Below are 72,089 nucleotides of genomic sequence, written 5' to 3'. Positions count from 1 at the left end.
AAATCGATTTTTTTTTAATATAGACGAGTTTATGCTGGCTGTTTGATCATGCCTCTAACCAAGCAAGAAAAAAAAGAGAAAAAAATTGAAGATTAAGAAACGCATTCTTTCATTAATCACTTTTCATTTTACTGCAACAACCTTATCTGCCATCCCCCTTCTTCTCCCCCGTTTGCCTAATCATATGTGTCTAATGATTTGATGGATGCTCTTTTGTCTGTTCTGCCGAAAGATAAGCCCTTTGTCAATAGTTGCTCTTTTTCCCCGTTAACAAGTCAAAAAGGGCTCAAGAAAGAACCCAAGTTGCCTGTAGACTAGAGGAGTATAGTAGATTATTTGATCTCAATCCCTCCGCTTTTTTCATTTCTGTATTCTTAGATAACAGAAACATAGTATTTCTTTCAACCCATATTTTTTGAGGCTACTGATAATTCTGAAAAAGAACAACTGCATTTAGCTTGATGTAGTTTTAGATTATATCGAAATGTATCATCGATTTCAAATATAAAATGGTCTTTTCAATTCTAAAAATGAAATGTGCTTTTAAGCGCTAGGTGACCCTGGGGCTCAGTTCTGGGACAAAAGAAATAATCAATAATTACAAAAATGTTTTTTTTTCTGCAAAATATACTCTGGTTTTAAAAATTAGAATAGCCTAATAAAGCATATGACTCACATGCTAGCTGTTTGGCATTATAAGATGTCTTAAATTTGATTAACGAAATTAGGGGATCATTGTTGTCTCTTTTTTATTGTAAACATCAATCAGGGTGTCACATTTTTGACACAGCGGGACTTGAAAAAAAATTTCAGCTCAGAAGTTCAGGGGATAAAAAAGCGAAAATTAGCGACAGATGAAAGAACTTTTTCAGCTCTAGTACATGTCATTGGACTAAATTTTTTTGATTTCATTTATTTTGCATCTGTATCATTCTTTCGTGTTTTTGGCGATTAACATAAATAAAATTTAACGATTGAATGCTGTAGAAAAATCAACGTTTAATTTACAGCCCGATTTATAATTAGTACTTATATTTGAGAGGAAATTCGTAAACTAGACAACCAATGCGTGAAAAAAGAATAATTTTTGATTCTTATGTTTTATTGCAGGGGACACTTCACCAACCTCTATCAGACGCCGAGGTCAGTTGAGTTCATTGACCTCTAGCAACAATAAAATCATCAGCAATCACTCTGCCTTTCTAAACACACTTGACCCACAGCAGCAGCAGAAGAATGGACCCACCCAGCATAGAGGGCGAGGGGAGAGAGGGGGACAACTGGGCTCAAATCAGCACTCGGGTGCCTTAACCCAAATACACAACAGCAATCACGTGTCTCTTCTGGTCACGCCTGCCACACCTAAACATCACGCTCTCAGCAGTAAGTAAAAAAAACAGAGTGAAAATTAAAAAAAAACAGACCTGAAAATGAAAAATAAACAAAATTTGGAGACTTTTTTAAAGTGCGTAAACTTTTTAAACCGGATATGGCACACTATGAAAGCTTTTTTTTGCCTTATTTTTTGTTACCGAGAATCTCCAATATGCAATCAATTGATGAGCCGCCAGCCTTTTTTTGTCAAATGACTGTTTGACGTTGCAGCTTAATGACTGTATGAAGCTTAACGGCTTATAATTTTGCTTTCGACCGCGGCTTATAAAAGAGCAAATTGAAGAAAAGTTTAAATAAAAATAATTTTTGTTTTTCAAGTGGGCATGGGCTGCGAGAAACACGAAGTGCTGTACAAGAACCCTTCCAAGCTCAAACTGGCAGACTTCGAGAAGATAGTGCCTCCCAGACCTGTCAACTTCAACGTGCAACACCACGGAGGGGATCCCGTCAGTTACAGCAGCGATTCCGAGGGGGAGGGGACGGAACCAGCGGGAAGAGTCTCCAATGTCAGCATTTTCGGAACTTCTGATCTCCCGGAACTTCAGCAGTCGACTGATGTCGACGACAATATCCAGCCTCTATTCGTGTTTGATGACGTCATCAGCCCGAGAAATCAGAGACGTTCTAGAACATTCCAACTTTCGGATATCGATGATGAGCCTTTTAGTTTCTTTAGACACAGAGCAGTATCAAACAACACAGAAGGAAACGAAGATACATACATATGCAGTTCCAACTTCAAGAGTCCCGAAAAAACGGACGGGGGACCCTTGAATGACTCACTAATCAGTGGGGGGAACTTGACAATGCCTACGTTGAGAAACACAAGCACGCATTCTCTATCAATATCCAATTTGCCTCAGGTAAAACAGAAAAGACTGGATTTTATGCTGATGGGACGGTCGGATAAAATCAGTGGTTCGACCAGCAGAATAACCGACCGACCGCACCTGCCAAATTTGGAAATTATCTCAGCCAGCGATCGCACGCCAAGTCCAATATCGCCGCCTCAGCCAATCAAAACCCGCATCTCATTCTCAGACCAATTGGAAAATAATGAACCAATCAGAGCAAAGCAATCTAAATCTTCGAATAGCTTTGTCGATGTAACGGACGAATCAGGTTCGATTTTGAAGAATCACGATATTATTCAACCTGGTTCGGCAACGCATAGGTTGAAAGTCCAGTTGACGGTCCCAGAAAGAACTCGGCAAAGCTCCTTACGGAAGGAAGGGCGGGGTAACAAGGGGATGTCTTCGGGAAGAGGTGGGAAACTGGGGAGCAGATTCATTAGCTTACAGGAAGACGCGTCCAGCAAGGAGACCTATTTGTAATTTTATATCGAGTATATTAGAAATAATCATTCCAATTTTCCAATTTCATTGTACAGGTTTAATTCAAGTTCCATATATCATGTGGTTTTCTAAGGGCAATGAACGCTATTGTGAAAGAAACTTAATTATTTTTTTCATGGTTCTTGAACTACTTTTGACTTTTTGAACTACTTGTAGCTTCTAAACGTGGCGCAGTTCATGTTTTTCAAGTAAACTTTTGAAATGCTCAACGCTAAATGCTAAATATAAATTTTTTCAACAAGATGATGTTTGAAAATCGTTATATGACATCGGTATACTTAAGGGTAGAGTCAAAAGGTTTGGACCTCTTGCATTCACAATGCATAGGAAACGACCTGAATAGTCTCAGTGTTGTATTATACAAAAGATAAAACGAAAGCGACAAACTTTTAAACTTGGGCGAAAGTTGAAAGTTTTTAAAATTTAAAATTTGATTTAATTAGGCAATAATCAAAAAGTACATAAACATGCCATACAAAAGAAATAGGCTTTTTTTAGAGTTTGTGAAAAAGTCTTCCAGCAAAAAGAACATAAAATCCATTTTTTGTGTAACCAGGACTAATTTATGCACACAGAAAAACTAAATTCTGCCTGCACTTTTTTTGGAAAATGTTTGTTTGAGTACAAAAATAATTTTTCATATGAAAAAAAAAATGATTTGGAGCATTTTCGAAATTACTTGAAAAATTTTTTGTTGTCGCCATCAAAGAATGTCTATCGAACAATTTCCATATAAGGGAACTGTATGATATGCATTTTCCCAAAAAATGTTCAAAAATTATTGCTATCATGTTTTTTTTTTCGATTTTATTAACATTGACTGCACTGTCTGTCATTTTTAGGTTCATTCTTAGTTTTTTGACAATTCTTCATGATCAGAATTGTTCATGGAAAAAACGAACATTGTTAACTTTTCGTATACGGAAATTGCATGACAGGCTTTTTTCCGCACACTTGATGTGAGGAACTGTATGATTAATTCTTGGTGAAGAGAATTGTATGTTAAGCATTGTTGGTGTATGATAACAACCAGAAAAATTTGTTGCAGAATTTTTGTTTTTTGAAAGTCAAACTGTTAAATGTTTTTCCAAATTAAAAATTACACACAAAAAAAAACAAAAACAAGTAATAGGTTAAAAAAATTTAATTTAACTCAGCACAAAAATTTGTTATGTGTTATACCATTCAAAACAACAGAATTTCTCGTGTCAGTGCGAAGCACTAAGCTCTCCGTCTGCCAAACTTGTAAGTTAAATCATTACCAGGCCAAACTGTGCATTAGATAGACGCACAATTTTGTGACTGTTTTTTCCTTGATTCCAGAGACAACCCTTTAAACATGCAAAAATGTTGTCGGAATGATCAAAGAAAATGAAAAGAAAACAAAAAAAACAAGGGAGCGTTCTTGTTGCGGACTTGGCTCTTTTTTCTTTTCCCCCACCTGCAAAAATTTACCAATAATTTTTTTTTTCACATTAATCGATTGTTTTGAAAATTGAAATTCGGACTGATTAGGCTAGGATTAACATATTTCGTCCTCATAACAAACCTTGTAGAATCACTCGTTACACCATAAAATTCATGTTTTTGTGAGGTGGAGGAAAGGACAAAGAGCAGCGGAATTGTTTATAATTCACAAAAAAAGCAAAGGTTGGCCTCGTAATGAAAGTTTGTTTTTGAAAAAATGAAAAAGGTAAGAAAGTTGAAAGTTCTACTTTTGTTTTTGAATCGTCCACAAGCAATATCATGTAGAAAGCGAACTGTTTCTGATCTAGTAACAATTTTTTTCGATTAAAAAACTTGCCCTAAATCAAATCGGAAAATTTACTCTACCACAAATGCTACATTTTTAAAAAAAGTTTCTAAATAACGCACGTGATAACCCAATTTACTCAAATAGTCAATTTCTGTGCAAAGAATGGTCAAAAGTGAAAATAACATTGATTTTTAGCCAAGGACGTCTACTTTGTCTAGATAATCAAAATTCAAACCTTAATAAAAACTTAAAATGAAAAACCAAATTGGTCTGAAAAAAAAATTACCCAGCATAAAAAATTTCGTCGCTTTTGTCAAAAAATGGAACAAAAATTGAAATAAAAAATTTCATTTTCTTTTTTTTAGACGCAATCGCAGAAAAAATTTTAACTTCAAAAATTGAAAAAAATGAACGAGATGGCAACTATGAAGTTATAATGTTTTCAAAATTTTATCTGATAAAGAAAAAATGAAATTTTAAAAACCATTGGAACTAAATGTTACCTATCAAAACTAAAAAATGGTGTTTTCACGCCTTATCATTTAGAGTGGGTTTAGGTCAAGGAAAAAAATTTCCTAAATAAAATTATAGTTTCCTTACGCAATGTCATTTACTTGCTTAATTTTGTGCGCGGAATGATTCGGGCCATAAGGAGTTGGATTAGAACAATTTGAATAAAATGATATAGTTCATAACCCTAGCAAACTTCAAGAAGCAGCTGCTGGTGCAAAACATTTTAAATAAAAATATTGTGAATAAACATAAGAATACTAGCACAAAATTGCCAGTTTATGTACTAATAATTTTCTTAAAAGCAAAATCATGTAACCTGTCAACTTGCTTTAAAATTATTTAAAAAAACTGACAAGTAATTTAGTTTAGAAAAAGTTGAAAGTATAGAAAACATAATGTTCGTATAAGTGCATCGTCTTGAACGCTTCCACTGCTTTCTAGATAGCAGTGTTTGATTGACAATTGATAAAAATAAAATAAAAGAACCTCTTCTACAATGTAAAAATTTTCTGCACACATATTCTCCACCTCAAAAGCATCAATTTCGTAGTGCAATGAGTGATTTTATGGAGTTTAGTACAAACAACCATACACTTTTGAATTAACCGAATTCGTGTGGATCAAAGCTTGCAATTGTAACATTTGACCTATCATATCACGTTTTTTAATCCCAATAACAACAGGGAAAGAAATAATAAATTGTTTCCAAACAAAATCTAGTTTCACGGTTACTTACAAAAGTTTACAAATACAAATTGGAATTGTATGGGAGAACACCATTAAGCCAGCACATCCGTTTTCAGGTTTCTCATTCAGCAAAAAAACAAACTATTTAGTTAAATTTTCAGATCTAACGGACCGTTCTACCGGTAACATTTCTTAATCGTAAGCCTTTTTGTTCTCTCTTTTCAACACGTCTCTTCAAAAAAATAATGTTTTTTGTTTTCGTGGGTAGTCTTTTTTATCTATAACCTAGAAACAAACAAAAACAAACTCTACGTTTTCAGCAAAAAATGTATAATTAAAACTATTCAATTAAAGCAGAGAAGCCCTTTTCAAAAACTGACCCCGGCAGAAAAAAAATAAAAGAGTTTTAAATATTTTTCGAACTTAAGGTCTAAAGACCCTCTGTTGACTTTTTCTTTTAAAACTAACTATTGATTTGAGTTTCTCATTGAAAATATTGTGCCTAACTTTTTTTTCAAAAATGGCATAACACAATGGATCAACTCGAAACAATTTTCCCAGTTAATTTCAAATTTTCGTTAGCAAAAAAATCTCTTACAGTATATACAATTTAATGCATTATTTCAGTGATTGAATCCTACTTCCGCACACAAAAAGATATTACTCTAACAAGCCTTTCGATTTTTGTTTCCAAATCCATCAGTTAGGTTTTGTCGGTTTTTGAATAAACTAAAACTCCATATTGGATGATTGGTTGCACATAACTTTTAACGCAAATGTTAATTGCTGTTCTGTTAGAAAATTTTTCTATTGAAAAAAACACTCCTCAGATCTGAAAATCTTTTTTTTTCTTCTTGATCATTATGCTGATGAAATTTCAATTTGCTGTCAAGATGAATTCCAAGATATTTAACACGTTTCACATCTTCTTATTCTTATTGGGGGAGGGGCAACTAAAAAATGATTGACAGGTCTTTTTTCACATTTTTGGGTCCGACAGGACCCATGTTCTTGGTTTTTTTTGACAATTAGTGTCAATTTGTTCTTTTTTGACCAATCGTTCACTTGAAGAACAGCCGGTTGATGTGCGAGTCGGTTTTGTTTGTGGACTTCAGAACAGTGTGATCTGCATACGAAAGTACCCATGTGATACCCGTGACTATTTCAAGATATTTTACCTGTAGTATGAATAGAAGTGGGTCAGGAATAGATACCTGAGGTACTCCGAAGATACCAATTTAAGTCTTAAGAGATCTTGTTTCGGTGTACTGATAGCGAGTGTCAAGGCAAGATTCCAAAAAATTAAAGAAAGGCCCTCTGAATTCCATAATTTCCATTTTTTTTATCGCAAATTTGAGTAATAAACAGCTTCAAAAGCCTTTGTGAGGTCTAAAAATGTATTCTGATCCTTTAATTGTTGATTTTTGTTAGCGATGTAGTCATAATATATCGTGCCAGACTTGATATTGAAACATATCTCATCATAAGCCAAACAAAATAAATCCACCATTCAACCCCTTAAAAAGCACCTGAGGAAAAAGTACGTTTTCTGCTGGACTTTTGATTTTCTTTTGCTCAAAATTCCAAAAAAGTGACAATTTGTTCTCGGAATATGTTTTTACTCGAAACAAACTATTGTCGCTTTAAGAACAATTTTTTTGAATTTTCTGAACAAAATTGATGATGTAGCATAAAGTTTAAAATCGGTATCGCTCCGACTGTTCAAAAAAGTTACTATCTAAAGTTAATCTTATTAATCACAGTTTGTTCAGAAAAAAACGCTCTGAACATAAATTGTCAGTCACTTTCTTCGAAAACTTGAACAATAGAGTTATTGAGTAATTAAGGATCTTTTATCTGTCAAAGTAATTATGAAAATCGGTTTGACTTCAGGCTTGGCATAGTGTTTCAACTTTGCAAATTTCTGCTGTTTTTATCTATATATTTGACAGTGTGCACAATTTAAAAAGAGCAATCAGCAGTGCACTACTGCATTGCTCAAAATTGCACGTATAGTTTTATTTAGCTTGCAATGCTTGCAATTGCAGTTTAAGATAATAAAGCACAATCGCCTTCGATGAATATTTTATATAAAAAAATATCTTCATTTTTTGTTATTTCATTTTGACTACTATTTGCTCAAAACTTAAAATCTGTACTGTTATAAAAAGTAATTGCAAATCTGAAAAAAATAAAGTAGCCAAACAAAACATCATCACCCAAAACTAGAAAAAGTACAAGAAATTAGAAATATGAAAGCTGAAATGAATTTTATCTATTTTAAGATTATTTGTTGCTTTTGCAGTGCTCCTATAGTTCGTTTCAAAGTCATGTTTTATGATTTGCTTTAGACTAGACAAAAAAATCAATAACTAAAACTGTTAACACTTATTAAAAACTGGCAGTTTTTCTCGATACAAGTTCTGTAATGAGAGTTAAAAAATATCCTGATAAAACAAATTATCTGTCAATCAAGCTTGAAAATTTTTCAAAATTGCAGACTGAGACGTCAGCAGAGGAGAAAAGCATCAACAACATAGGTTGATCATCTTTGCTAACTTAAAATTAAATTTACAATTTGCAGAGGTGAAATAACGATTTGAACAATATTTTAACAATCTGAACAAAATATGCCTGAAAAAAGATATTTTTCAAACCCAAGAAAAACTTATTTTATAATCAATTCCTTAATTTTTTTGAAAAATTCGCAAAATTGATTTTTGAGTAATGCAAAAATGGATTACTGTGAACCGGAATCTCTGCAAAACCATGGCTGCTCAATCTAGTATCTTGTCTTAAATTATTGCAGATAAAAAAAACATAACATTTTTTATTTATGTACCACTAAAAAGTACTGAAGAAAAAATTTGCAATTAGTTTTGCCCTACAGTATACTTTAAAACAACACTAATTGCCACTAATTTAGTATTATATTTTTCGGCAACGCTTTTACAGTAACTGTATTATCGGAAAAAAAATCCAAGTCAACCAGAAATGCCAGAAGTCTACGAATATGACTCAGGTAGGTGAATTAAACTAAAAACCATTTCAGCATGAGAAATTGAAGTCAACAACAATAACTTGAAGTTACTCGATTGCTTCATTGCACAAAATGTAGATGAGTTATAAACACAAAAAATTCCAACTGGTTTTTCTCAACACTGTCAGAAATGTTTTGAAAAAATTATAATATCTTCCGAATCATCACGACTCAGTCAAGCCATGTCAATCATTTGTTTTATTGGTTACCTGATTTTGAGTGGAAAAAAACACTAAAATACACGCGAAAACAAAATTCTTTCCCATCTTCTGTGGTCGAATTAACAAGTCCAAAGCCACATCTTTAAGCCCTAGAATTTTCTGAAAATTATTGATGCTTTTTGTATATAAAACTACGACCAAACTTTACAAAACGGAATTTGAACTCAATTTGCAAGCTTGAACTCAATTTGTAAGCAACTTGCCGCCAAATTTTTAAGCCAGTAGAAGATCAGTATTTTGATAATCAAACAAAAATTTCTTAAATAGGCAAAATGCAGATATTGAATTCCTCCTTCTGCCAAAATAAACACTAAAAAGCGCCAAACATTTAGTCTTTTTGCATGATTTCATATATTCTAATAGATAATAAAATTTCTGTCAACAAATGGTAAAAATAAGTCGAAGTTTGTTTGGAGATGAGAGAAACTCACCGAGCGCATTTTTTGCCACATTTTTGGAAGTAAGAACGAAAAAGCCAAATGGTTTTTTAATGAACTGAAAAAAATCTACAAATTTTTCAAAAATTTTCAACAATTCAATAAAATATTTGTCTGTCGAAGATAAACATGAAATAAGATAGAACTTAAACCGTTAAAAAGCAAATTTATGCAAAAAACGCTGAAAAAAAAACAAAAAGTCAAAACTCATTGTAATTGATTTAAGAGCTGCGTTTTAATGAAATCTGTTAAATCTATCCAGTTGCTTAAAAACAATTTATATCATCTTAAAAATGAGCAGTTGATTGGAACTCCGGGTCATATATCTTTTTTGAAAATAACTAAAGGTAAAAAGAGATTTCAAAGAGGCAAGTTGTAAGTAACTGATGATCATAGAAATTTAGTTTCTGTAGTTTGTTTTTCAAAGAAATGTATCAAGTTTGATTTTTTCGGGTTAAACGTCATTTCGAATTAGAAGAAAAAACTTTAGGTTTGCAAAAGGGATAACAAAATTGACAAGCAGTTGATTCTATTTTCTCAAATTGGGCTATAATTATCTACAAATTGTCAAATCTTAAATAATCCAGAATTTTGAAGAGTTTTCAATTCTTTATTTTTTTGAAAGAAAATAAGCAAAAATTTTACTTTGGTTTGTAGGCTCATTGAAATTTTGACAACAGTCTGTTGTCTCATTTTGTTTCACACGAGTCAATGAATAAAAAATAAACTTTTTGAACGTGTTTTTGCTGTATTAAAAAACTGGGAGATATTTTCATCCGTTTCGAAATGGAAAAGTTAGAATAGAAAACCTTAAACAAACTCCAGAGGTCGAACGTATTGCCTGAAAGAAACAGAAATTAAAAAAAAACTGCCATCACTTTTTTAATCAGAAACAAAAAGATAGAAAAATATAGAAAAAATTTTTCATTTATTTTTGAAACTGTAGAGAAAGAAGGTCCGCATAATTGAAGCTATATGCGTGTCTTTTTTTTCTAAAAAAAAATTGAAAAAATTTGAATTTTTTTTCGTTTTTCTATATTTTTGTTTCTGATTACAAAGTGCTCAATTTTTTTGTTTTCTCTGTTTCTTTCAGGCAAAACACCCGACCTCTGGATTTTGTTCAATTTTTTCTGTTTTAGTCAATTCTTTTCAAAACAGACGCATAAGCGTTAATAATTAATTATAAGACAATTGTAGTACCAGTCTTACTAAAATTGAGAAAAAAATCTTCTACAGTCTGTTAAAAATTAGAATCGATTTAGTCTCCCTTTTTGAAATTAAACTATGATCAACTATATAACATTACCAAAGGTGTAACAAGGCATCCCATTTTTAGAGGTTGTGTTAATAATAGAAAAATATTAGATCGTAAGATATAAAAAAAGTAATAGGATATACTATTGCTCTAATTATATCACTGATTATAACTTTTTTAAACACCTAATGAGTAATTTTTATCAATTGTAATTGCCAAAAGGTCTTAAGTATAATCCGTTTCAATTGATCTCTTAAGCCTAAGCTTGGATGCAAGGAGCAAGGCATCAATAATCACATTTTATCAGAGTTAACATTCAATTATAAGACAACTGTTAAACTGTATGAACTATAATCATGGTTGAGAAAACTGAAGCTTTAGACAACTTTTTCATGATGATTGCCAAAAGATCTAAAATATAATCCGTTTTAATTTGATCTCTTAGGCCTAAGCGTGGATGCAGAGAGCAAAGAATAAATAACCACACATTTTATCAGCGTTAATATTCAATTATAAGACACTTTTAGTACCAGTTTTATTGAAGTTGAGATAAAACTTTTATAGTCAGTTAAAATTAAAATGGATTTTATGTCCTTTTTTATGTCCTTTATACACGTTTGTTTAGTTTTTACATCATTTTGCATGCAAACAACGACTTCAGTTTAATAAAACAAAAAAAAACTTTTTTTTTGCAGTTTTCTTATGAATATGGTCGGACTATTCTGTGCTTCATGCACAGTATTCGGCAATTCTTGTTTTTTCGATTAACTATGCAAGATTCACTTTTAATTCTTCCATGTTTGGATTAAAAATTATCTTTTACACTGGTTGAGAAAACTTAAGCTGTAGGCAACTTTTTCATGTAATTGTCAAAAGATCTAAAGTATAATCCGTTTTAATTGATCTCTTAAGCCTAAGCTTGGATGCAGGGAGCAAGGCATCAATAATCACATTTTATCAGCGTTAATATTCAATTAAAAGACTTTTTTAGTACCAGTCTTGTTGAAGTTTTTTGTCCTTTTTTGAAAAGAAACTATGATCAGGTAAATCACATTCTTATTGATTATAATGGCCTACTAACCCATCTACCATTGATTTTAATCTAGTCATTTTATCCCAATTTTTAATATTTTTGTCATGCCATTTTAATCAATTGTAATCAAATTAATGAGTTTTTCTGTATGAACTATAATCAATTGTAAGGATTTTGAGAGATTGTAATTCATTATAATTTTAAAAACACCTATTTTGAGTAATCATAATCAATTTTAATTGTCAAAAGATTAAGAGTATAATCCATTATAATTGATTACTTAAGCCTAAGCTTGGATGCTAAACTAGAGAAGAAAGCGAGGAAATAATTTTAGATTTAGGTGAGGAATGTTATGAGCTTCCTGTAAACCGATTTCAGTTTCTTATTTGTTGTGTAATTCGATCTCATTTTTTGTTATACCTAAGTTTGCATCAAAACACTCGTAGTTTGGAGCTTTTTTTGGTTTTAACAAGATTTTGTCGGTTATGTAGTCTAACTTCACGAGTTTTATGTTTGCAACGTATATATAGCTATAATATCACTTCAAGAATTTTTTATTTTCTTCTAACGTTTTTTTTTGTTATTTTCTTGCTGCTTTTATTTAATTAAGCTTCAGGCGGTATAATTTCTATCAGCCCGAAGTGGATATTAATTTTTGCTTAAGGTTTTGGAAAATACAACGTTATCAAACTTGAAATATTCAACAAAAAACAAAAAGCGATGGCAAAAAGCTATTTCTGAATCAACAAAAGCGTTAAATCCGGTGAAATAAAAATTTGTATTAATTAGGTAAATAATGAGATCAGACTTTGAGATTCCGGCCGTTATAAATGGGGAGAAAATTGAGGTTCGGGTGTGTTTTAGTTTTTGTTGCTTTCCTTGCAAAATCATTTACCACAAATAATCATCAGAATGGGTCGACTGAAGTATAACAGTAAAGCTCTCTCAGTCGTGATTAGAACGACATTGAAAAAATCAGTAGTTTTTCCCAGTGTTTAGAAAAACAGGTCTTGCCGGTTACTACGCCGGTTTCAGTCTAATTTCGAGCGAGAAAAGCAATCGAGTAGCATTTGTTCTCTGAAAAATGTAGGCTAAAAACTTAAATTTTGCTAAATTTAAAAGTATTTAGCGCTTCCTAGGCTTCATTTTAGATTAAACTTGCGCTATTGAAGCAGAAAAAGTTTTAAGGAAAATTAAAATCAATTGGAATCAATTTTTTCCCTCATTTTTTTGTTGTTATCGGATAAATGATGTCGATTATGCTTTATTCAGAAATTTTATACACGTTTGCTTATAATCAGTTATGTGTTTTTCGAAACAGTTTAAATGTTTTTTCAGGGCCCGATAATACCGCTGAGTGAGTTTATATTCTATTTTAGTCTTGATTTCAATACCAACGAACAGGGGCGGATTTAAGATGGGGGGGGGGGCGGGATCGGACCTTTTCTCTTTGTACTTTTTTGAGATATCCATTTTTGGTGACGTGCCCTAAAATTTTTCTTAAGGTGCCTTTGGCGCCAATATATACTTGTTGAATGTTGACCCATAATAGGGTCTTTTTACTGCTTTGGGAGAGCTCAGAAAATCAGTTAGTTCAAGCTAAGAAAAAGGTTATGATTTCTTATTTGATACGTTTGTTTAAATTTCCAGCCCGACTGCGGATGATTTTTACGATGACAGAAAGGGCTTCCAAGTCAGGTTTGTCAAAAAGCACACTAAAAATTTACCTTTAATTCCAAAAATTAAAAAGAGTTGAAGTGATTTAATTCTAAAATCGTTTTTTTTTAACTTCAGAGGCGGGAACAAGCGGGAAAACAGGTAAACACTACTTGCATATTGATATCTGAATACAGTCAAGCCAAATTGAAAAAATCTGACAATTTTAATAGAAAACAATAAAATTGATCTTGTATATATCAATAAAAGTCATTGAAAAATGTCAGAACTGGTTCGTCAGTTAACCCGATAGAGACAATTTATAACCCTTGTAATTCATAATTGCTTATCAATTGTTCCATTCATTCAGACTGGGGGGCAGTTCAGTGGGGGGAGATGATGAGAATTGGGGCATAGAGATGTTGAGGACAGAGTACTACCAGTCGGTAGCAGGGGGCACCTCCTTCAACGACGACGACTTGAAGGTCACTTTTTCAACAAATAAATTGTTTAACCTAAAGTGATCTCAAAAAGTACCCCTACTTATTACTTAGCAATACTTATGTACGTCGGACAAAACGCTTGCTAGTGATTTAGGGTCCTATCTAAAATTCGCTGGAAAATATTTTATTAGAAAAGAATTTAGTATTAATTTACTGCTAGTTGCCTTTAGACCAGATATTTATTTTAAGGGTTGGATTTGAGATATTCTGACTGAGAAGGGATAGCATTTTTAGAGAGAAGGATTGGCGTGGTTGAAGAGAAAATTGTTGGAATGAATCTCAGTAGCTTTCAGTTTCTATTTATACTTCAATTGGAAATCTCCCAATTTGTCGGAGCAAGTAAGAAGTTATTTTTTAACTTCGTTATCTCTCGTGAATGTTATTTCAGCATTCTTATTTTACGAGAAGAGTCGTTTTAATTTCCAATGCTTGAAACGTTATACGAGTTATTCCAAATACTTTTCCATTCATTTTGCAAATTTTATGTTTCCGTTTCAATCGGAAATCAGATCACGCTGAAAAACTTAAGATTTGAGTCAATTTTCACACCGATAAAATTGTAAGACTTACGAGATTTACGACAGCCTAGATACACGTATTTCGATTAAGAATGGATTAAATGGATTTTTACGGTAGAAAAAAGTTGATATTATCGCCTAGAAATGTAGACAAAAACACAGAATTGAATAAATTTTATTGTTACTAATTTTTGGATAAAAATGAAACAAAAAAAAACAAAAAATTGATTTAGATCAATTAAGAACCGAATTGAAATTATTTTTTTTACACTACATTTTATATCAAACTAAATTGATCTTAAATCAAATCTAATCAATTTTTTTCATTTCTTTGCTATACTATCTGTACAAAATCGATTGCAATCCATTTCTTGTCAGTACGGGCAGAATCGGTTAGTTGATAGCAACAAAAAATTGTTGAGAAACATTGCTACCCAGGCTGGGATTTGCGGCTGATTTCCAGACTTGGAATCCGATGTTTTCCCGTTTTCGGTCGTCCGAAGAATAACGCATGTCAAATTAACCTTTTTCGCTTTTCTAGGAAAACACAGCAGAGAAGGCAGTTCTGCAGAAATTCCAACAGGAAAGTCAGTCAATGCATTTCATCTTACTTTGCTAATTGTATGAACACATACCTAAAAATGCTCACGTGTTTTCACAAAAAAAAATCAAGTTTTTCTTAGACCAAAGACTTGTGAAAAATATATATACTTTTCACTGATATTTATGGCACTTTTTTTCAGACGCTGCTTTGCAAGCAGGACGAACTCCCCTGACCTTAGGATCTCAACCCCCTCTAGCCAGTCCTGCTCCCATTAGGCCCCCAATTCAGTCTCCGATGATGGGAATGCCCCCTCCTCGTCCCCCTGGTCCGACAGGTATGTCGTGTAGTAATTGAATGTTAAACTGTAAACCGTAATACAATACTTATATAATGGGGCATTGCTCATTTGTTTCCTAATTAGTAACCCAATTTCTTGTGTTTCATTTAAATGTGTATGGCTAAGTACTCGTGAGCTCGGTTAATTTGTAAAATTACTCGTGAGCTCGGTTAATGTTAAAATTACTTGTTGTTATTAACCGGAAGTTTATTTTCATCTCCACGTTATTCTATACAAACAGTTTAAATGATTTTCATAGGCATGATGGCAGCTGTACCCGGTTTTGGTGGGGCCGTGGGTGGGGGTACTGGCGATGATGAGTACTACTATGACGACGACGAGGTCCTTCCTCCTGCTCTAGCAATCCAGTCGGATGTCCCCCCTAACGTGCAGCAGATGTACCCCACTAATAATCTACCCATGAGTCAACCTAGACCCCCTATGATGGGAGGAGTGCTGGGACAGGTCAGTGGCGAATTAAAAGGACTGACTCCCCCTCTTTCATGGATTCAACTTGCTGACCACCCAAAGGGGCGCTGATTTAGTACTAGAGTTCACCGATGAAGAAAAAAGGAGTTTTTTAAAATCAAAACACATGTAAGCGTCTCAAATTTGGGACCTCTTCTTTGGGCTTCTTTTTTTTCTTAAAGGATCAATGAACGTTGAACTATTCAACCTATGAGCAAAAGTGATTTGATTTAGATGGGGGCTTATATAAGAGCAGTAGTGCTCCCTTAGCGCTCAAATGGTTTTACAACGTGTTGTGATTGTCATAAATATTCTCAATTTAATTACTTGAACGGGTGATGTTTGACCTTGATGTTTCTGCAGTGAACTCCACCGGAGTGAGCAAATCAATGTTGCTCGTTCAGTTAGACATAACATACGGTTTTTTTCATTTCTGTTCTTAACGTTTTAACTTTTTTAATAAGTCAATAAATTTTTTTGGTATGGCGCAGTCATCTATTAATGAAATTGGAGATGCCTGGTTCGCAATTTTGGATCCTAAAACCGCATATAGCTAGCAAAAAATTGGACATTTTTACGAGGAAGCGCGGTAATTTTAGTATATTGGGCGGAAAAATAAAAGACACTTACCGAGTTTTAACTGGTTTTTACGGGCTTAGAACCATGCCTAACAAACTCCAAAAAAAATTAAAAATTATAAGCTTTTTTATATCAATGATTAATTGAACGATAATTTAATTTCTTCTATAAAGAAATCGTCGAGAGAGTTTTAATGAAATCAGGCAAACAGAATTTCACAGTAAACTGGCCCGAAAATTTTCATACACGAGATCAAAAAATTGGGTTTTGAAATATCAAAACCAGGAGTATTTCAATTACCACGACCAAAAATATCTCTTTTGCTCTGAATTTAGAAGATCTTCACTCATTATTTTCCTGTTCTGCAAACCAATCTAGATAGTTCGTCCAACTTAAACAGCATTGGGAAGCCTTTTATGATTCCTTCTAAAACACAAAGTTACTCTTATTTTGTCAATTGAACATATAACCGCCTTTGAAAAGCTGGAATCAAAAATCGTGAGAAGCTCAAGGAAACATTCACTTCGACGTAAGTATAAAAAAATGTAAAAACAAACGCCTCACAGAATGGTTTATTCTCTTCTTGGAAAATATTCTTGCGAATGGCTGAAGAACGGTATTGTTTGCAAGCAGGTTAATAAATTCTCATAAGGCGAAATAACCGACAAACAGTTGAAGTTTTTTTGGCATCACTTCGAAATTGACCACTTCAAATGTTACTTATACGGCTCGGAGTTCGAAGTTGTCACAAACCACAGAGCTGTACGATCGGTACTTTCTTGCAACCATGGTAAGAACCAACAAAAGTGGTCTTACAAGATTGGTAGATAAACTCCTATAACTTTATGTTACTGTGAAACATGTTTCAGGAAAATTTATTGGTTTTACTGATTTTCTTGCCATAATTCCAAACAAAAAGCAATCTTTTTATCAAATTATTATTTTTTATCTGTTCATTCAAATTGATTAAAATCTCCAATTAAATCTTTTTCTAACGAGTATGAAAATGATTAGGGGAATTCTGGTTGCTATCTTTTTCTTCGGTATGTCTGTAAAACTCGAAAATGAAAAAAAAGGTAAACCAAAAAGACTGCTCTAACCAAGAAACACCACTAGTCATTCAAGGTGCCTGCCTGAAAAGTCTTTCTATCTTAACATGTTTTTCAACGTAGAATCGTAATAAATATAACAAAAGATGAAAACATTTTAAAACGCTTGGTCAAGGCACTAGAAGAGAAAACAGAAAGTACAATCCACAAAGTGTGGCCTTTACTTCTAGAATTTTTATGAAGATCTGCAGACATCGAATGCTCATTTTTTCATGAATAACTATTTTTGTCTCCCATGCGTCCTTAGAAGAGCCGCCCTGAAAATGCTTCACGAGGTTGATGCAGGATTTTTTGGTATGATATTCCTCTCGGAGTTTGTGTGATGGCCACATATCATTCAGATGTCGTTTGATTTTTTTGCCATGGGGAAAATCGCAGTACAGCAGGCCAATAATTAAACGTCAACCTTCTTCAAATAATGAAAACCATCAATTGCCGGGCTTATTGTTTGTAACCAAAAAAATTGACTTGAAATATGCAGTTCCATTGGATTCAAATTCATTTTGGGGTTTCTCCTATACAATTTTTTTTACAAGGACAGATTTTTGAAACTTCCTTCTGAAAAACAAAATAAGTTTCTGCACTTTGGCTTAAACATATTGACTTCTTAAAAGATTATAATCATGTTGCAGTTTTACTGGGTCCGCTCTCAATTCATTTTACCACTTAGGGGCGGATCTAGGTTTTTCTCGAGGGGGGTGATTTTCAAACAAATATTGAAAATTTTGTCGACCTTTTTTTAGGTCGACCAAATTTAGTTTCTGAGTTCTTCCAAATCCTTGTAAATACCCCATTTTGACCAAATTTTCAGCGTCACAAGCAAGGTTTTGAAATAACTGGCCAAAATGTTGATCCAAAAGTCGCACCCCCCTCAAAATTTAGTATATATTGGCGCCAAAATAGGGGCACCCCCCTCAAAATTTAGTATATATTGGCGCCAAAGGCGCATTAAGAAAAATTTTTGGATAATTCACCAAAAATGGATATCTCAAAATAATGCACAGGGGGAACTTTTGGGTCGGCAGAAGGTCGAATCCATGAAAGCAGAGATCGCCCCCACTAATTCCGCTACTGCTACCACTAGATGAGTATAAACTTTACAATTTAAACTGTTCTGATCCAATGATCCAACAGATAAGTCAAAAAAATTTCGCATCGAAAAAACTAGCAATAACCGCATAAATGGCCTCGTGGAACATTCAAAAAAGACAACTTCTATTATCTCTCCATCTACGACAGAAGGGGTCCGGAATTTTCGGCCTTCACAGAGCAGGAAGTCCCAGAGAACTGATGTTCATCTTATCGTCAGAAGTTGACGAAGGTTACGAGGCTGAAGAATGCGACGTAGACTCGAATATTGACAGTGTCTTACTTCAGCAAGTTGTCGAATTCCTGAAAAAATTCCTCTCAGAAACTGAAAACTTCACATACATACATACATACATACAGGGGCGGATCTAGGATTTTCTCGTGGGGGGCGGATTTTCAAAAAATATTCCAAAATTTTCACGACCTTTTTTTTTTTAGGTCGATCAAATTCATTTTTCGAGCTCTCCCAAAGCACTGTTTTGCCCCTATTTTGGCTAAATTTTCTGCGCCGCAGGCAAATTTTTGAAAAAATAGTCAAAAAAGCCGTTTTTGGGCACTTTTTGAAAAATTTTGACAAAAAAATCGCGTTTTTTTGGCGCGCGCTCCCCCTCAAAGTTAGTATATATTGGCGCCTTTAGAAAAATTTTAGGGTCGGTCGGCCAAAAATGGATTTCTGAAAAAGTATCAAAGGGGGGACCCTTTGGGTCGGCAGAGGGTCGAATCCCTGAGGGGAGGCGTCCGCAACCCCCCCCCCCCCCCCAAACTGCCTCTATTTTTTTCAGTATTTCTCAATTAGTGCCCTTAGCTCGTTTTGTAATCCTATTTGGATCCTTAACAGCGTGATATGATTAATTTGATTTCGTTCGATGTTTATTCGTCCAACTAAAGGTTTTTTTCTTAAATTCATTATTTTCTTAAAGCTTGCCGTATCCTAATTAATGCCACATAGTTAATTTCACAAGTTTGGAATAGATAAGATAATAGATTTTTTCTTATAACTGAATGTTGTTAACTACTTATGACATTTTGTATTAATAATTACTGAATAAAACAAGACTGCTCGTATCAGGGCGAAGCCCAGAGAGTTCCGACTGCCTTTAAACGTTTATGGAGCAGTAACAACATAAACAACATAAAAGAATTAAATGAAACAAAATAAAATGAAAAACTTTTTTTCTTAAATTTGAATATTTTTCTATAAAAATCATCACCCCACACGCCATATAAAGTACAAAACAATAGATTTTGCTCATTGTAATAAATCAATTATGACAAAGAAGCTTCTTTCAACCAATTTGGAACGATTTCTAAGACGGATTAAATATGCGCTTACGCCTTAATAGCGCGAAATATATCGCGCGTTAATTGTCCCAAATTGTCCAAAATGGCAATCTTTAAACTCTCATAACTTTACGAAAAATAATCACAGGTGAAATATCATTTCAAATTTAAACTCAGGACAACAATAGCTTTCGAATGATATTTAAAAAATTTGTCAAAAATGGCTAGTTAAAAAGTCGAAATTGGTCTGAAGAAAAAAAACCCACCCCGAGCACAAATATTCCGTTACTTTCGTATCGAACGTCGGAACAATAAATTTGTCGAAAGTTAGTGAATAAGATTTGGCGTAAGATTTGAGGTGCGCAAAACATAAATATGCAATTTTTTTGGCAAAATCTGCCAAAAAGAGCAGATTTTTTTTGCAGAAAGATCCAAAAAAAGCAATCTTAGATAACATCAATTTGAAAAAATCTTGGGCTCGCCCCTGGAACAGGAAAATTAGGAGGGCTTGTCTTTATAAAATTTTGTGATAATGATCAACAAGTCGGTAAGATCCACTGAAACATTTTTTTAGTCAAAATAGTTTTAAAAATTATTTGCCTAAAAGTCTTTTAGCTCAATTATTTGCTATTCAGAATCCAGAATCGATGAAGAAATATGTTATTTTGGTGTTAAATTTTAAACTATCACTATGAATTGTTTTATTTCAGCAGCAAGCTTGGGGTCAAGTGGGTTCGCCAGGCGGTCCTGGGGGTTTCCAGTCACAGCAGTATCCTCCTCCCCCTCCTATGCAGCCACAGTATCCTCCTCCCCCTCTTATACAGCAACAGCCTCAGCAGGGAATGTTTGGACAACAAACAACAATTGCTCAGCAACAACAACAACAACAACAACAACAACAACAACAACAACAACATGTGCGATGTGAGTTATTTGATGATCTTCATACTAACCAGGGGAGCAGGGCATATACATTAGCTAAGTCTTTGCATCACGGTAGATAGTTTGAGACTTACCTTGAGGGTCAAATACATTACACCAGACCTGAAAAGTAACCAAAAAATTGCATGTTAGTCTTAACCACGGGAACAACAGCAATTTTATGCAATGAGGCGAATAGAGGTTCATGTGTTGCTTTTCTTACCCGTGAAAAAATTTGTCTTCATTCGCCAGCCTTGGTTATTCACCAGTTAAACCTAATTTGCTTGATCTTATAACAAATACTGAGCCTTTTAAAATTTATTAGGCTTAAAATGACCTGATATATCGCCGTCATTTGTCGAATTGGAACCGGGAAATATTTTTATGAACAGAAAGTTAATTCTTATATAATTACAACAGCCTGACCAAATGCGGCTTCAATGCTGGTGGCATCATAAGGTTCTACACTCATAAATAAACGTCTGCGAGTCGCAAAAAAAAAGAAAAAGACCTCTGCTCAAAAAAAGTAATTTAGTCTAGAGTGTGGGAAGTAATAGAAATATACTATCCCCAGACGCGCCTATCAGACTTTGAATGATCTTCTGCGATTCGCAGAACTAAACAACAGGATATGATTTTATGATTATAATCGATGATTTGTGTGGTGTCGTCAAATGACAAAAAGCGAGGCGTTTTCTAGGGGCGGAGCAGCCGCAGCAGCAAGAGAAGCCAAGTTCCAAAGAGAGTAGAGGAAGTCTGGCTCAGAAACAGTTCGGAGACAACATACAGTAAGTGAACTGATCATTTTGCTGCGCTTATGCCAAAACGCTGGAATTCTCAAATGTCGTCAAATGCTGGAATTTTATAAAATTGTGGAAGTCTCATCAATAAATCAGTTTTTTGTTGACAAAACATTCAAATTCAAAAGTACAAAAAAAAGAAAAAACAAATTTTTTTAACCTAATTTTTCCATTTTTTTTCTTCTAAATTTGTGTTCAGTTTTCAAATTTTGCAGAGTGTTTGTTGAGAGCCAAGCCCCCAAAAAGAGAGGAGGCGGAGGGCGGGACTCCTCTGGAAGCAATCGGGGTTCCTCCGGCAGCAGGGTCAGAAGTATGCCGGTGGAGGACGATGACCTGCACTCTGCCATGTGGGATGGGAGGGGCCAGGAGGACCACCACAGACAGCAGATGCCACACACTGAACACCTGGCTGATGAACCCACTGTCATGCCGCCAACTGCCCCGCCTTCAGGTAATGCAAACTACAAAGGTTTGCGTATAGCGACTTGTATTCTAAAAATGCGACCAAAAGGCTTGCTTCATTCAATATGGAAACCATCAATCCGCCGCTTACACGTAATATAAAAATAACTCGCGCAATAAATTACCTAAGAAAGCCAAGTTAGAATAATTCAAAGCCTATAAATTCTTGAAAATTAATCACAGGTGAAATATCATTTCGAATTTAGGCTCTAGGAAACAATATTATTCTGATGGAAAAGTCGGAAAATATCTGAATAAAAACAACCAGCTCAAGCATAATTGTTCTGAAATTTTCTTCGAAAGTCGGAACAAAAAAGCTTTGGGAGAACATCAAAAAACTAGGTAGCTTACTACTTAGTTTTACAAGCAGTAGCTGCTGTGCAATAAGCAGAGATATATATGAAAACTCCGACTTTACCTGTTAAAATATTCCGTTTTTGGAATTTGATTGAAACTTATTTGTTGGACTATACCGCACTTGAGCTTCATGAATAATATTAGATGTATTGAAGTTGGATTATGATCCAAAAGTTTTCTGATTTTATTTGAATCAGAGGGTTTAAAATCAGTTTTTTAGTGCAATAACTGCCATTTATTTTCAATTATTATGGTTTACAACCACCTTTTTTTATCTTCTGTTTGTTATTTTTTTTGTTCATAGTCATTCTATTTGATTATGAACTGTTGATTAATCAAACTTGTGTTAAGATAATCGATAATCGTGATAAATTAGGTCCATATAATGAATTTTACGCTTCAAAATAATCGAGTAATTTTGTAACAAAAAAGCTGTTAAAATTCATTATAATCAAACAAAACCAACTTGTGCGATAATTTAATTGACATACTTTCTACTTATAATCCTTAAAAATCTTTCGTTTTTAGTCAAAAGGTTTTGGCTTACTTTGCCTTTTATTTTTTTTTTGCAAAAGCTGCAGAAAATTATAGCTTTGATTTGATTAAAGTTTTTATGAGTATTAAGCGTAGCCAGTTATACCTTGAATTCCCAAACCACACGTTCAATACACCTTCGTTTTCATGTTTATCTCCTCCCATCATGTTCAAACATGCCACCCATACATTCAACTGTGGCACTTAGCATTATGGTAGGGAGTTCAATTAGAGATCATAAGATCGTGCGGAATCCCGTCGTGGTATTGGTATTGTGCGAGGTTGAGCTCTCACTTGAACTCTAGCTTTAGACACGTTTCGGCTGCAAAAGTGATACCACGTGAAACTTTTAGATGGAAAAACATGGCTTTGAGTTGCAAAGAAAATGCTTCTCACGACAAAGTATTTTAGTCTAGATTGTGGGAAAATTAGAGACAGTGATAATGCTCAGTGAGGCTGGGCAGCCTTTCATAGATTCTCGGTGAATCACAGAAACCACAATTTTTGTTTGTAACCCCCTCCCACTGAAAATATGATACTTGGTTGAATCAAAAATTCCAGCAAAAAAAATAATTAGAAAAACGCTTATGATATTAGGTTATAAAAACAAACCGTAAGAGATGCACAAAAAAAGACAGTTGCTGAGCAAGAAGCTCAAATTGTTCCAACCACTTTCGGAAAAAGCTACGAAAAGTGCGCGTGGTATGATTGTGGAATTATACAAACGCTTAGAGAGGTAGTGGTTTAGACATAAACGACTTCTGAAAAATATTCAATAAATTTAATATGTTCAATCATTTACTCAATTTTTAATTCTAAATGAATTAAAAAAAATAATAAACCTTCTAAAATAGTTCCTAATTTTTCACTATATTTTTTTTTCATCAAAATTCTTTTTGCCAAAGCAGCGCTATATGAAGCTTTCAAAACATTCTTTTTAGTAGTTTTAAGTTTTTTCCAGGCTTAGTTGCCATTTTGTATAAAACAAAAGTTTCTCTATCGCTTTACTTGCTCGAAACTGTATTGCTTAAAAATTGCTCGGCGTTTTTTTTTCGCACCGAGAAAACTTTTTAAAATTTTATTGATTCCCTTCGAATCACGACTGCACGACTGAAAAGATTTTAACATATTTGACTTGACCCAGATACACCTGAAAACAACATTCCTCCTCTTGCTCAATGATTCGAACAATAAAACATTGAAAACTCGTCAACTTAAGTTTCAAATGACAAAAAAACGAAAAAAAAACAATCAAAAAGACTTAAAAAATTGGTTTTAAACTATTAAATTTTGAAAAGTGTATTTATTCTAAATCATTATAATCAAAGAAAATTGCAATTATTTCTCAGAAAAAAATGAAACCATATAATTAGTTATAACCAATTATTAGCAATCACTATTGAAAATTCAATACAATCAAGCATTCTTCATTAAATTCCATTGCGGGCTAAGTTTATCTTAGTTTATCGTGATATTAGTTTATCGGTGATCGACTTAGTGATCGACTTAGTTTATATAAACTGAGTTTATCGTAATCGTATCAATTGGTATAGTTTTTTTTCTCTTTTTTGTTACCAAGTTAAAGCAAAATGAAACGGTGAAGTTTCTTACGTAGTAATGGATCTTAGTTGATTAAATTAGTGAAATGTGTTCCCACCAAAAATTCAAAGAAAAATATTCTGTAAGATTATCAATTACAATTAAATACAATCAGTTATAATTGATTATAAAAGATTTTAATGATTCGAAAAGTAGCATCAATTCAATTTTTTAATGGATTATAATCAATTGCTTTTTCATTTTAAAGATTTTGTCTATAAAATGACAATATAATCAATCATGATCCATGGGAGCACAGTTCGGGTATTAACATTGTTTGCATAATTTTTCAGCCAAACCAGAAAGTAAGTGTGCCTGACTTTGTCTGTAAATATCTCAATCACTCTGTTCGAAATTTTTTTTTCTACGAGTGTTTATCAAGTAGCAACTTCAATCAAATAAGAGTTAAAAATTATATTAAATAATTTTCTTGTTAGATATGATACACTTATTCATATTTCCAGCTGTGGTGTCCCAAGCAAAGTCCAGAAAGTCTGAGCACTCCTCCAAGTCCTCTTCCAAAAGTGGTCGCACAATCTCCACCCAGACTCCCTGGGACAAGAGAAACAAAGGCCAGCAGCAGACAACGCAACAACCCACTAAACCACTCAAGGAAACAATTCAACCAGATTTTGAAAAAGTTTACATTGTTCGACCACTCTATAAAACGGAAAAGAGTTTAAGAAGAAATTTTTTTTCGCAATTTCAACGAAATCGAAGCCAGCTCTTATGTGGATGATTGAATGTGACATCATTTTAAGCCCTTTTCTCGTGATTCTTACTTGATTGTAGAAAAGGAATCAGCACAATTTTAATTGTCGCGAATCGCTTAATTGCCAAAATTTTCTCTCAGTGGTCTAACAGCGAATATGCGATTTGAGCATGCGCCAATAATTGCCAAGAATTTTCCTAAACAGTTTGTTATTTCGGGTCTGGAAAGCTAACAATTTGCATCAACCCAACGATGCATGTGTTCATTAAGCCCGCCAATTAGTCGAGTAGAAAAATTGGTTATCACATTTTAAAAAGGGGCGAAATCTGATGCAATGTCAAAATAAGACCAAGTCAGTTTATGTTTTAGCAGGAAGAATTCTCTCTGAGGATAACGTTTGCGAAAGATCCTATAAAAGTGTCTTGAAAATTGAGTCCGAAGAAAATGGTTTTTCATCGATCTCTGCGAAGAGTTGAGCAATCGCGCTTCATTTGAAAAAAAGAGCTTCAAAGTCCGCTAGTCACTTTTTTCTGGAAAATAAAAGGAAAAAATTATTGGAAATTTTTTAAAATCTCATTTTTTTCGTTTGAACGGTCGCAATTTCCATCAAGTATTTTTTGTCGGCGAGACTTCATAAAACCAGATGAAATTTCCGAATTCTACTCTTTCTTAACAGTCGTTACATATTTGCTTGAATTGCACCCCTCTCAAGTACCCCCAGTACCCCCCGGACGACATCCGCAACCTCACTCCGGAAGATATCGACCGACTGCTGGGGGGTGAGGAGAGGGAGGAGGAGAGACTGCAGCCCCGTCCGGGCGATATTCCCTTCAAATTTCCGAGCAGTTGTTGTGGGGAGATAGCACTTAACACAGATATACACGCCATGTGCAAGGGGTAAGCAGTATTGACCCGGGTTGACCATCCTACAAAAAATTCCCCTATCTTAGAACTTCTTGTAAGATTTGTACAAAACTTCCGCTAATTTACAAATTTTTTATAAACTTTCCTCGAGGTTTTGCAGGAAAAAATACAATGCCAAAGTAGCACAGGATAACATACCTTGAGAGAAAAAAAATATTTAAAAAAAAGTAATTTTCAGTTATGTTTTTGTTTATACACTATTAATTTAAACCGTCTAACCACGTAAACCAAAAAATTATGACGTCTTCAGTGTTATGCTTTTTTTCAGGGAAACCTGTCACAAACCAAGCAAGTGACTTTTTCGCCAATTATGTAGCTTTTGTGTTTATTCTCTCATTTTTAGCCACTATTTGACCTCCTCGATATATGATAAAACGGTTGTAGTTCGTTTGTCTCTTGCCTGCTTCTTTCAGTGCCCGTGAACTTCTTCGACCCCCCTCGCAACCAGTGCCAGTGTGTGTTCAGGGGGGATGTGCTAGGAAGGTACAGCAAGGAAAACAGTGCTTATGCATATTACACCATAGATGTAAGTCATTTGAAAAGTTTACTCGCTAACCTTGTGTTCGATCGGGCACAAGTAAATCAGAAATCGGACTTTCGATCGGGCTTAATAAGAAAAAAACATGACCGGTGTCAAATCCATAAATGGGCTTTTTTGCCCTTTGATTTGTTTTTTTAAATAATAAATGGTGTAATAAATAAAAAGTTAGCAAGCAATTGTGCGCATATCAAACAAAAATTTTGCTACTTTCTGTTGAAACCAAAAGACCAGTTGGATTAGGGTGAACAATCTATTTATTTTTCAACTAAGAGAGAAGATTAAACGCTTGAACTTTATGTTGTTTTTTCCCGGCCAGTCAAAAGTGAACAATTTTGCATGCATTGATAAGTTGTATCAGTTTCACGGGAGTAGGAAGGGGAGGGGGGGGGGGGAGGGAGGGTTGCTTATTTCAGGCGTGTATAGGCGAGAAAATATTCACTTCTTAATTCGACATCAAATGAAATAAGATCAATCTTGATTCTCAATCTAATTCATTCATTTCAAAAGTTTCTGCAATGTTTTTTTTTCCACATAATATCTGGTAAAAAATAGTTGGGTCTTGAAGACTCATCTGCGATACGAAAACACATGCTTGCAAAAATGTGGATCAAAAATTAAGGCGCAGCACCTCAAATGGTAATGCATTGTCTATAACCGTTCAAGAAGAAAAGTAAGCTTGTGGCAAAACTGAGTTGAGGTCAATTGCTGGACATGTTTGTCTTCATGGAGTACAATATATGTAAAAATCAGGACCTACAAATGAATTGTTAATAATTTGACTATTCAGGAGTTCTACCCAGTGTTGAAACCCCGCAACCACCCTCCCCACCACTGCAACATCAGTCTCGTCACCCCGGAGAGAACCCTGTGCTACAACAAGGCATCCAGAAACACCCACTCCGGGCTACAGAGAGCGAGGAGCAGATCGACCCTCAGAGTCCGGAATACAGCTGGGAGATCTGCCCCTCACTACCTCAGAACAAAAGCAAAAAGCGCCACTCGTCTCAAATAAAGTCAATTTTTTAGTCTAGAATTATTCGAATAAAAACTTAGCAAGAGGTATTTTTGAAATGTGAGTGAACGTATGTTCTTTGCTTTTTTTTGAAGGAAAAAGCCGTAAAATTTGAAAATAAAAATTAAACTTGGGTTTCTGCAATCACTGGAGTTACATGAGAACTAACTAATGATAATGGACTGTACAGTAGATAACAGCAACTATGTACTGCATCGACAGTGTCGAGATGTGAACAAATTTTGAGTTGCAATGTAAGTTGTTGCTGGTATGAAACACATGTGAAAAAACTGAAGAAAACACGCACGATTGAAACACGCACCAAAGTAATCCGGGTCTGAAAATACCAGATTTCCTCTTCCGCGTTAAGTTTCGCATCGAAGTGAACTCTTTCTCAAATAAACGGTGTAAAACAATTGTTCATGCCAAGTGAAACATTTTCAGCGAGAAAAATGAAGTAATCAGTGTGAAAAATTCACTAAACACGTCTGTTTTTCATTTGTTCAAGCGGATTAAAAAAATTCAGTGCAGATAAGACATTTTCAGACACATATTAGTTTCTGAAACTCGAAGTAAATTTTTTTTTTGAAACTCGAAGTAATGTTGTCCAATGTGGGCATTGAAAACAAGCATTTTAGAGAGTAAAACTTGAATTTGCGCTTTATTTTGTCCTCTAGTGTATTGCACTTCCAGTTCAATTATTGCACTAGTTTTCCAAACATTTGGCTATTATTTGAAATAATGCATTACTTCATACAAAAATGGCATAGAAACATACTGAACACGTGTGTCGTATATCGCGATAAAACTGATGTGTGTAGTAAGTATTTGTGCCATATTTGAAAAACGAGTGCAATATTTGAAATACTAATACAGTATCTAAAACAAAGTGCAGTATTTGAATCATTAGTGCAGTATTTTTTCCTAAACCAATCAAATAATATGAAAAAAACTCACATGGATGTTTTTTCAAATGTGTGTTTTATTCAAGTTTTTAACAAAGTGCGATTTGTTCACTGCGTGTCCCGATTTGTTCTCGAATTGTCTCTATACATCATATAGCTGAGGCTTATCCATTACAGAAATAGTTTCTTTTTAAAGAATTATATTTAAACCTTCAGAACTTGAGAACAATTTTAACTCCATTATATTTTATCATTTTTAACTCCGCTAACTAATAGTTTTCCGTTAGTATAAATTGAAAAAAAGCTAAATTCTACAAAAAAAATCTGAAACCACGAAAAATTTGTTGGTTTTGTACTTTTTCGTGGCAAAAAAATTAATCCACAGGTCAAAAATTGTTTTGTTTACAATTCGGAGAAAATAAGCTAATTGTTTGTAAGGCACTCAATTTTTTCATCAAAATTGTGAAACAATCAAAATATTTAAAAATTTATTGTTCTGGTCAAAATTTTATTTGTTTTCTTGCTAAAAAGATCAGAACTATCAAAATTTCTGTTTCAACTATTATTCTTCAATTAGCACTAGAATTATTTCCGACAAAGTATAAAGAAGAACTGTTTTTTTTGGTAGTTGATAAATGTTAGAAACGCAAAAGAAAATCAGGATTTTGGTTGTCTGTACTGTTATAACTGCACATAAAAGCCGTCTTTTTGCTCTGAAAATGTGAAACAAATTTTTGTTTGTTGTCAAAATCCAGCTTCGTTGTTTGCAAATTTCAAATAATGTAATGGAGTTTTTATGTTTACTTTGCTTTTTTCTTGAGACAACTTTAGTGAACAAAATAATATTTTCATCAAAAAGGTGTGCATATTCGGAGAAAACTTTTGACTGTTTGAGCTGAGATCTACAAAGACGTTTTTATCTGCAATCAAATGTTAGCAAACCTGTTGGAATTTCAAAATTACCAAAGTATCCAAAAGCTTGACTAATTTATGCGAGTTTTTAGGAGTTCATCTTTTTGGTCATGAAAACTGATTTCCGAACTTTTTGCTGATTTTTTTTTGCTTTCAACCACAATTACTTTTGGTACAACAACCAAGTGAGGGGCATCACGTAACTAATTTTTTTTTTGAAAAAGCGGTGAAGTTTTGTTTTGTTTTTGTTTATTTTTTTTCTGATTTTGTTCTAAAGTCTTTTTCGGAGCGTTTTGTTCGTTTTTGGAGCATTTTGTGCAGGTTGCACGGCATCTTTCTATCCTTGTTGTTCCGACCATTTGAAAAATGGGCAACTACTTTTTGTTTGTGTGTGTTTTATTTTGTTTTTCTTTTTGGTTTTATTGTGTTTTCCACATTTCAGCTACCACATTTAATCATTGGAGAGAGGTGAGTAATATATCAAGTTAAGTCCATTTTTTGTGATTCGAACTACCTTACAAAAATTTCAAATTTTTTCCCCAGTGTCGAAAAAAACCGGTAGGAACTTTTGGTCTTCCTTCGTCCTAATTCGAGCGAAAAAAACGATCGAGCAGACTTACTATAGCTTAATTCAAGGTCATCAAAGCATACAATCGCTTAATTAAAACGTAAAGAAATTAATTTTGCTCAGATAACGTTAGTTTATTTGAACATTTCAGTACTTTTTGGAGTCAAAATTTTCAAAAACGCAAAAAATGTGCAAATAAATCTGCAAAAACTTATAAACTTTTTTGATTGTTTTTCGTCTTCTGTCTAAAAAATTGTTTTTCATTTTGCTTGTTTTACTATGACTGGCAATTTGATTAAATCAACCTACAAGGCGTATGAAGTAATCAAAAAGATCAAACCTTTGTCTGCTCTGATAAATTGAGCTATGAAATTAATTAAAATTTGAGCACCGCTGTAGTACATTAATTAAGATTTGAAAAAGTCATTTTTGAACCAGAATGGATTTGGTACAAGGTTATGGGTAGAAAAAACTACCCGAGAAACCAAAACTAATGTTAATTTTTGTAATGAGAAGGGTTGAAAGGTCCAAATAAAGAGGCTGTTATTATAGTTTGGAAAAAATTTATTATGATTCTTATGATTTTTATGATTATTATTCTTAGTTACGAAAATAAAATAAAAGGGAGAAAACTTTTTTTATTTCAATTCATTCAAACCAGACTCTTTTTGTGTTAGTAAAATTTCCAGTAGCAGCTTTTAAATTATGGGCGGAATAGAATTTTCTCGAGGGGCGGATTTTCAAAAAAAATTTGAAAGTTTTGTCTATTTTTTTTCAAAGTTTTTTAGGTTGGGCTAAAATGATTTTTCGAGCTCTCCCAAAGCAGTGAAACGACACTGATTTTGTCAAAATTTTTGCGCCGGAGGCAGATTTTTGAAAAAAAGTATATATTGGCGCCGAAGGCGCTCTTAGAAAAATTTTAGGGTCCCTCAGCCAAAAAATAGATATCTCAAAATAGTACGACGGGGGGACTAACACAAAGGGGTTCTGTCATATTTCGGTTTTAAAGCTTTACACTCTTATGTAAAACAAAACTGTGTTTTCTCAACTCACAAGATGCCTGATGCAAAATTGTTCAAATCCCAGAAACGCAAAATAAAAAAACAATTAAAATCGAATTTAACATCTTTGAGTCCCGTTTAAAGCGTGCGTTATTGAAACAGCAAAGCTGTAACTAAATGTCAAAGCATTCTTTTGGGCAACTGTTGTGACCAAACAAAGGCATTATTTTTGGGCAGTTCTCGTGACCAAGCAAAGGCATACTTTTTGGGCAAAACTCGCTGATGTGATTCTCACTTTATATTTGCATTTACTGCAACTATTACTTAACTTGCTAACAGGTCACTTACTTATGACCTTCACTTTGACGTTCTCTCCGGCGGAGAGAATGCTCTCTCACTTTTTAATGTTTTAACTTAAGACTAATTCACTTTTATTCTTTTATTCTTTTAATTGTATAAAGTAGTTTTAGCTACAACAAAGTAACGTTTTATCATGGCGCAGTCAAATAACGAATCTAACGTGAGAGGAATACCTCCTGGGAGGACTGGAGCGATCTCTTTCATTTAGCTGTTATCGCTAAAGAAATCATAGATATCAAAAACTTAATAAATCCTTCGGAAAGACATCATCCTCAACCACCGACTTTGGAAAATCCAACGGACAACGAATTGGATAACCAAAGAAAATCAACAATTGACAGGAATATACAAGAACAAAGACGTTACGTTGAGGAGGAAACGTCATCCATTAAAACAGAAACCAAGAAAATTAATGGAATGAGAATGGATGAAGCCCATAAAAAATTACGATCAATCTTGTATCTCGCACTAGGAAATGAAGGAAAAAGAATTTTCGGACAAAAATTTACAAAGATAAAAATACTTCAAATTTCATTTAAAGAGTTTTGGGAATTCCTAGCAATCGCTTTGATCAGAAAGACAAATGTCACATTTGTACTTCACAAATTGTTACATCGTAAACAACGCGACAGAGAGTCTCTCGAACAATTTTGGGGAGCCCTAGCTGAAATGGCTAAAAAGTGTGACATAGCCGCCGGCGAAGAAGAATGGATCAGGGATAACTTCATTAACAACATGAAAAATTACGACATCCAACGGAAACTCTTAACAGAAACTCTACCTCCACGAGAAGCACTGAACGTAGCACTCATCGACGAAAAGGGAATTCCAAACCACTTAAAACTCACAAATATTTTTAAATCCAACGGATCAACTGCACATAGACCACACAATCATTTTTCTGTAAAAAGAGAACTAACTCTGAATATAGAAAGAAGTAACACCTGTATGAAATGTGGCGGGACCTTTTCGAAAGGACTCTTAGCGGTTTCCCTGCAAATGATACTTTTTGTACATCATGTAAACATAAACGCCATTTTACCAAACTCTGTAAATCTCATCGCAAAAATGTAAGCCTTGTAAAAACTCAAATTGTAGATAATACAGACTTTAATTCATGGGATCACCCAGATGTAAATAGCGACCATGTAAATAGAGAATTCTGTGGCGTCATAAACGCATGGTCGGAATCGATACAAAGTGAAAACGACGATTACTCTGTATTAAAAGTCACTATAATTTTCGACGATGACGGAAAGGAACTAAAAAAAATACTGAATATTGGCCTCGGGAAAAAAAATCAAGTAATTTTAATTATACAAGTGGACTCAGCTAGCCCGGTTAGTTTTCTCAAGAAGAACGTTTTACATGAATTGAGGCTTCGAGATCCGTATTTAAAAATTTATCCAGTGGACAGGGCAACCAAAGATTTATACTGTGAATTTACAGACAACGCCATTAACATTTCTGGGAAAGTGATACTTCCGATCTTCTCCAACGGTTGGTCACACGACGACTGCCACTTCTCTTTGACCTAGGGACACGAGCGGAACATCCTCGGAAACGACAATCTACCAAAAGTGGGGATAGAAGTTTCACAGAAGTCCATAAATTTTATCCCACCAACAGATAAAGAAAGAGAAATAACAAATATTTCTAAATCATTGAAAAACTTTTTCCTTCGGATCGCAAACATAAAAAATCAGATGAAAATTACACATTTTCACGAACCATTAAAATCTATCCACCTAAAAGGAAGACGAGTCCCCCTCCACTTATTGGACTCAGTCAAAACTAAACTTAACAGGTTAAAAGACGAGGGACATTAAAAAATTAGAAAACTGCGACGAAGATCTTTTTTTTAGCCCAATCGTCATCACTTGCAAAAAAGACAAATCAATCAAGTTGGCCCTGGATTCAAAGTTCATTAACAAACAAATATACAAGGATAAATACCAGATGCCGAAAATTTATGATCTGGTAGACAATGTAGGAGCACAAATAGCAAATGATTCCGTTGTAGAAGTATGGCTTACAAACTTAGATTTAAAAAGTGCATAGAGCCAACTCGCTTTAGACAAGTTTACCAGCAACCAATGTAATTTTAGTATGGTGGGCGGCAATATTACTGGCACTTACCAATTTTCAACTGGCTTTTACGGTTTAGGCGATATGCCTAATGAATTCCAAAGAGTATGGATTCAACATTAGAGAATTTCTATTTTATCAATTATTACTTGGCTGATATTTTAATCGCATCAAACTTTCTTAGACCACAAAAACCTTGTGTTAAAAATTTTATCGACATTAGAGGAATATATTTACTCAGTTAAATGGTCATAGTGTAAATTTTTTCAAAAAGAAATCGAATGGTTGGGATTTAAAATCTCAAACACAGGAATCTCACATTTATTCGACAAAACAAAAGCGATAAAGGATCTACCTATTCCAAAAAATCTGAAAAAATTGAGATCATTTTTCGGATCTATAAAGGAGTACAATAAATTAATCCTAATTTTAGCTTTTTAGGAAGCCCACTCAGACCTCTGTTAAATAAGAAATCGATACTCCAGTGGAACTCAGACTATACAAAAGCGTTTGAAAAAATTAAACAAGAAATCACCAACCTCGCGGAAAATACTCATTTTGACGTAAGACGTAAAAGTAGAGTCAAAACTGACGCTTCACACAATGGGTTGGGGAACTCCCTTGAACAATTCCACGGGAGTGATTGGAGAACAATTTCTTTTGCTTCAGGGTTTTTAAATCCTTAAGAGTCAAAATATTCCACTAACGAACTCGAACTGCTAGATCACAAAGCATTGCTATCAGCCCTGTCGACAAATCACGGTAATAAAACATATCTTAGCAGACTAACAAGATGGGTGGGTAGACTACTACCTTTTTAATTTTACAATTAAACACCTCGCCGGAAAAGATATGGGCTTTACTGATTTAATTTCAAGAATTCCATCCAAAAAACTTTACCAATATCACATTATGACAAAAATTTTGTAGTAGCCAATATTAATATAATTGATAAATCAATCAATCCGTCGGAGAAAGAAAGAAAGACCAGCTCAGCCATTGGTTCAAATTTGGAAATTTCCGGTTACGCAAAGTTACGTAATTACTTTATAGCATCAGTACTAAAACTGTTTAACTCGACTTTTCCAACTTGTTCATCTAATCACTTCAGAACTGAATTTTGTACATCAAATTGTATTCCTACGGATTATTCCAACACAAATTCTTTAATTATTTCCATTTCTAACCCCGCATTTTTTATTTCTTAATTCTTAATTGTAGAATATTTAATTCACCTATAGATAACAAAAATTGTAGATACTGTTAATATGGAAAATAATAAAATCGTAGTCAATCCGTCTACCTCTGGTATTTCAATATCTTTAGATTTCCCTCTATTGAAAGATCATCAGAATCTTGTAAATAAATACCGCGAAAAGTTGAAGTTGCCCGATCGTCACTTGGATTTAAATACTCTTTTTAACGCCAAGCTTATAGCTCTCCTAACTGAAGACGAGCCTTCGTTGAGCCCTATCGTAGTAGCACTTCAAAATAAAATTGAGACAATTAATGCGAACTCCCCTTATTTCAAACTCTTTACCAGAGACTTACACGAATCCGACGGATTATTGTACATGGATGGCAGACTTGTTATACCGTTTACCCTGACAAACGCGATGATGAAGACTCTCCATGAAACCCATCCTGGTCAATTTGGAATGAAGTATTTGGACCAATACATCTGGTGGCCCCATATTAAGAGGCAAATTTACTTCCACGGCATAAACTGCTCAGAATGTACTATTACGGGTAAGAATTTGAAAATTATAACTCCAAATTTGCAGATCAGCGAACTTCCCCACCTACTGGAACCAAACAATGAGCTAAATTTAGATTTTGCTGGACCATTAGACTCATACTGGGGGTCGAACAAATTCATTTAACTTTGCATCGATCGATTTTTAAAATTTCCTTCGTCAAAAATTATCTCTTCTACCTCTTCAAAAACAGTTATCGAATTTCTACAAGATTATATATTCTTACATGGCATTCTTCATTCTATAAGAGTCGACCATGCATCTTCTTTTACACGTCAAAACTTTAAATTATTCCGCGACTCAAATACTATTGAAATTATGTTTTGTACAGTAGGAGACCATCGCTCCTACGGATTAGTTGAAAAACTTGTAGATGATGTAAAAATCAAATTGTTAGCCATGGCCCAAGCAGCACAAAAATGTACATTACAAAACGCTGTATCAAAAATTATTTGGAACTTACGATCCTCCTACCAATCAAAAATTTAATGCTTTCCCTTTGAAATTCAGTTTAATAGAAAACCAAATACAGTTTGGAAACAATTGGCGTCGGGTAAACCATCCATTGGATTTTTAGACAAGGGGAAACACATAATATCTAAGGAAAAAGCAAAGGATTGGAATACCGATGACAGATTCGAAGATGGGTACATGGACACCTTGATTCCAAAGAAAAATCTATCACCAACGGAGAAAAGTTACGACACGGATTACGCCTCCACCTCGAAAACTGCCATTACTAGAATACCACTACAGAATCCGTTTAAATGTAAAATCCTACGGAAAACTAACGGAAGTATCAACGGAGATACATTTTATCGGGAATTAAACAAAAAGATCATAAATTCGTCTACTTCGACAGTAGAACTATCCGACGGAAAAAAAATTCGAAAAGCGGATATTGCTATTCCTAAATCAAAATCGACTTACATTAGATCTTTTAGAGGCATTATTTCTTTCCCTTAATTTTCTAAGCCTAACGCTGAAGTTGGTTGGAAACGCGAGAACTCAAGACGACAGATCAAAACCCGAAAGCCACAACCCAGGACCCGACATCAGATTGAACTAGGATCATTGGACAACATGACAAAGACACGTGTGTCGAAGCCCTCTTCAAAAGCTACTCGGAGACAACCACCCCGGTCCAAGAAGATAACAACACCCCCAGGTTACTTTGCTTCTGACGAATCTATGTTGATTCCGTCGGATATTTCGGATACTAGTGACTGGGAATGGATAACGGGAGGTTTCCCTTGTAGAGATGTAGCCAGAGAACGATTTATTTTCGACTCAATGAAAACTTCGAACCAGGAGAATACCCGTAGTTTTTGCGAACCCAACGATAACATTAAAGTTGAGATTTTAAAGGACATCACTAACCCAGAAGACGACCAACAAACACAATGCCCAAAGAGCATCATTCCGGCGGAGACACAGCCGGCACCGCAGGGTCGGGAGTCATCCACGTCAGCCGAGGCCGCCACGATCGCAAAGGTACTCGACTCACAGAACAGCTTAACTGTTCCGATGGAAGAAGACGCCACGACAAACTTCCCGGTCTACGAAATTGTAGATTCTGCTGACGAGACCACTCCCGCAACCGGGCTCCAAACTAATCCTGGTAACGTTTCTCCTATTATTCACCGGTCTAGTAGAAATGTAGGTCCACCAAAGTTCTACGGCAAAAGATTCTTAATAGATGTTGTAGATCTACCTCAAGCGACCTCTGGTTCGGCATCAAACCCGATCATCCTAGATCAGCCATAGCGATAAACGGGACCATATTAACAGCGAAACTCTTTGGAAATCGTCACGATCAATTCGGAATCCTCCACACCTGAACAAATCTCTTCCTCATCAACAGACGAATCCCTCAGAATGGCGATTGACAACTTTGAAGAACAATCAGATCTCGATAGTGAACCTTTTAACTTAGAATTAGAAAACTTTTCAAACTGTTATCGTAAGGGTAAATGATTATACTTCGTCCATATTTGGCTTTGGTGCTATTTCAATCTAATCTATTCCGGACACCAATCCTTCGGATTAAGTTAAATTTTCATATGTACCGTATGCCGCAGTACTCCTCTCTCATGCAGTCAATTGTTTTGCCCTAGAACGCGTATGTTCATCGTCTCGTCAACATAAACCTATGATGATTTATTTTCCTAACCCCTTATTGGACTATATCCGCCGGATATTAGACGTTTTACTTTTGGATAACGATTTCGAAATTCACACAAAGATCCATTAATTCGTATGAAGCCAGTTTCGTTAGTTTAGTTACAGTACACTATTGGTGTAGTAAATTAAAATTTTATTCTCCAAAAGGGGGAGAAAGGATGCAGTTAGTTAGTAATTAGTTAATTGTACAATTTGAATTTTTTCCTGCTTAGAGGAATGATGTGATTCTCGCTTTATATTTGCATTTACGGCAACTATTACGTAACTTGCTAACAGTTCACTTACTTATGACCTTCACTTTGACATTCTCTCCGGCGGAGAGAATGCTCTATCTTTTAATAATGTTTTATTTTTAGACTAATTTACTTTTATTTTTTTATTCTTTTAATTGTATAAAGTAGATTTAGCTACAACAAAGAAACATTTTATCACTCGTGACCAAATAAAGGCATCTTTTTCGGGCAGTTCTCGTGACCAAACAATCAGTACTTACTCTGGCGTGAGAACTTTCCCCTGCCTCCATCTTTTCTATCAGTTAAGCGAAATTTGCCTCAGGTACAAAACTCACTAATCAAAAATAGATTTCACCGTATTCAAATGAAAAGTAATTCACCATTTTTATAGCTCTGAAATGATTGGGTAATTAGTCAGTGAAGTTGGCCTGTCACACTATAGATCCAGTCTAAATGGTTGGTGAGTCTGGCAAACACACTCCCGTCATTGCAGATACTTCCCGACTGCATGGGCGGATGACCATTGATGTGAGTTTTGTTGATGAAGTAACTGGCTACTCCATAAAGACAGTTGGGTTTAACCTATAAAGGGGATAATTGTGATGTACTTTTTCAAAAATTCACAGATATTACGAGTCTTAGGTATTTTCAGGGGCCGATTAAGGAGGGGGAATTTTCCATATTTGACTATTGGTGGCAACATCGCCAGCAAAAAGATCCCATTAGGTGCTCTTTTACCACGTTCATTTTTGGCCGACTAACGATTTTCCTAAAGGCGCGTCAGATGACAATATACACTACTAATTTTGAGGGCTAAGTTCGTATGTTATTCGTACACCACTAACCTTACAGGGCTAAGCTTGGTATAGTGTTTTCGAACATTTTTTTTTCTGCCAGTATATTCGCCAGTGACTTGGAAATTCAAAATATAATTTGACAAAGGATCAATTTTTGGTCGCAAATATCAAAGACAATGGTGATCTTACTATTTGAGTGGCTCTGACGCACAGGAGACTGAAAATGGGACTACCTTCGTCATGCATGCACATGTTGGAATCTTCTAGAATATTCTCTGTGCATATGTCTTGACTGCGACACCCCTCCATCTCAAATGGACTCGCTGACTCGAATACTGCATTTCAACCAGAAATATTTCCGTTTTTCCCATTATGGTTGAGTTTATTTATATTTTTTAAATTGTAATCACAATCATCCAATCTGAAAGCTTCTTTCACGCGTATTTATATTGTAATTGTAACTTTAAAAATGATCTCATCGACTGGAAATGAATACCAATAAAAAGAAATCTTTGCTAAATTTGAGTGAATTTTTTTTTAATATGTGGAGAAACTGGAAAACATTCCTGATTCATAAAGTGGCATTTCCTGTAGGGTTTTGGGTAGCGTTGTGAGTTTCCTGGTGGTAGATCCCAATCCAGTGAATGCCAGAGTATGACCCAGGTCCATGGGTTTGGGGCAAATCTGAATCTGGTGGAATGCGTTGATTCGTTTAAAGAGTTGAAGGAGGGCGATGTTGTTCAGGGGTCTGTTCGATTTCTCAAAACTGAAATAGATTTAAATTAATGTTGAATCTCCAGCAACAATCAATCACAAATTTAGGTGTTGCTAAATTCTTTGAAACACAAACGAAATATAAAATTGGAAATTTTTTTTGTCATTTTTCGATTTATGAGTGGTTTTTGAGCACTTTTTTCGAGAAGGGGTGTGAAAAACATTTTGGTCGATCTTTTTTTTACAGCGTCAGCCTTTTCGATTTTCCGAGCTCCGCTAGGCCAAAAATAGCGCTTGAAAAGTTGTGACCAAAAAAGCTCGTTGTCGTTTTGGCTCGTGATTCTAATTTAACGTACATTGGCACTAAAAAGGACTTTACAAAATGTGGGTGGTTTAACTAAAAATGGGTCTCGTGAATTAGTGCCAAAGGGTCGACAAGAATTTAGTCCGAAGATCCCCCCCTGGCCACTCTACGGCGAGGTTCGGAATAGTTCATTGCTTGAAATTGAAAGCTATATCCAAGTTGAGATTACCTTTTGATTTGGAATTTTTGACCAGGTATAACCGAAAGTTTCAGACCCAAAACTAGGCTCTTTTTCCTTTCCCCTCCCTTACATTAGCATCAATTTTCTGGTGTAGTGAGGTGTTTTACAAGGTGAAGACGAAATATGTTTATAATGGCCAAATTGTTTTAATTGGGCTATTCGAACAGAAAATTACTCATAAATGTTAACAGGTGGAGGAGGGGGGGGGGGGCGATTGGCGGAAAAAAGTGTCAAAAACTTCTACATTTTGAAAGTTAAGACTCAAACTCACTTGTTTGGTATGAATATCTTCTGCGTAAATCTTTTCTTGAGAAATGTTCTGGTAGAAGTGAAGTCTCCTATTTCGACTACCACTGCAGAAGCTAAAAAAAAATCCTGCATGCAAAATAAGTTTGAGATGAAAAGTTCGGGTTAAAATTTGTTTCACTATGTCTGATGACTATCAATTGTAGAGCATCATTTTTGATATTTTTGAGCTTTGTGCAAGCATTCTTATAGGTTTGAATTCCAATGAAATAATTCCTTCCCACTTCATTTTGTGAAGATACTGAGCCAAAAATTTTCTCGTGGAACTCACAAGAAACAAGTTTTTTTAATGATCTCTTCTGCTGAAAAAACTGGTGCACAAGTGCGGCAAAGTTCATGCTAAAAATAGCTCCATTTAAGCCTTAGTTATGATCCCACGAGCTATTTTCAATGGATAACTAAAAAAATATCGAAAACAATTCTAGCAGTTTTTTAGGTGATCAAATTCATTGAATGACCAAATTTCGAAAGGAGATCAGAAATCTACCTGTTCCGGTTGGTTTGCTGAAAATGGTTGAACGAATTATACTTTTTCTTATCTTTTCGAAGAAAGTAGTGGAATAAATATTTGTGTGGTGCTTTTTTAGACCACTTTCAGCAATGAAAAAACACGTTTTTCTCATTTTTTTTTGAAAAAAGTGATAAGTTGTTTCTCTAACTTAAATACAAAAACTTTGTAAAAAATCATGGGGTCTGAAAAATTTCTAGTTTGTAAAAACTTTGGACTACTTTTTTGCGTTTTTTCTTACTATACAAACAGTCACGGGACATAGAAATTGCTGATTGTTGCTTTCAACGAGCAAAATAAAGATTTTTTTTCGCGTTCTCGCGATTTTGATTTTAATACACTCTAGTTGAAGCTATTCAAAAAGAGCTTGTTCAATCGAAAATTGAAAAACCTTCTTTTGTAGATGTTGTTTCACTCGCTAATCAAAACTTCTGTAAGAGGTATTCTTGTCGTGGAAAAACCTTTGCAAAAAAAAACAAAGAACTTGAATTTATTGGCTCAAAATTGCTTCTGGGAAGCTGATGACCGTGCCTATTTCTTCATGTAGCGCAAGTTTGACAGACAACTAATGGCAGGTCTGGCATCAAAAAATGGTCGCTCTTGTTTCGGCGATTCAAGTTTAGAGGTTAGACAAAAGAATAAAGATTTGTATACAACATGAGAACTCACTTGAATTAAGATGCAAAATCAAAATTTTTAAACAAGTTTCAAATTTTTTTTCGAAATTTTCTGATGTCGTTCGAATCACGACTAGAAAGGTTTTAATGAGATATATCACTCAACTCTGTCCAATGATTAATTGCGGTACTTAATTTTGCGTGGAAAACAAAAAAGTTGAAAAAATTTTAAAAAATACACACTCGAATAAAAAATTCTTCCCCATTTTTGTCACAAGAATTTTGCTTGTGGACCTCGCAAGCACGAAGATTTTCGTTGTAATGGATTTTTCTGGATTCCCGCAAGTATTTTTCAATGATTAACTAAAAATACCAATTTTGGTATTTTCTATTGCTTCTGGCAATTTTCCGAGAAAATCAAATTCATCGAACGATGACTTTTCGAGGGGTTTTCAGAATTCTGTCAATTCCGGTTGATTTGCTTAATCTGATTGATACTTCTGCTAAACTTTTCGAAGAAAGTAGTAGAAAACATACGCTCGTGGTGCTTTTTTAGACCAACTGCAGCAATAGAAAAACGCGTTTGAAAAAAGTGAGTATATTGACTTCAAAAGCTCAATTTGATAAGTTTGTGAAAAAACATGAAGTTTGATGATTGTTATTTTTGTTAGAACATTAGAGTATTTTTTGAACTTTTTATAAACAGTCATGGGACATTCTGTTTTCAACGAGAAACTTAATGATTTTTGTCGTCGCTAGTTGCCAATTTAATTCTAACACATTCTAGTTGAAGCTATTCACAAAAAGCTTACTCGATTGAAATATTTTTCCGCGGCAAGAACACCTTAGTAGTATTGTATCGTGTCCCGGATCCTAAGGGGGGGGTCCTTCCTAAGGGGGGGGTCCTCACGTAAAGCAAAATCCTAGGAAAGGGGTCCTTAATTTTTTGGAGGAACCCTATCCTAGGATTTTGTAAATGATCGCAAGTTCCCACCCCTAAAGTAAAAGACCCCCTCCTTAGGATCTTGTTAAGCTGAGCTCAACAACCGGGACGCGATACAATAATTCCTTCTAATTCCTTTGAAAGCGGTCCCTTTTCCCGCGATAATTAAAATTAATCGTCCTAATTCCTGAACTTTTCTTTTTTCGTCCTAGTTTCATGTGGATATCATTTCCTGGCTTTCTTTCTTTTCGTCAAAGATTTGTCATGCTATTAAAGTTTATTATTCAAAACAAGCCTAAGGATTTCACACATTTGTTTGAATTAACACTTGGTTTGTGTCTACTAGTTTATTTGCCTGAAGCTATTTATGTTAAAACAGTGATTGAGCTCAATACGAGTATTTTATTAGTTGTAAATTGGTAAAAACCAAAACATATACAAGTCGAAGTATAAAAAGGACGAAGAGTAAAAATCATCTGAAAATATATGTTTCAGACTTTAATGTTTATTGTTTTGGTTTTCTTTGCGGTGTTTTTTAGATGGTCGTTCTTCTGAAGCTTCAGATAAAATAAATGGGTTTTTTATAGGGGGACGTTCACGGACTCGGCTACTAGAAGCTTCTTCTTCTTCTTGCAGCTCTGCTTCTGAGTAGGGCCGCTGTAAAAATCCCCAATCCGGGAGTGTAAAATCGGGAGAACTGTTATCAGTTTCATTGTATGAGTTGGCCCACTCGGTGTCCATGTAAATGTCTTCTAGAAAAGCATTTTCTTCAGCGGCTTTATGGCCAAAGGGCACTGTCGAAATTCCGTCGAAAAGTAGAAAACGTTTTGAGTCGAATGGTGATAATGCAAGTTTGTTTTGTTTCACTGTCATATTGGTGTGACCTTTCGAAACTATATTATAGTTGTATACTCTCATTGTTTTTCCAGTGAATAATGTGTCCCTGAAGGTTTGGTGGACCAGTTCTCTCTGTGCACTCCGTTTAATTCCTTTGGCACTCAATTTTTGAGTGCCTTCTAAACAATAGCAAAATTATTATTCTTTTCTACAACGTTGGGGATAGCTTCATTTCACTTCAGCAACTCAATTTATACCGAACAAAATTTGATTCATTTTACCAAAAAAGAGCAGAAGACTCTAAATTATGATTAAAAAAGAGGAAACAAGAGGGAATATGTTGTCAGATAAATCAACGTTTAGGCAACATTGTATAATGTTGCCTAAATCAGCTAAATGCCCATAGTTTAATGCAACAAATTAAGGGGTGTAGGTAGGTTGGTGGTGGTATTTTTGTTCTGTAAAAGGTAGGAATGGGGGGTGGAAGGGTGGCTTAAATTTTATTTACCATTAAGGACGACCGAATATAGTTTCGGTTTTAGGGCGATGAATTCTCTGATCGGCTTCCCACCAGTCTCGTCTTTGAACTTCAGCACAACTTTCTTGTTGGTATCCTCGAACAAGAAATGGTCCTTATCGTAATTTGAAAAGTCGAAATCAGCTTTTATTTTCTCCAAGTCTCGGTAAACGTCATCAGTTTTTATGGCGTAAATAAAACTATCCGTGTCGGAGTAAAGGAGTTCCAAGTTTAGATTTGGTTTCATTTTTTGATAGTGAAACTGAAACATGAAACGCTTGGCGAGGTCTAGGATGGTCGCACCAACTATCATAGGTTTATCCCACAATATTTTTGTTACTGAAAAGCTAATTGTGGCTAATTGATCGTCAATGATTTGAAAGCTTTTCATTGTGCTCAGAGCTGTTTTTTGTAAAAGTTCTCTCTCATTCCTTACAATCTCCAGCTTCTTTCTTCCTAACTTAGACTCCATTGTCTTACCGAAAGCTGAATTAACAATTAGCTTGTAGAAGTTCTCCTGGAATTTATTTACCGCGGCTTTTCGTAGGCGGGTGTTGAGGTCGACAAAGGGTGCCATCCAGTGACTTTGGCGGAACTGAAGAACTTTTCCGAGGTGAGTTATTTTCATTCCTAGCTCATGGTACAATTTTAGGGTAAGGTAGTGCAAAACATAACCTTCTTTAGGATGCAAGGTCTGTAGAAGCTTTGGCACTTTTGGCAGTGTGGTGATTCCCAATTTTCCCAACATGTCGACTTGCTCGTTGCTCATTGCACCGATGTCCACTACTTCACGAGAGGGGGCAAGGGGGTAATCAGCAAAGAAGTCGTGAAGCTCTTCGGGTATGGTTAAATTGACTTCAACTATATAACCCCATTCTGATGTTTCGCTGGTGAGCAGTATGTCTGCCAGACTTTTTTCAACTATTGAAAAATCGTTTAAGGGCAAAGGGCAGTGTTTCATTATCCCCCCGTACAAATTGTTTGCATCAATATTGAGGATGTAGCTTGATGGTTCTGAGGGCGAAAAATCGTAGAGGTATTTATTGTTTGCTTTGTAAAATCGGCGCGCGTAAATCGACGACATGCCTCCTCGTATCATTCGCTGCACAAGGTCTAGATGTTCACGGTCCGTTAAGAGTTTCAGTTCGGGCTTACAAACTTTTAGAAAGGCGTCCCCGGAAAGGTTACTTGCCGTGAAGTAACAGGCGCAATCCAGCCCGTATGTTTGATAGCAAACTTCACGAAAAGCTTCGAAAACGGAAGCAAGCAATAGCACATCTGTAGTCAAGTACAAGTCGTGGTAATCACCAAGTGAGCCACACTTCATTTCGGTGAAAACTTTAAGGGCATGATTGTACTCGCTTCTTGAAACACTCACATCCCCTCCTGTTAGACTATTTTTCCACATTGCTCGTGGGGGAAGGCGAGTTTCTCGGAATTTTTCGAATGAGTTGAAGTATGAGTAGGGGTAATGCCCTTTCTGTTTCAACAGACTGACTTTTTCACGTGAGTGGCCGAGTTTTTCAAAATAGTTCTCCAGCAGAAAAAACTTTTCGTTGGGCAAATTATCGACAAGTTTTGCCAACGATGCCAGCATGAACCTATACGAATCGATGAATCTCAGATTTTCGTAGAGTTTTTTGATTTTTCCGTTTTTGTCCGTGTACGTTTTTATGTAGACTGAGATTGTCAAGGATATATATTTTTCTTCAGATGCGGGTATTACGGAAAAAGTGTTTTCCGAATCGCTTTTTGCCAGCGCTTTGATTATAAAGTGTAAATCATAATTTGACAAATTATGAGCTACCACTGGAATGTAATTTGTTGTTTTTCTATTAACGTTACACTCATTGTGTGCCCAACCCAGAAACTTGTTGGTGTAATGGCAATGATCAAGTACCACTTGATCATTGTCGGAAAAATCATTCTCGCATATCCAACAAATTGTAGCATCTTCCCGTTCCTGGTCTGTTATACCAGTGAAAGTGTAATATTTCCTTTTTTCTACGTAAATTTGTCTCGCTAACGATTCAAGGGAGCTAATTAGCTCTTCCATCACATTCGGTCCTCTTTTAAGCTCAAACTTTAACAGGTCTTTTTTCCCAAATTCGATTACTGCTAACGCGTAGCCGCACGGTTGATGGATTTCAATTGTTTGCGTGCTAGATTTTCGCGGATCAGGTTGCGGTCCGTATACTGGTAAGAGCAGTGACTCCAAATCAAAGTAGATTACTCTGGGTACGTACCAACGAGCTGTTAAGTTTTTGAACTTGTGGTCATCTTTTCCCGGCTTGGGCATTGTTATGACGACATCTTCGTCTTGGTAGCACAGTTCTTGATGTCTTCTCAAAGTTTCGAATGAAGCGCATGTGTGGAAACATTTGCGACAAATCTCAGATTGAAATCGGTGCACTTTGTGCCGCACGTACTCGACCAGTTTCTGGAGATCACTTATCAACACATAGTGATATTTTGATCCATCTGTCAGCAGCAACAAGTCCACAATCAGGCTAGTAGTGAATCTGCTCGATACTCTTATGGGCAACAATTCGCCATCGTTGTACCTGAACAGAAAAATAATTTTTATACCTAGGTTTGAAATGAAATAAAAAGGGTGTTTGAATAGGTGAAGAACATTATTGAAGGAATTTTAAAATTTTTAGAAGGAAATTAGAATTTGCTTACCGGAAGACGTTGATTTGACAATTGTTCAACTTTTCAAATCTGTCCATATCCATCAGACCCATTGGCATTTCGTATTCCCCATTGATTTTCACAATTCCTTCTTTGTCGAGATTGTAGGTTGAGACTTTGTTTTTCTCCAGCCACCGTCTAGATGTGGGGTAGAGGGCCGGCTCATTCACATTGTGATATGCGGCAACAAAGGAGTAGAGAAAGCAACGGTCATCATCTTTAGTGTTGATATTTGTGAGCAGAGTAGATGCTGCGCTGAGTGCATCAGGTAGCTCGAGGTAGGATCCTGCTCTTATTGGTGAGAAGGCCGCGAAACTGATTTGCAATTTTTCAATTCTGTCAATAATCCATCCGCTACCATGAGAAGAGAACGAATTGACTTGGTTGACCATATGTTCAATCAGTTCCAAGAATTGAACCCCAGCTATTCCCTCGAAGTACACTGTCAATGTCTTAGTGTTCAGAAACAGCATGGTCCTTTCGAAGTTTCCACTGTCCCCGTCTTGCACAGTGGGAATTTTGATCATTCCCACTTCCACATGGAATTGCACCTTGTTCGGACCCTCTTTGACCCTTTCCAGTATAAGAGCATCTATTTCCTCCTTGTTTTGCATCATGACTTGAAGCAAATCCATTTCTTTTTCACCAACTTTGAGATCGTATCGACGCAATTTGCCTCTGAACGCGCTTTCCGTTGGGGCAGCGGAAGACGTCGTCTCAATGCCGTCCCAAACAGGCAATGCGTGCTTCTTCAGCAAGTGTTGTCCATAGCTTTCCGCGGTGAGAAATATTGTATGGCAATAGATACAATGACTATTCGAAGTCATGTCATGTACCAGCTCGACGTGCTCTCGGGCTTCCGACAAACTCTCGAATGACTCTAGACACTCATCGCAAACAGTTTGAGGAGGAGGGGGAGGAAGGATCTTGTGAACTTTTTGCTCATGTCTTCTCAAGTTCCTTTTAGAGCTCAGTATTTTTCCGCACTGCTGGCAAGGAACAGGTGTCGCGATAGAAGTAGAGTTCGGCATTGTTTGTTGAAGTTACTGAAGTAATTCAGGAAAATTTCAAGAAAATTTAGGAGAATTTCAAGTAGAACTGGTTATGGAAAAGCAAAAGCGAGAAGTGACTAGCACCAAAAAACTTTGCGGGTAAGGGCAAGTAGAAGCCATTAACGAGAGTTATACTTCGCCGTCTTGGCAATAAGTCTTTTCCTTTCCAAAAACAGGGTTTATTCTAGCTTTAAGCTCTATATGTCTCATCACTCTGCTCAAGTGGAGGGGTTTTGTATACTAAAAACTGATTCATTTACAGCCTCAAACTTTTGCTGTTAATTTTAAGGGTTAGCGATAAAATTTTGGCTTTTTTTAGGCGACTGGTTTAGACTTTCAATTAACATTTCAGCACTAAATTACAAAATTTAATGCTTAGAATGATTCAGATAGAGCCTAAAACTTTTTCTGACTAATTTTAACCGTGAAACAGTAATTTCCTAATGATTTCAAGCCCACTTCTTGGTTTGCGTAAATAGGTATAATAAAAAGTAGATTTATGAGATAAAAGTATTCAGAAAGTAAAGCCCTCAACTAACTAATTAAGTTGAAAAAATAGTAAACTTAAAAAATGAAAATTTTGCAAATTTGACACCTTGATAGTTACCGATGCATGATAAGCATAGATTGTCATTTGAATGTGTAAAAGATATCGGAATCAAAGTTTCCTTCATGTCATTCGGTGTCCCGTGAAACATTTCATATCATGTCCTTCGAAATATTAAGGCATGGCCGTTTGGTTTAAGGGGCAATAGCTAACCCGGCGTTGCTCGTCGCTACGCTCCTCGGGAACGCCTCCCGTTCTGTAATTTCAAGTGAAATTTTTTTTTCAAAATAAAGGAAAACCTCAAACTTTTTATGTTGTGAAAAAAGGAAAAGTAATGTTTAAAAAAGTGTCTTTTAAATCTATCAACAAAAAAACCAGTAAGTTTTGTGGGACCTCGAGCACAGTTCTACTGGTCAAGTTCGAAATTTAAAAAACATAATTTTTTAACTTCTTTTTTCCTTCATTTTTAGCTTGAATTATTCGTTCGTTTTAAATTCAAGTGAATGTGGTTTGAAATTTTTAGGAGCTATCTGATACGTAATTAGGACAAGCGTAGAAATTCAAAAAAAAACAATTATAGCCCAATCAATGAGAGTAGACGCCTGAAAAGTTGTGATTTTTTGAGAAAATCTGATTTTTGTGAAAATATTGAAAAAAAAAATTGGGAAAAAATTTTTTTTCTCTCCAAATCCATTGAAACTACCCTCAATCAATTTGCCATGAATTTCTGAGCAGGGTTAAGGGTCATGTTCATTTTTCGAAAAAAAAACATAATTTTTTTTTTTTTCACATTTTTACCAAAAAATTGTCCGTTTTTCACCCAAAACATGTATATGAATGTAATATAATGCAGATTTATGGCTTAAAACACTCTCTGTTACTTTGCGTAAGACCTGGCTAACCCCACCGGGCACAAAGTATGATGAGAGAGAGAGGACAGAGAGTGTTTGATAAAAAAGCCAAATAAATATGGTTGGACTACCAACAAGAAAATGTTGGACCCTTCCATATTTATCTTTCTTTTGAAAAGAAAGCAATATCCCGAAAAGGATATTCCAAATGGGGTTCACTAGTGAGCAAGTGTATTTATCTCTGTCTCTCTCTCTCTCTCTCTCTCTCTCATTCTTTCTCAAACAACAATTTTAGCGTAAAATTATTCTCGATTTCTGATTTTTTTCTAGTTTTTCTCTAAGATTTTGCTGAAAACTTTACGGGGCAAACTTTAATTGATCTATTAAGCAAAATAAAAGCTGAGACAAAAAATATACACACAGTAATGTTAAAACAGCTTAGAAGTCAAATCAAACAAAAATGAAAATATAAAACCTTGGAATAATATTTGAAACAAAAGAAGGAAAGTTTTTTGTTTAAGTTATTAGAAACCTCGAAACTGTAGTTTTCTCTTTTTTGGCGCATAGCAAGCTGCATTTGGAGGAGTGCCTTGAATGAGATCTGGGGTGACTAGATCAATTGTCTCCGCACTAGATGAAACCCGAGCATCCGAATAGGAAGTTGATTGTTCTGGAGTTGAAACTGGTCCCCTAACAAACGACTCGGGAGACATTGCTGTCGGAATATCCCAGTACGCTTCGCGCTCTGCATAGTCACGAATACATCCCTCCTGATTTTCATACAACGGCATTGACTCGCAGTCATACGCGAAGAGAATTTTTCTTGGAGACTGCTCGAGCGAGGTTGTGTCGTTTATCTCCGTCTTTTCTAATGCCGGATAGCTCTCGTGAATAGTGCAACTCTCGTACATTCGTTTTCGATTCTGTCTAAGTAGATCGATGTGATCAAGGAGGTAGTTTGGTAGCATGATATGACTTTTTGTAGTCCATTCCTCGTTTTGTTTCTCGTCGTTTTTTCGGGGAGCCAAGTCATTGAACGGACTTGCTGTAGACGGAGAGACTCTCTCTTTCTGTTGATGGATGACTGCAATCGACTCTCTCGTGTATGTTTGGTAGATAATGGTTCTTTCTCGATCAGACACTGAGATTATTTGTAAAGGACTAGTCATGACTTGAAGAGGTTTAAAGTTTTGTTAAAATGAAATGACTGAACTACCGAAATGAAATTGAGAGAATGAAAAGTATGAAAAGTTTATTAATGAAAATGAGATCAGGAAAGGGGTGGCATAGTTCAATTAGGTCAAAGCTAATAACTTTTTAGGCGAGGCTATCAAATTTTATTCATTCTTTTAAGCATGACGCCTGAGGTCATGTTAGGAATGAATGTGAAAACCCGATTTTTTAGATTTATGTGACAGCTTTATTATAGTGGTTACGGGCGAAAGCACTCAAAATCAAGTTTTCATGATAGTTTGCCAGACATTCATTGTTATGCTGTTAGAAATTCATTACCATGATTCATAACAGTCATTAAAATAACCGTCACAATAAATAACACTAGAAGATTTTTAGACAATAGCCGGGGGAAAAAGTAACTAAATACCCATATAAAAAGAGGTTTATCGTTAAAGAAATTATATCCTTGGTGATTAAGTCTTATCAATATGGCTTAGGGCGCTCGTAAACTTTATCACCTAAATTTTTACTTTGGGAGCGCATGATCTGTCTCGTATACTGTGATCAGTCATTCTTCAACGTTCCACACTAAAAACCAGTTGGTTGTTATTCATTTATAATGTACGCTTCTCTTGACACGGATGTAGACTATTTCGATGATTTTAGGGATATATCTTCGAATGATAAACGTTTAGTTAGAGTCGGTGCAAAAACATTCGCACAGACCGGTACTTACATAACTATCAAATTGTACAAAAAAGACGAAGAGGGAACTTTTAAGTATCGACAAGGAATAACTTTGTCAACTGGTGAATTCGAGTCCTTGGCGGACAATTACACAAAAATTAAAAGGTTGACGAAAGCAAAAAACTGCGACGTGACTGAAAAACTTAGAAAAAAGCGAAACAAATCTAAAAAATCTTCATGCTCTGAAAAGGAATGCGAAAGTGAAAACGATGATAACTGTCGGGTTGTGTAACATTATCAACTCGTTATTCGATTGAAACTTCAAAGCAATGGTTGAAGCAATGTATGAGCAATCCCCTGATTATTTCAAACAATTCCGTAAAAATTACAAATTTTTCATCCTGAATCATGAACCCAACTTTTCAGGCTTCGCTTCAAAAGCAAATTTTGCAGTATCCTCCCATTCGAATAAATTAGATTTTTGCAACCATTCGATTGACAACGAAAAACATTATCATGTGCTGGTCGAATTTACGAAAGAGTCTACCGATTTACTTAACAAGATGACTTCAAAAGCCTTCGTTGTTCCTTGTCTTCTCTCTACATTCAAATATTTAATTTTGGGTTGCTCCAACTATGAATTGTCTGGCCCTCTGATGGAAAAACTGAAAATAGCTGTGAATTATAACTCTATCAACAACTTAGATGTTAGTGGTGTTCCAGTTCGCAGACGATTGCCTCAAGTTTGCTTCGGCTCGCAGACTAAATCTGTTCAAACTCAAACTGACCTGATTACTAACGTAACAATTGAACGCTTTACTAATATTTTGAATGGTGAAAACGCTGCTGAGTTTTCTAAAATAATTGACATAATTTTAAGTGGGTATGGTTGTATGGAAATTGATTCAAACACTTTGTTTGTGAAATTTATCATGGAGAAGAAATTCAAGTTTTAAATATTGGTTTTCTTTCGCTCTTGTATACCAAAAAAAAAAAAAAAAATTGTTACTACACAAGCGGGAGGCGTTCCCGAGGAGCGTAGCGACGAGCAACGCCGGGTTAGCTATTGCCCCTTAAACCAAACGGCCATGCCTTAATAATTCGAAGGACTTGATATGAAACTTTTCGCGGTTCACATAAACTTGCAGAAAAAAACTTTGTTGTTAATAAGAATGAATTGAAAAAAAAAAAACGAATTTATAAATTTTACAAAAACATCAATAAATTAATTTAGAATAACATATGTTTGGCAAATCTTATCAAATCATGATCATTAAGTTTGAAACCTATTGGAAATTTGTTTGTAATTATAACATGAGCAACATAAATACAATAAAGTCCGCATAACACTGAATCAGCTGATTGTATTGGTTTTTTCAACAGTAGCTGATTTCCCTCGTGAATTGTTCGTCGCATATTCTTGTACACGAGGGGATAATCACATAATCGTTTACCTAGAGGATCTGCGAAGAATATCTGTCCTCCAGCTTGAGCAAAAAGCAACCAGTGGGTTCCAGGTTGATCCGATGGTGAGGCATTCATAATCATGAACGTATTATCGTTTTTCAGTACTGAAGAGCTTGGCAAATCTGCCGGAAAAACACCTCTAAAGCGATGTTTCAAATGTTTACAACGGTTAATAATTTCTACTAGTTGAAGATTATCCATGTCTATCTTAGGTCATAAGAGTGTTTTTGGTAATTTTTCTATCTGAACGCACATAAACTGTTGATGCACGCTCTCCCATAAACAATAACTCGACGTTATTAGCGAGACCTGCGTCAAACTTGAGTTCGAGCGAAATAGTGCAATTGGTCAATTCAGGATGAATAAAATCGTGTGAAGCCTCCTGAGTAGACGTGAGATCAAAAGCCATAATATAATGATTATCATAATTAGCGAGACTGATTCCATGACTAGTGTTTAAAACAAAATCAAGAGCCTCAAGCGTATTGTAATAAATTCTTTTATTGTCTGATGTTGAGATGGGAGTTCCGGCAATGGGTAGACCGTTTCTGTAAACAATGATCTCATTCAACCCAAATTTCTGGTAATGAAAAGGGTTTGTTCTATTAGTACCCAAATATGCTTCGTTTATGCTCATTGCTACTATCATTCTTCGAACAGGTTCTTTTGCAAAAACATCCTCTTGTCGCCAGCTTTGTACTCCTGCAGTTGCGAGAAACGTTTTTGGTACTACTTCGATGTAATTGTAAATTGCCGGGTTCTTCAACAAAGTTTTTTCTATTGATGAGAGAACATAGTCAGTCACAGTCATCTTTCTGACATAGAGGTTAGCTTCGATTATTTGGACCTTGTAGTGTTTAGCTGCATCTTCAGATATGACAACAAAATCATTAGGAGAACGTCTAAGAGACAATCTTATTGTCACACCGCTAAGTAGATGCTTGTCACACGACAAAAAATCGCAAGCAATTTTACCAAATAGCTTCAGCTCGCTCGAGGCCGCAACGAGACCTTTACGCTCCGTAACATCATCAGCTCTCCTTCCAGCACCGTCAATGGCTGATGGATTTTCTTCATAATAATAACCTTGACAAGCCAACCATGTTTTCTTGGCATCATTACCGTATGAAAACTCGGTCTCAATAAAGCTTTTATGGGCAAAATTAGCATTGGTAGTTGATATTTTTTCACCATTCAGAGACAGTGTACACTCAGAAAATAATGAAGATAAAGGATTGTTAACAAAATACGGCGTATCTCTGTTTGCCGCCTCTGTAGCATGTGTTCGAAGCACGTTTCCATTGCTTCGAACAATTCGTGCAACTATTTCCAAACGAGTACGTTGAAGATCGATGAAATTATTTCTGTCGCCGAGTACTTCAAACTCTAGCATAGGACCATCAGGGGAGTAGGAAGGTCCAATTTTTTGGGTGAATGCATTTTCAAAAGTGACAAGCAAAGGCGGTTTCTCAAATAAGTCCAAGGAGCTGTGAGTTGCTTCACTCGGGATTAAATTAGAAATCATTTTTAACCCTTGTAAAGAAATCGGAGCGACTTCTCTGTGCAGTTCGTTTTCTGGGAATGACGCGTCTCGTTTTTCGTTTAAACGCCGTCGTTCTTTTCGGATGACTTTTCCGAGATCTACTTCCTCCTCCTACTTGCTTTTTGATTGTTTTTCTAACGGTGCTTTTGAGTGCCTGCTTAGGACTTTTTCTTTTTGTTGCAACTTCTATCAGTTCTGGAGCTGCCTGAAGAAGTAGTTCTTTTCCGATTTTTTTAGCCGCGGGTATCACAAATTTTCGAGCCAGTGGAAGTGCGACTCTTCCTATTCCCAAGGCTAATGCACCGAAGCCACTGCCTCGTTGTCTATAATGCCCCGAGAAATGTGGTAGGTTTGCTTGGTTGTGGTAATATGAATCCATTTTGATCAATTGCTAAACTTTTGAAATTTCAAAGTCAGAACAACTTTTCCCCCTCCAGCGAAAGGAACAAGTCCTCCAGTTTCTGTGCGCAAGTTCACAGAAATATTGGAAATATTATTGACCAAAAGTTTTTTAAAATCCAAATTACTAAACACTTTACGATGATTCGGTTCAATTGTACATGCGTAACCGTTTTTCACTCGACGATTTGTATCAATGACTCGTAAAAGGGGTGCTTTTGTGTCTCCGACTATTTGATAATGAATTATGTCCAGATAAATAAACATAAGCTGAGTACCAGCGCATACATCAACGGGATAGTCAGCAATAAGATCTTGGGTAGAGAATGTGCTATGTTTCGTGCTTCCTTGTTTGTAACCTATATGATAACCAGTTCCATCTCTGACGCCTTTGAATCCAAGTAGACTAGGAATTTGCGGGCTTGAAAAAGTTATACCTTCCCAATAATGCAGCCATAAGGAAAGATGTTTGGTTATTGGATCTATTACGTAATCCAATTTCTCTAATTCTGTCTTTCGACGAATCTCGTCCAGTATTTGATCAATGCTCGTATATTCTCCTTTTGTTAATTTTGCTGTTTCTCCAAGGTAAGGTCTGGAGATCTTGTCTTTCTCAACTTTCATGCTTGCTATAACCCGATCTTTTTTGTAGTACACAATGTTGTTGTCAGTTACGTTGTTTATCTGAGTAGGGAAGGTAATTTCTGTAACTGCTACTCTCCATTCACCTTGCAAATTTATTTCTTCACTCAGGAGATTTTTGAAGTTGGCCAGAGTGTTATCCTTAAAAACGTTCATTGATGCAGATGAAACTAGGGTAATTGTGAAGGAAGGGGGAACATTATGGGTGAAAAGACTGTCGGAAGTGCCCTCAGTCATGATTGTCCTTCTCCAGAACGCGAATCAGTTCAGACTCGTAAAATTTTCCCTCAATCGGTTCTCTGTTAGAATCAATCAAATTGTATGTTGGAGGATTTCGTGTTGGTATGTCAAAAACTTCAAACACTTCATCGGTGAACGATTGTTTGTAACCCTTGCGAAAACGTATGTCTACTTTGGCAAGTCTAACATAATCACCAACATAAAGCTTTGGACGTCGAACTAACTTCAAAGACTGTTCTGCTCTTAATGAAATCAGGCGAGGAACATCTTTTTAGTTACTTTATTTGGTGCAAGATTTGTGACACGATTTGTTCTCGAATTAATTGCATTGACAAAATCTTGCAATTTGTCAATGTATGAGTAAGTCCATTTATCCTCCAAGTACTTATAAATAAGATTTTTCAAGGAACGGATATTTCTCTCAGCGAATGCGGACTTTTTCTCGCTCTCTGTGCTATATGTGTTTATGCCTTTCTTTTTACATAATGCTTCGAAGGACCCTTTAAACTCTGTGCCCTTGTCCACCCATACTTTTTCCGGTTGTTTTGTCGTTATCATTAGTTTGAACGCTTCTGCTGTTGTAGTAGCATACTTTGATTTCAAGGGTTGCACTCTGAGATAGCGGGACATGCAGTCAACTGCAACAAGCAGATACTTAACATCATGGTTGTACTGGGCAAGTTTATCAACAAAGGCCAGATCTAATGACCAGATTTCGTCGATATCGTAAACTATGACCTTGAGTCGCGGCGTTTTTCGGATCACAGTTCGATATTTTGTGTAAGCAGGTTCAGTATGAAGGAAATGTTTAACTTTCTTTCGCGACAAATTGCTTGCTTTTATCAAGTTGTTCACACTACCAAATAACGCGGGACCTTTGTCACTGTATTTAGTTTTCAACAATTTTTCTTCAATCTTGGTAATTTTCCCATTGTTTTGTTTGCGCCTTCGTCTTTTCTGACGTTGGAGAATCTGAATCGTTATGGGGCGTTCCGTATGAGTCAGAGCCTTCTTCTGACTCTTTTTCACGTTTTTGGTTTTGGGTTTTTCTATTACCGCTGAGACTTTTTCGTTTGTGTTTTTTACTTCTCTTAAGGTTTGCACTACTTTTTTCCTGCCAAGTGGGCGATGTTGAGCGGGTTCTTGAGGGTCCGGGTTCTCGTTTCTCTTGAGCGTTAAAAGACGCTGACTGAACCGCGTGTTTGGCATTTCGATTTATTACCAGGTTTTCATTCAAGTTGAGAGCAGTTAAAATGTTAATGAACGCCGGATTGTGTAGTTTTTTCGTTGGTTGTTGTATGTCGTATAAAAATATTGTAGCTTTAAGTCCTGTTGGTACTTTATCTACATATATCACCTCATTGTCATGGTTTATGGTTACTCTTTCTGAATTTTCTATAATTTCAAGTACGGTTTTTGCTCTAACAAATTTTTTGTCTTCTAAAACTTGTAACTGTCCTAAAATGCTTTCGGTCTGTCTATTGTGTTTCTCTTCTAGTTTTTCGTCTTTAACACGTTCGACCGGTACTTCTTCATCGTCCGTTAACAGTTTAAGCTGTTCTTGTTGGGGCTCAACATTATCCGTAAATGTTTCCTTCGTTGCAGTAGTCTTACTAGTTTGTGGAGGTAATTGGGGTCTAAGCCGGTTAAGATAGGACAGTTGAGCATTTTTATGTTTAATATTATTATCATGAAGAACACGTGCAGCATGTGGCTGCTCTTTAACATATAAATGTTTCGGAATTAGAATGAATTCTTCAGCAGTCATCATTAAGTTGTGAGGTACTTGTAACAAAAATAAAGTATTTGTCGAACTAAATGGAAGCCTTCTTTACTCAAAATAATCGCACGTTTTTTGACAACACTGGTTTTTGGAGTTAATAAGTATTTGTATGCTGTCTCGAATCGTTCGATGTTTGCGATTTTAACGGGTACGTTTCCATTGACTACATTGAGCAAACATTCACAAACAAGTGTTATGATCTCACGATTTGAAGTTTTTCTAATTAATCTTCTTAGCTGGTCAGGTTTCAGTTGTACCATATGCCGCAGAATAGATAAGTTTTTCTTTTTCATTTGTGATTGGAGTAGTTTCTGCTTCAGATAAGGGTAAATAAAAAACTGTTGGCCCAGGTGGTGTGATATTTGAACAATATCTCAAACAATCTGATGTACGGGGGTCCAAGTCGATTAGAAGATGTCCAAAAGAGTCTCTGGTAGCTAATTCGTAACAGTTTCTCAAAAATTTTGATACATTCAATTGTCTTCCTAATAGATCTAGTTGCTGAACGTCGCGAGGCGATTTGAACAGAATGATGTGTGAAGTGTTCAAATCAATCGTACGCGACCATCGACTTTGTTGAAACAAGTTATGCTTAACATATATTACATCTATCCCTCTATGTCTACCCGCTGTCGCTAACCTAACAAATTCCTTGTCATTATAGATGTCTTCACATGAATCATCGAAAACTAGAAGAACATTTTCTAATTTTCTCACAGATTCGAATCCGTCGAATTTCATGAACTCCATATTCACTTCGCGAGAAGACACTTTTTCTGAGAATGCAGGTTGCATCTCTTTGTAAAGATATAGAACGGTTCCAAATTTAGGGTAAAAAGTATTTCCCATCAGAAGTTTCAAAATTAACTCAGTTTTCCCGGATCCTGAAGGTCCCACTATCGCCATAAAAATTCTTGTCGAAGTATCAATCACTTTATTCATATTCTTGGGTTTGGTAGTACGTAACCAACCAAGCCTGATAAAATCGAGAACCAAACTGACGTTTCTTCGCAACTTAATTTAGTGAAAGAAAGTTTGAGAATGCAGAAAGTTAGTAAAATTAGAATTACTACCATTTGCGCAACAAAAACTACTTCAGACCTTGGCAAAGTTACATTGTTACAAAACTTCCATGATTTTTTTTCACTGTTTGTCTCGTTATAAACAAACTCTGTTACTAATGTTGCGTCAGGTTCATCTACTGCTGTTGTTGCTTCTGACATTTGAGAAACTATTTATTCTACAGACTGCGTTAGACTTTTTCTCTCTGCGAATGAAGCTTGTAAAAAATTAAATTACTTTTGAGAACAGTAAAAAATTTCATAACGTGTGAAATCTCTATCATTTATGTCATGCATTTCTAAAACAAAATTTGCTGGGATATTTGCGGTTTTTTTGTAGTACATTATTTTCTTCACAGTATCCTCTTTCACAATCGTCTTAATCTCATCTGGCAATTCACTGCTGTTTAGATCCATCTGAACTCCTGGCTGACGTTTGGGTACTAAGACTAGTTCGGGAAGACATACTCCTCGCTTGCTGGCTAACATTTCTGATAAACTTGAATCTCTGGAAGTATACAAATTGATCAATAACTGGAAAAAACCTCTTCAACAATTTGGCCACTGCAATCAATACGCTCTATTCTCGTTAATGAAATTTTAATATCACCCTCTGGAGTCATCCACGCACAAAGCATTGAATTTTGTGATAGGTATGTCTCCACTTTCGCTGATCTCTCGCTGTTGTTCATTTTTCAACCAATCATAAAAAACCTTGGTTTTCTTCAAGGCACAATGATTCCTGGAGTTGTAATGTGGAATATGTTTATTGCAACTTGGATAATTTTTAAAATATAAGTTTTCAACCCGAGGACAGCCCAAATCATCTAGGTTTTCAATCTTTCGGTCCAAGTACTTGGCCAAAAATTCTGTCTTTTCTTTTCCTTTAGCGTAAAAAACGGCACCAGGATTTCTCAGCACAAAACTCTGAAGTATTTGATTCAAGTTTATATAAAGATAATCACCGTTTTCCCAATGGAGACCGTGTAAATAATTAGTTAACCAGTTGTAAGCTTTTTGTTCAAGCTTTGGTAGTATATTGAAATTCACTGGAGGTAGGAAAATGAGTCGATCGCTGTAGTCTGAAGTTGTTATTGCTAATTCTTTAACCACAAAGGCGTTTTTCTTGTAACGAAAGCCTTCCACGTCAAGCACAACTGATCTCTCGCCTAGCATTCTAGTAAATGATAAACTTCTGGTTTTTTCAACTTAATGAAAAGGCAGAACGCTATTCCACTCAAATGTCCCAATAAGCTGTTGTTACAGTTCCAGGGCAACATGTAACAGTACGTGGGACCCTGTTGATAAAATTCGTGTATAAATCCGGCCGCATCGTGCAAAATAGCGTGCAATCGTAAAATTTTGGAATTTTTCAAATATTTGTCCAAGGAAGAGTTATCAATACCAATCAAGCCACCATAAGGTCTCAACTTAATTAAAATGTCGTAGTTAAGGTTATCAGAACTAACAAAAAACAGAGAACATGCAGCTAGAAAATAGTTGCGTCGGTTAGAATTATCAGGATAAGTTTGTTTCAAAGACGTATAAATTTCGTGAATTATTTTCAAATCAATAGGAGTTACTCTGCTTTTTTGCAATTTCATTATTTATTTTTTCCAACACCTCTCCAACCTGCTGAATTTCAAGCCAGTGGAAATAAAAGTGACCTTGCAAATACCATTTAGACTCATTAAGATAACGGTGGTAAATAATTAAATAAACCACCGGAAGTTTTTTGTATTTTGATAGCTTGTTGAAACATAGACGGATTTTTCTCTCCAAGTCTTTATCAACCCATAATGAGTTAAAGTCAAACGAATAGTCGAAAACGTTTTCATAATCAGCAATATTCAAATCGCTCACAGTGCCATACTTTTGTTTTGTAGAAATGCACCAAGAGATTTGTTGAAGCTCACTCAAATAAAATTGTTCTTTGAAAATCAACTCGTATTCTTTCTTTGAAATTTCCTTTGCCCTTTCGAGGAAGACGACGTAGCGTTCATTACATAATTTGAAAAATGAGTTTTTTTCTGCGGTTGAAAACACTCTTAATTGTAAATGTTCATTATCAATATCTTCAGTACACCAAGTTCCCTCTAATTTCATTTTTCTTATTTCAAAATTTGACAATTTTATCATTTGGTATATTTTGCCCAGAAACGGCCGCCGCCTTTTGAGAGTAATTTCAATTTACTGCCTTTTCACCATAAAATTTAGGTCAAGTTAAGGAATTAGTTTACTGCTGCCAACAGTTAAGCTACGCTGCCAAAATGGCCGGCGAATTTTTATTATATACCATAAAAGTCAATTCCCCGTTCACTAACAAATTTCAACTAGGTCGAAAGTTCATTTACCCTAAACAAGCATAACAATTAATATGATTCATATAATTAATCAGGACCAATAATTGGGACCCCAAAATTTGGAATTAGAAAGATTTTTGTATCGTGTCCCTTGTTGTTAAGCTAAACTTAGCAAGATCCTAAGTAGGGGGTCTTCTGCTTTTTGGGTGGAAAATCTCTTTCGTTTACAAAATCCTAGGATGAGGGTCCTCCAAAAAATTAAGGACCCCTTTCCTAGGATTTTGCTTTACGTGAGGACCCCCCCCTTAGGAAGGACCCCCCCCTTAGGATCCGGGACACGATACAATACTACTCACCTTTATCGGAAGTTTTGTTTGACTGGTTAAATAACACCTTGAAAACCTTGTTTTGAAAATGTTATTCAACCAGTCAATCAAAACTTTTGTAAAAGGTGTTCTTGCCGTAAAAAAACTTCGCAAACAAAACTTAACTTGAATTTACTGGCTCACAATTTCTTTTGGGAAGCCGATGAGCGTGCCTATTTCTTATGTAGTGCATTTTTGACAGATAAAGTAAAAAGAAAAAAGCTCTTGGTCTGGCATCAAAAAACGGTCGCTCTCGTTTCGGTGATTGAAGTTTAGAGGTTAAACAATTTTTTTTTACAACATGAGAACTCAGTGAATCAATTGAAGGATACATTTGTTGTGGAATATTTGCTCAAACACATTTTTGATGACTCAATTTGATCATCCGCTCAAAAATTTTCATAAATATCTAGTTGCGTTTTGATGCAGCACCAGAAATTTTTTTCTGTCAAGTTTGCGCTACACAAAAAATTGCACAAGGTCATCAGCTTACCAAAAACCAATTCGGAAGGATTCTTGTACATGCTTTTTCCGCTGCAAGAACACCTCTTAAAGAAGTTGTCTGTTTCTACTGGTTCATAACAGTTTTGTAAGAATTTTTTTTCAATTTTAAATCAAACTAGCTTCTAAAAATTTTAATCTGAAAGGTGCTGAAAACTTAACCATTTAACTTAAAATGCTGCAGAGAAAACGTTAAAAAGTGAAGAATAGTTTTGCTTATTAGCTCGTTGAAATGAAACAATTACAACTTATTTGTCCCTTGCTCTTAAATGTTGAAGTCATGACTCTTATAGTTCATGCGAGGCAAACGATCCTGGGTTAACACAAAATAATTCCAAATTGATTTTAGCCAAACCAATTGATTTTACTATTTCCCAATTTGACACAAAATACGCCACCTACTCTCTTTTTGACCGTTGGGGGAGGAATTTGAAATTAAGTTTATAATGTTAAGAGTTTTTATGCATCACAATTTTCTCGAACCAAAAATATTCTAAACTAGATTACAAAAGACTGTTGGAAAAATATGGGTTTTGCTCGGATACGAGAAAACTTTGATTCATTCAACTATGCGTGGAAACAAATGATTCATTTTTGCTTCCTTCACAAACCTGCTGGTTTTGGCTTAAAAATACTCAAAAGATGAGCTGTATCAAAATTTTGAAGAAAAATGGGCAACAAAAGCAATTCCAAGGGAAGGAGAAACAGTTGTCAGGTTAATCTTTGTGGGACAGCTGAAAATGAAGAAATTGAAAAAACTCAATGAACTTCGAATTCTGAGAGCATTGAATTTCAAACTCGCGCACCCAAAATGTCTTGGAATTATCTACCACGGCTGTGCAATAATTAGAATTACCCTCTGCTCCCAGCACACAAGTTGCCGCAGTTATTACCCAAAGAGCACCGATGCACGCTCCCCCACAGAAGATATTAGGATGCCCCACCCTGGAAACACGCACGAAGAAATGTCTGATTTTAGCTTGGTGCCCATTGACGATCGAATATTGCAACGTGTCACTGAATTTGTTCACAGTTTCTTCACGACTATTAGTTTCATTTTTGGTAACATTATGTGAGATTAAGTTAGCTTCAACGTAAAGAGCTTCTAGAAAAACTTTGTTTAAGGAAACCCACGTCAAGCAAAAAATAATGAAAGCTGTTCTTCTCATAGTTAATCTCAACTGTCTTAATATTGGAATTTATTAATTGCTGTGAGCGACAATTGCTGTGAGGTACGGGTAATGTCATGAAATAATAATTGATTGGTGTAATATAAATATTAAATTGATTTCGAGCGAAAGGTATCAAGCAAAATATTTTAAGATCTCATTGTTTTTCTACAATTATATCACTTTAGGTAGCACTATGAGAACACTATCTAGCCTGTTCTGTTTTCATTTGTTTTGAATGTCGTGAAATATGAATTGATCAAGCTGTGAACTTATCCGAAGATTAGGATGGTCAAATTAAAGGTTATAATCAATAAACAGTAAGAAACGGAGTTTTTTTGAGCCAGAATTATAATTATGTTTTCTTTCGGATATCAGAAGATATTGGACCCCTATTACTTTACCCTCTATTTCGGGGAGCAATCGTTGCTACAATGAGCTACAACAATTAAGCAGACACTTGACTTCAACGAGCAAATGCACAAAATTTTTTTTCTTCACATTTTTGTCGTTTTCTTTACAACTAATTAAAATATCAGGTTGAAATTTTAATAGACAGTAGTAGAAATTAGCCAGAACAAAATTTTTTGGGAGACTCATGAGCGCTGCTTGCACTTTATACTGAGTAAAAACAACAGACAGAACAATTGAAATTTTGAGCTTGTCCGGCGTCAAAAAACGATCATAACTGATTTGACGACACAGACATGGGCGCTTATTGACTCCTCTTTGACAAAATTTATAGACAAACATAGTGTTTATGAGCTTCTTGTGCATAGATCGAAGCAGTCATTTTCCAAAAAATATTTGCTGGAGCAGCCTTTTTGTTGGCTTGTTTCCTCCATCTGTGCGTTCAATCTTTATATGTTCAATTTTTTTTAATTGTTCAACCTATCTTTCCGCCAAACCAAGTCATTCTTTTAATTATTCTGTGCGGCATTTGTCTGCGGTATAAAGTATAAGATAACCTCATTAGTCTTCCAATGAACTAAGTTGAAACCATCGATTGAGATTTGTTTTGTTGTATGCGGGGATTTTTCCAAATTTAGAGCACCTCTGAAACTATTTGAGATACACTTACTTCTTTTGCTTTCTAAGCAAATTTCTCAAAATTTGACCCTGCTAAATCCTTTTAAATAATATAATTTAGCATGTGTTAGAGTTTTAACCCTATATACCCTAATCAATTGCTAAGAAAACGACAAAAACGTGAAGTAAATTGAAGTAGTCTTTTTCTCAAAATAACTTTCTCTAGTATTTTTCTCAAGATATTTTTCTGTATAAGTTTCAGCGATGTAATATTAAAATATTAGTGAAACTCGAATCGAAATCGTGTCTGACAATTACCTAAATGCTAAAAGCATCCAACACTTGAATTCGAAAATTGACCGGCTACAAACGTCTAATTGAAATTCCAGATAAAGGATCTTTAGAAGCGAGCTTTCTTGAGCAGATTTGTATTTTACTAAATTGTTCCTAAGCTTTTGGTAAACCTACACGGGAAAGAACCATGGGGTTGGGTAGGTTTTTTAACCAGTTTTAGCTACCTCAAACAAAAATTGAGGGAAAGTGTGGTATCATTTTAAAGCTGTGACACATTTCAGCTGTGTTTTGGGTGGCAAAAAATTGAAAATTTGTACCACTGTTTGGAAAAACTGGTCGACTTTTTGAGTTTTTATACTGATTTTCAATCTGCAGTTTCGATCTTCAGTTTTGTCATTGTTTTTCAATCTAATTCATCTCCAATCTTAAATAATTTTGCTGTTCTCAAGGAAATCATTTAAATAAACGAGAATTGTTTGGCTTTCTCACTACCTAAAAAACCAAAAAGATGCAAATGTATCTTATTGAGAAAGGGGACTTTCGAGAGGGGACTATTGAGAAAGGACTATTGAGAGCCCCTCTCAATAGTTATGAAACCAAAAAGTTGTGGAAAAGCCCTTTAATTTTATTCGATCATTCAAATTATTTTGTTGTTATAATAGCAAAAAAACGTGGTGAGCGCTTTCTGTACTTCTTGCACCGCAAACGGTTATACATACTTCAGTTTTGAAATATCCTATAATTTTTTTTTGCCCCGGATCCTAGATCTGCGTTGTGTAGAAAAATATCTAGATCATTTTATTCGAGACAGTTACAAACTAAATATTTATTTCGTCACATAAGAAGTTATGTTGCCAGATCACTTCATTAAAACTAAAGCAATTCTCAAAATTTTTGAAAATTTTTATAGTCTCATTTTTTGATTCCTCGCTGCTTTGTTGCAAGATCATAAAAGGTGTATATGAGTAACCCAGTAAAGATGTGGCCAACCCATAATTTGCACTCCTTTTATTTTTCATTTGCTAAGAAACAAAAATTGAGTTTTTTTGCAACAGTATGCTAAATTCAGATCAATTTTTCTCGTTGCGAAGAATTTTCAAGGCACTGTTTGTTTAGCTTAACCTAAGATTTGTGGAATTGCAATCAGAAAATTTTTGTGGATAAAACTTTCACATTAATTGGTTTATTTCAAAAGTTAACTTCTATCGGAAGATAATGATAAAAAAGACTAAGTTTTTATGAAATTGATTTCAATTGATTGATCAACACAGAAACAACATCCAGCTTGAAAAAAATTTTAATACTTTCAAGAAAAAAACGATTGATTACTTGCTGAAAATTTTTCAATTTTAAGCTCAAAAAAAATTTATACGCATGAATCTTGCTCAAATTAAAAAAATATCTTTATCCTGACGTTTTGGGGAAAACTAACACAATATCAAATAACTGGATCAATGACGAAAACTTGAATTATGCGAAACCGAAAAACGTAATCCAAGTTTTAAAATAACTCACAAAAAAGAACTTTTGCCCCCTGCATTCCCTGTAATTAAGGGGCATAATTTTAGTTCATTTAACAACGATTTTTAGGCGCAGTTAAAACCAAACCTGTCTACAGAAAATTAAAATTGTGCGTTAACATTTTGAGGATTTTTCGCTTTAGAACTACATAAAACTTGATCTCCTGAAGAAGCCATCAGTTTGTTCAGTGAGACTAAATTGAAAACAAAAAGATTTTCATTAAATAACTAACTACTGTTTTTCCAGATTAATTTCTGTTTTTCAATGTTCAGAAAAACAACGTTTCATTGCTCCAGTTTTTTGCGCATCATGTAATAACAAGCTTATAAGTTTTTCAGATTACCTTTTTTGATGTTGCTCAACAAATTTTTGTTAGTGATTGAAAAACATACGACCTGTAAAACAGATGAGCTTTTTACAATCAATTTTTCGCCAAATTTATTATTATATCATTTCTTATAGCCAAATTGACAAAAGTCAAAAAAATATATCAGTTTTATTTTCTGTTTTTTTTTTTCATATACTTTTCTATTAAATAAAACAAAAGACGTTTAAATTTTGGGCGCAATCTGTTTTTAAAAGAAAATAGTAATCTTTTCTGAATTATCACACTGGGTTTCGTTCACATTGAACATAAGTAATTAAAAAATGAAAAAAATACAATCGCCCTAATCGATGTTTTTGGCATAACAGCAAATTTTGTCGATAGATTATCGCTGATCGGCTAATTTTCACCAATGAAACTGCTATAAAAAACCTTCAAAATCAGCAAAAACAGTCAAATAACGTGGCTTAACCCGGCAAACATCGGCTTGCTAGACATGTACTCCCCCTCTGCGCCACGAAGTTTTATATATTCACAAGTCATAGAGTTTTTAACTCAAACTCTTATTTGAAAGCTTCTAGAAAGAGTAAAAATTTCTTCAGTTTTAGTGCTGATTTTCTACGAAATCATTACTGAAATAGCTCTGAAATAACGCAGGTTTAGCTATGCAAACAAAATCTGAATTATATGAATGAGCAGTGGAAAACTAATCTCTAATATGAATCAGCAGTGGAAAATAGCGATTACTGGGATACTACAGAAAAAGCGATACTGAATGGTGGGATGTCAACCCGGGACCCTTTTGATTAAAAGTAGAATAACTGGAAGTTACAAGAGACAATAATTATTTTTTCGATGCCCAATTCTATGCATTTTGATGATATATTTGCTCCTAGTTTCGGGAAAAACTGTGCTCGTATTGTAAATGATTTTTCGAATGTCATTTTATGGAGTTATAACTTTAAAAAGAACTCAATTTTGTTTTGTTCAAAACGAAAAAGGTTGATCTGATTATTTTAATTGTCCGATCAAAGGAACAATTCCTTATCTGAACACACTAGGAATGAGTGATATCATCACTTTAAATTGAAGCAAAACTAATCAATTGATTTTCGTAGATACCCCACATGTGCAAGAAAAAAATGAGCGTGTATCAGACGCTTCTGTTATTTTTGCTTAAAATATGAATCATTTTCATTTTTAAAAGTTTGGAACAACAAAAGTAATCTGAGCATACATTTGCAATACTATTTCAAAAATGATATCTCTCAGATTCTTCCCAGACTATTTTGATAACTTTTTCTTCAAAAATCAAAAATTGTATCAACTCTTTTAATGTCTTGTATTTCATATTTCAAAACTACTTGCCGTATTTTTGAGTTCATCGAGCTATTTGAGAAGAGATGAAAACAAGAAGTTTCAGTTTTAAAACAATGTGAAGTTTTTCATTAACGGAAATTTAAGGACGTATTCGATACATTGTTCAATCTACTTCGCAGAACACTAGTATAGAAACAGAAAACTTTTATTCAATCAGAATGAAATCATGGCTTAAATGACTTAAACATGGTATCGAGAACAGAAATTTTTACACCATCTGTGATAGTCATTTTGCGTGATATAAATCACCGTAAGTCACGTTTCTCTTTAACACCAAAATTTCAACGGAACAATAAAAACAATACACAAAAATCCAAACAGAGTTCAGCTGCTTTCTTCGCAAATAGAAAAATATGATCAAATCAAGAAGGTGATGGTGTAATATGGTGTAATCAAATTTGGGAGGTAGAGAGGTCGTTCGGGTTCCTAATTTGCAGAACATTCTTTTTTTTAAACATTTTGGTGTTTACAGATACTCTGCAATTTAATTGTACAAAGTTCTCATCCAGAGTTTAATTCGCTGTAAACACTTTTCTGCAGAAAAGAAAATTTTTCATGGACTTTTGTGGCCAAAAAAACTGATCAAATTGTCAAAATAATTGATTATATTGTGTTTCAGAATATTGAAAGCAGTCTATTATAACCCTTTAATGGTGTAACCCTTTATGTATGGATATGTCATGAAAATTGATCATATCGGTCAAATTTTTTGCCGATATAATCCAATAAAATTAGTTAGACCCATGAAACTTCTTTGCGAGTGCTCTTGATCAAAGCGTCAACTTGTCTGCACATTTGACTTATTTTCAATTTTTAGACTGCAGTTTCAAACAAAAGAAAAAAATTACCATAATCGAAAACAATTGAATTCGAATCGCGTCGTAAAGAATTTTCATTCATCGTTCATTGCAAACCTAGGAAGCTTTTAAAATTTTTTATCAGATGAGAAAAATTGCTTATGAAATCAAAATTTACTGTGGCAAAGTGAAAATAATATTAATTAAAACAATTTTTTTTACAATATTTTTTATTTTTTCAACTAATTTGTCGGGTAACAGAGTTGATCCAGCCTAAGTGGTTTGTGAGTCTGGCAAATACACTTCCTGCATTACAGATATTTCCCTCCTGCCAAGAAGTATGCCATCTGTGAGTTTCGTTCAGAAAGTAACTGGCTACTCCATAAAGACAGTTGGGTATCACCTATAAAAAACGTGAGCTTTATTACTACCTCTTCACATTTGAGTTTTATTTTTAAAAACAAAACTAATTCAGTGTTTTCATAGCCGAGTTGAGATGGCTGCTTTTTGACCCAAGTTATCTCGTTCAAAAAAAGTTTCCTGGACCCAAAGTCGATACATAAGGTTAAATTCATTCGGCGATAATGGTCGATACACAAGTCAACCAGTGTCGATGCATGAGTCGATCAGGGTAGATACATGTGTCGATCATAGTATACATGTGTCGATACATAAGTGATACCCTTCGCTCACGTTGGAGGTCAAGTAAAAAGCTTCATCTGCTCAGAAACTTTAAGTGTTGTATTTTGCTGAGAAAGCGCTAAATTTTGCTTCCAAAACCCGTTCTATTTATAATAAAATCCTTTTTTACTCAACCTAAAGGACGACCTGTGTTCATATAACGAACTTCACTCGATGGCTCAACTTGCTCGATATCGGACTAAAACTAAAAACCTTCAGCCAGTTTTTCTCACTACTGGGACCAATTTTGAAATTTTTTACTGTTGTTTAAATCATTCAAATCAAGGATGGAAGAGCTTCAATCATGTATATCACTCGATTTAGTATTGTGATAATTATTTGTGGTACTTAATTTTGCGTAAAAATAGCAAAAGAAGAAAAGTAACTTGGAAAACCGAATACAGAGCTCCTCCTCATTTTCAATAGTCGCAACAGAAATATTTTTCACTATATAATTGCATAGTTAGCTTTTTTAAGGATACGCTGACTATATTATAGTGAATGTTAAAATGTCACCTTTTTGGAAGTGCACAAGAGACTGAAGAGGGGACTGCCTTCGTCATTCATGCACATGTTGGAACCTTCTAGAATTGTCTCAGTGCAGATGTCTTGACTGCGACACGGCACCATCTCAGATGGATTCTCTGACTCGAATACTATATGTCAACATGAATTAGTTCCATTTTCAGGTTAAAATTTTTTTAGGGACTATACTCATGATGAAAAGAATGCATAGTCTTGTGCAGGATTTTTTTAGGTGTGTCGAAAATTTTTTTTACAAGCGCCGGAACTCCTCATTAGGCACCTTTAGAAAAATGGTCAGATTAAATCACTAAAAATAGAGTCGTAAATGAATACCAAAAGGGGACCCTTTTGAAAAACTTGGCAACCAGAGTTGAGGAAAAAGCCTTCATATGTGGAGAAACTTTAACGAAAACTGTATGATGAGCCTTGTTTCAGACGTGGAAATTGTATGTAAACAGTTTTTAATACATGAAAAATGAATGATTAGCAAATTCCGAATAATTAAAAATCCGAAAAATGTTTGAAATGTTTTCTAATTTTGGAAACAAAGTACAAAAGTTAAGTGAAAACACTCACGCATATCAATGCCCTTCGTTTTTCGCCATGTAATTAATGTTATATTTTCACACAGAAAATTTCAAAAAAAAAATACTTTGAAAAACTCATTGGTCAAAAATATGCCCTGCTCTTTTTACAGCGTGAGGCCACAATTCGTAACAGACGACAATTCGTAGCAGTAGAATGAGCGGGGAACACTGATTCACACGCAATATTCATCCCGTGCCGGAAGCAAGCGCAGCGGAGCGACGCGAAGCAAGCGTTTTCTACTTGCCAACGCCAGGTTATGAATTGTCGCCTGTTACGAATTGTCGCCTGTTACGAATTGTCGCCTGTTACGAATTGTCGCCTGTTACGAATTGTCGCCTGTTACGAATTGCCGCCTGTTAAAAATTGTCGCTTGTTACGAATTGTCGCCTGTTACGAATTGTCCCCTGTTAAGAATTGTCGCCCTACCTTTTTACAGATTCAGCTTTAAGCTTAAAAATGGATCACTTATTCAACGTCAATTTTTCCTCGTACGTCATACGTCTTTCTCTTACAGATTCACGTTATTGCTCTTTTCATTTTTCCTTTTTCCTTTTAGTGAATTGAATTCCAACAAAACCAAAAAGCTTGAAAATTTTGTCGAGAGTTCTTCTATGTTTATTTCATAAGAAAAATGAAAACGTCCCTGATTCATAAAGCGGCATTTCGTGCAGTGTCGTGGGTAAAGTGGTGATCATCCTGCTGGTAGATCCTAATGCAGTGAATGCTAGATAATGACCCAGGTCCATGTGTCTGGAGCAAATTGGGATTTTGTGGATCGAATTGATGCGGCTCCAGATTTGAATGATCGCTATGTTGTTCAGAGGTTTATTCGAGTTCTTAAAACTGAAACAAAGAAACCAAAAAAATCCCACTGAGGTGATATGAAAAAAATCAGCTCGCAAATTTGCTTTAAAAATCTTGTGTAAGGTTGTAAACACCTTGCTTTTTGTAGCAAGTTTGGAAATTTATTCATGGGAACGTGTTACGAAATGCTAAGAAATCATATAAATTGGCAATGCTAGCCACTAGGAGTTTGAAATGATCAGTGAGTTCTTTTTTTTATAGTTTTTTTTGCCATAAAGCAGCAAAAATCTGTGGTGATTTATTGAGTCTTCAAATTCAAATTTGTAAGCTTACTTGTTTGGAATGAATATTTTCTGCCCAAATTTTTTCCTGGGTCTGGTAGAGAGGTGACCTCCTATCTCGACCTCTATTGAAGAAGCTGAAAAATGCTCATCAATACAAAGTTGCGCGTTACAAAATTGCGAACTAAAATGTGATTACAGTCTGAAGTAGGTTTTCCAGTTTTTTTGTCATGTTTTTCCAGGCTTATTTGACAGGCAGGCTCTTTTGCTCATTATTGAAATGCAGATTTTTTCAATTGCAAACTTCTTCTGTTTTTGCAAATATACGTCTTAGCAAAAAAATCTACACCTTAGTTGTTACCTACGTAATTTTGCAAGAGAGAATAGTTTATCGTTTCAATAAAGATAGAAAAAGTCAAATAAACTTGCAATCGTATAAAGAACAAAAAAACTGAATTAAACAATTAAAAAACTTGGTTTCAAATGTGTTAAAAGGAGAATCATTGCTATAAATCAAAAGCATTTTTGCAGCGGTGGTTGCACTATTTAGCTTTGAAAAATTCAAACCATTCAATTTTTAATACACAAACATGTACAGTGCTGATTTAAATTAACCGGACAAAACGCGTTAAACTTGAAATTTAAAACCCATTTTTCTCAAATTGGGCTGTGTTTAGGTGAAAACTTATGAAGACAAAACTTGCTTGAAATTTTAACAGAATTAATATGATGCAATTTGTTTTGCGAAATTCGGGTCCGAAATTTTACCCCAAAAATGGGTCATTTTGGCTTTTCTTAGTTAATCAAAAATTACGCCAAAAAGACCCAGCGGATCACAGACATAATTATACCAAAGTGAGCCCCTTACGTAGCCCAACAAACTTTATGGAGGGTATAATCTCCAAAATATTGTATAAATTAATTTGTTTTTGTTTGATAGGCAAAAAAGGTCATTTTTACTATATAAAATACCAATTTTTTATTTAAAAACAATTTTTTTAAAGCATTTTGCAATCTTTTTGGAGAAAATACCCTTCATAAAGTTTGTTGGGCTACGTAAGGGGCTGACTTTGATATAATTATGTCTGTGATCAACTAGGTATTTTTGGCGTAATTTTTGATTAACTAAGAAAAGCCAAAATGACCCATTTTTGGGGTAAAATTTTGGGCCCGATTTTTGCAAAACAACTTACATCATATAAATTCTACTAAAATTCTAAGCAAGTTTTGTTTTCATAAGTTTTCACCTAAACTCAACCCAATTTGAGAAACACGGGTTTTAAATTTCAAGTTTAACGCGTTTCGTCCGGTTTATTTAAATCAGCACTGTATACACAAGAGAGCCTAGAGAAAATCCTAGATCCGCCCCTGACTGAGGCCTCTGAGAAATTTGAAAGTTTGAAAACTTCTAGGTTAATGCAAAACTCGGTTTTTTTTCAAACTCGCTACATTTTTATACAGAAAACTCGTTCAAAATGATTTTTTTTTGCTTTTACTGCACAATTTTTTGTAGAAACGGGATTTTTAATTAATTTTTCTTCAACTATTTTAATGTTTTTTTTGTAGCTATTTAGTTAACTAAAAAGATTTTTTAACTTAACTAAAATCCCAGGCCTGGTGATAATTGATACCGATTCATAATCATAAATAACTTAACGCATGGCATATATCATAAAATTCTCGGATTGCTACTTTTTTCACTAATTCATAGGATGATATTGGGTTCTAGTTACTCCTAGAGCTGACGAGATTAAACACAAAACACAGAATAGTACTCAAGGTCAAGCAAGTACACACACCAACTACAAATCTATCGGATTTCACTAACAGTTTTTGAATTGCGAAAGATCATGATGATAACGAAGGCACTAGAAAAGACCCGATGAGAGAGGCAAGCAGGCAAGTATTGTCCGCACCCAACAAATATTTTTTTATAACAAGTGTTATACCTTGC

General features: G+C 35.0%; 2 protein-coding genes and 2 long non-coding RNA genes across 8 annotated transcripts in view; 1 reads left to right on the top strand and 3 right to left on the bottom strand.

Annotated features, from left to right (window-relative positions):
• The window catches only part of LOC134845956 (uncharacterized), a 35,516-nt gene extending 32,707 nt beyond the window's left edge, over positions 1–2,809 (top strand). For all 5 annotated transcript variants that reach the window (XM_063863095.1, XM_063863097.1, XM_063863096.1 and 2 more), the window contains 2 exons: positions 1,111–1,383; positions 1,714–2,809. In XM_063863095.1, coding sequence (XP_063719165.1) covers positions 1,111–1,383; positions 1,714–2,729 — 1,289 coding nt within the window. In that variant the 3' untranslated portion in view covers positions 2,730–2,809. The remainder of the gene's footprint in view (positions 1–1,110; positions 1,384–1,713) is intronic.
• A 35,196-nt stretch (positions 2,810–38,005) lies between these two features.
• Positions 38,006–61,974, bottom strand: LOC134846524 (azurocidin-like). The gene is made up of 5 exons (XM_063863901.1): positions 61,598–61,974; positions 39,974–40,064; positions 39,013–39,209; positions 38,633–38,781; positions 38,006–38,228 (listed from the first exon to the last, which is right to left on the bottom strand). Exons 1-5 carry the CDS (start codon positions 61,908–61,910, stop codon positions 38,061–38,063), a joined length of 918 nt encoding a protein of 305 aa, XP_063719971.1. The 5' UTR covers positions 61,911–61,974; the 3' UTR covers positions 38,006–38,060.
• A 5,469-nt stretch (positions 61,975–67,443) lies between these two features.
• Positions 67,444–69,693, bottom strand: LOC134846074 (uncharacterized). Its single transcript, XR_010162777.1, has 3 exons — positions 69,516–69,693; positions 68,454–68,593; positions 67,444–67,659 (listed from the first exon to the last, which is right to left on the bottom strand). It is a non-coding gene; the product is annotated as an uncharacterized LOC134846074 (long non-coding RNA).
• Positions 69,694–69,697: 4 nt separating this feature from the next.
• LOC134846073 (uncharacterized) overlaps positions 69,698–72,089 on the bottom strand; it is an 11,402-nt gene continuing 9,010 nt past the window's right edge. The window contains exons 2-3 of the long non-coding RNA XR_010162776.1: positions 70,188–70,272; positions 69,698–69,893 (exon numbers count right to left, since the gene is read on the bottom strand). This is a non-coding gene — a long non-coding RNA (uncharacterized LOC134846073). The remainder of the gene's footprint in view (positions 69,894–70,187; positions 70,273–72,089) is intronic.

Source organism: Symsagittifera roscoffensis, chromosome 5 (genome assembly GCF_963678635.1).
Source record: "Symsagittifera roscoffensis chromosome 5, txSymRosc1.1, whole genome shotgun sequence".
Taxonomy (NCBI): domain Eukaryota; kingdom Metazoa; phylum Xenacoelomorpha; order Acoela; family Convolutidae; genus Symsagittifera; species Symsagittifera roscoffensis.
Note: the sequence above shows the minus strand (reverse complement) of the source record. Positions and strands in the feature narration are given on the sequence as shown.

Coding starts and splice junctions, on each gene's coding strand:
- LOC134846524 (XM_063863901.1), bottom strand. CDS start 61,910: ATGAGAAGAACAGCTTTCATTATTTTTTGCTTGACGTGGGTTTCCTTA. Junction 40,065..61,597: donor TTGTGTGCTGGGAGCAGAGG/GTAATTCTAATT, acceptor ATTTTTTTTTAG/CTTCTGCAGTGGTAGTCGAA. Junction 38,229..38,632: donor GCGTCAGAGCCACTCAAATA/GTAAGATCACCA, acceptor TCCCCTTTATAG/GTTAAACCCAACTGTCTTTA.